Genomic DNA, 72,089 nt, shown 5'->3' with positions numbered 1-72,089 from the left:
TGACCCTCAATGAGACCAGAATCCTTGAGCCTCCTTTGCCGGCACCTTGGTGGGTTCACGAAGATTCTCTTCGTCTTTGTCCACTGGTAATTCCTGAGGCGGTATAGGGGGCTTCGGCTTCCTCCCCCCTCTGCCACACCAGTTCGGTCTGAATCCACCTCTCTTCGGATTGGGAGGGCCTGATACCCCCTGCACAAATTTCCCGGGTGGTGCAGTGAATGCATTGCTGCCTCCTCCATTACCTTGCCACGCGTAGCCACGCCCACCGCCCGAGGAGGAAGAACCTCGATGCAGGCCGTCCCCATAGGCGTTGACACCATCATCACCCCATCTTCCCCGCGGTTGCTGTCTATTTGCATCCGCCAAAGCTTGAGCGCCAGCTGCCGCACCAGGTGCCGCCGTTCTACCAGACTGATGGGGAGGGCGATTTCCCTTCCCCGTCTGGCGAGCTGGAGGCTGCGCTGGTAGCGGTTGCTGTGGAGGACCCCGTCCTGCCATTGCCGTCGAAGGAACACCGATCGGATGTATACAAGCTGCCCTTCCCGTCTTCAACGGAGGAAAACCTTGTTTCGGTCTTTTAGGAACCCTAGTCCCTGGCGGCAGCAGATGAACCTCGTGCGCTACGTCGGTACTGCATGGGGGCACAACGACGCTAACATGGGCTTCGGCCTGGGCCAGAAACCCCAGTGCTACATCGGTGCTGCATGGAGGTTCTTCGACGCGGACTTGGGCTCCATCCTGAGCCACATACCCAGGTTCCAAGAAGCCCAAGTCGGAATGTGTCTCCTCAGGCCCGCAAACGACGCCCAAAGAATTTAAAAAGGCTCTCCTCGAATCACGCAATGATGGATCCAGCGCCGTCGCCGGCGACGACCGAGCGACGTGGCACCGTTTCTTCTTCTTCTTTTTGACATGATTCCAGCAGTCTTGATTGATGAAATCTGAAAGAGTACAAGGCTGGAGATTTACCTTAGGGATCGGGCCAATCCAAGGTTTAACCCCCTTTGACGTTCCCATCTTCTTCTTCACCATTTGAATGTCTGATGATATATTGCTGCCATGAATGACCGTAGCCGACATCTTCAAGTTGGGGTTGGACCTCGCGTGATCATCTAACGAAGGGTTGTCCATCTCCTCCCCGTCATCTTCTTCTTCATCATGGTATGCAAAGACCCCAAAACGGCCTCCAATCCGAGTAGATTTCGTGGTAAGATCAACACATACTGTGGCCTGGTCGTTGCTGATCTTTCTCGGTGACCAAGGACTCCGCACGAACAAACGGTATCCATCGATCTCCAGCTCATCCCCCTCCTTGGGGAACTCGTGTTGTTGCAGGTATCTTCCTGCCAAGATGTCATGTTCATCATCTCTTACCGTTATCGAGCGCGAATTCTGGTGGAGATAGATGAATCCTTGACATTCGGTTATCATAACAAGAGCTTTGTCAACGTAGTAGATCTCCCATCGACAATGAGATGCCGTGGGCGAGACTCCTGCACCGTTCACGAGCGAGAGAGGAGATGCCGCAGATGGATCTGTCTTGATCTCACCACGGAGCCCCCCGCCGGCGGTCTCACAGATCTCCTTGGCGACTTGCATTGTGAGTGGATGGAACTAGTTTTAACTAGCCAATGAAATATTTCTCACATATTCAATTTTCGAGGCAATAAATGTAGCATCCTCCTTCTCACTCGACTTGCATGGTGAATGTAGAAAACGATGCATGCACATCCACTCATTTCCTTTCTCTAAACTCTATGAATTAAATATGACGTGAGGTTCAAAGCACTTTAACTCAATTAGACTTAAAATGAGTCTAATATAATGAAAATCTGAATTTTTTTAGATGAGTCATCTAAACCGAAAAAGAGAGAGTATGTGTCAATTTATTGGATTTACTTTGGTCGGTGTTGCAGTTTGTGGACGATGATGGCCAGGTGTACCTGGAAATGAAGTATGGCTTTGAGATCAGGAAGGACTGGCCTACCCTGCCTAATTAATGACAACAAGAGATACTTACTCACATAGTTAGTCAATAGTACCTAGGGTTGGTCTCAAAGAGGAGATGGCATAAGTATGTCTGAATTTCCATGCATGTTATTGACATTGTAACCTGGACTGAAATTGTATGTCTGAATTATAACCTGTGTTAACTGAGAAAAAATGCAGCATTTCTAATAAAATAATACTCCCTCCGTTCTAAAATATAAGACCTTTTAGGGATTCCACTAGGAGACTACATACGGAACAAAATGAGTGAATCTATACTTTAAAATATGTCTATGTACATCGGTATGTAGTTTATAGTGCAATCTTTAAAAGGTTTTATATTTAAGAACGGAGAGAGTATTACTGCATGTTTGGTGCTTCATGTACCGTTGAAAACGCTCCGTATACATATCTGTGTACTGAAATAATCGCAACAATAGCTTTTGTTGGAAAAACAACCGGGCACTGTTTTCAATCGATCCAAACTAACATAAAGCCATGCAACCCAGCCCATGATTGTGCTCTAGTTCGAAATCATTAATTAGAAAGTATTCGTTTCAAAGATCATTCCTACCTCTTAGTTGCGACAAGTCGTGCACTGCATGCGTATCATTTGTCGCAACCTAGGAGTTTTTTCTAGATCTGTTTTTAAAAACGTTTTAACTTCTAAACTGTGCGTTTAAATTTTAAATTGTTTTCACCATTGGATTTTTTGCGTCGAGATCTGCACAGCTAGATCTCATGTTGATAGATTTTGACAAAAAAATTTATGGAAAAACCGGACAAAAATCCGTGTCTCTCGTGATAGAAAAACATACAAAAACACGTCTTTCGAGAAGCATGGCAGTGCCTCTCACGAAGGCAAAATCATGCCTCTCACTGAAGCAAAATCGTGCTTCTCGCAAAAAAACGCGTTTTTTTCCTTTTCCAAGAGGCACGGGCATGCCACTCACAATGGTAAAACCGTGTTTCTTCCGGAAGAAAAATCATGCATCTCGCGAAAAAAAATAATCAGAAAACGTGTTTTTCCCTTTACCAGAGGCACGGCCATGCATCTCGCGAAAGCAAAATCGTGACTCTCACAGAAGCAAAACTGTGTCTCTCGTAAAAAAACATAAAACATATTATTTTGTTTTTGAAAGGCACGGACGTACCTCTTATGAAGGGAAAACCGTACATCTTACGAAAGCAAAACCGTGCCTCTTACAAAATAAAAACAGAAAACATGTTTTTTCGCGATTCCTTTTTCCCGACAGTAAGCTAAGAAAGACAGGTGAAAACCGAAACACCAAAACAATAAAAAAGCAATCTAAAAAGCCGAAAACGCGTGTAAAAAAATAAAAAATAAATAAAATTTAAAAAAACACTCAGAACGTGATACATGACGATGGCTGAGATCGCGTCAAATGGCGGCACACAGGAATGCTAATTGGGAGGCTCTAAAAGAACGCTAGCTAACTAGCTCCAGTTTTAGGCTCCTTAGAGCAAGAGGTCGAAATGGACTGCCTCCAGCCAACCCAGAAGGAGTGCCCAACAGGCCTAGCGCTGGGAGAAACCAGGACAACACCGATCGCATTTTTGTTCGCCAGCTGAAACGTGAAGCTGCGAAATCACTAGTCACCGAATACATCTTACAACGATTACTCCCGCCTTCATAGGTTGTGACAAATGGTGCAATGTATGCGTGTCACTTGTCGCAACCATGGGGTTTTTCCTTTTTTCGTAGATTCGTATTTTTAAAACTTTTTATATTCTAGACTGCGCGTCCAAATCCGAACCGTTTTCATCGTTGGCTTTCTCGCGTCGTGATCTTTAAAACTAGATCTCATGTTGATAGATTTTTTCGATTTATTTTTTATGGAAAAAACCGGAAAAAAATCGGGACGAAAAAACCGTGCCTTACGCGATAGAAAAAAAAACAGAAAACACGGTTTTTCCCTTTCCGGGAGGCACAGGTCGTGCCTCTCGCGGAGGCAAAACTATGCCTCTCGCGGAAGCAAAACCGTGTCTCTCACGAAAAAAACAAGAGAGCAGAAAACACGTTTTTCCCTTTTCGGAAAAGGCACGGTCATGCCTCTTGCAAAGGCAAGACCGTGCATTTCGCGGAAGCAAAAACGTGTCTCTCGCAAACAAACAGAAAACGTGTTTTTCCCTTTCGAGAAAGGCACGAGCGTGCCTCTCGCGAAGGCAAAACCGTGCCTTTTGTGAAAGCAAAACCGTGTCTTTCGGCAAAAAAACAAAAAACGTGTTTTTTCCTTTCCGAAAAGCACCGACGTGCCTTTTTGCGAAGGAAAACCGTGTCTTTCGTGAAAGCAAAATCGTGCCTCTCGCAAAAAAATGAAAATACATTTTTTTTCCTTTTCAAGAGGCACGGTTTTGCCTCTCGCAAAGGTAAAAACGTGCTTCTTGCTGAAGCAAAATCGTGCCTCTCGCAAAAAAATACAGAAAACAATTTTTTTCGCGTAAAATAAAAGAAAACACGTTTTTTCATGAAAATAAAAATATTTTTTTTTCGTCCAAAAGTTACAGAAGACTGGTGAAAAATCATAACGTAAAAAAATATAAAAAAAACCCACTCAAAACGGGCGAAAACGCGTGCGAAAAAATAAAAAAAACGAATGGAACGCTTAGAGTGCGACACGTAGCGGCGGCTGGAAATGCGCCAAGTGGCGGCACACGGAAGCGATCGCTGGAAGACTCGCGAGGGAGCGCTCGCTAACTAGTTGCTCCCATGAAGTTGGCATTTCTGAATGCACTATGTTTTCTTTCTTATTATTTTTTATTCTTTTATTTTATTCCCTTTTCATTTCATACTTATTTTTAGTTTTATTAATTTGCCATGCAGCTCCTCCGATGGGCCGGCCTATTAGTGCAAGAGCGCCGTGAGCGGTTTTGGGAAGGTTCTTCCAATATTTTTATGAAGCTTGAGTTGTTATTTTCTCTTTTCTGTATTTTTATGCCGGGTTACTTTTTTTTGATCATTTGATTTTTTAAGTTTTTATTTTTATATTTTTTCTTCCCTTTTTTATTTTTAAAATTTCATGTACATTTTTTAGGTTCCGAGAACACATTTTTAAATTCATGAATATTTACAATTTGTAATTTTTAATAACTTATTTTAACTTTTGGATGATCCAATTGCCGCATTTACTGTGAGTTGGTTTGCTTCCACGGACATGAACCGTTTGAATGTAGACCATCCAAATTGCAGCTATGATTAGTGATTTGGACTTTTGGAGTAATTTTCCATATATTACATACTATCGAGCTTTTCTTTAGGATATCAAAGCTCAAAAAATGTGGTGGTGAGAGATGGCTTAGCTAGCTATTAAGTGAGGAAAAATATGTGTTGGTAAATTTATCCTTTTTTCAAAAAAAATTTGTGCTCTTCTATCTTGAAAAATTGTAGGGTTAACCCATGGGGAATTATGTGCGCCCACGAATGATATAGATACCATTGTTGCATTAGCTTTACTCATGCCGCATTAGGTCTTGGTAGGTTCATGGCAGTATTATTCAAATTCTTTTGATTTGCATGAAGACTAATGAACCAATGAAGACGGTGCAAACAACGAACAACAGAAATGCCCTATCAGCAACTACCGGTTGACGCCAATGAATGCTCATGAACCAGCACACAAGGGCACACGCCAACTTGGGTAGGGATTCTAAAGGATGGTTGTGCATGCTCGGAGTAAGGATGACAAGAGCGCCTATGTGGAAGCTGGTGTACCTGAGATGGGCGTAGCCATTCGAGGCAAAGCCATAGTATCTCGCCTGCTTGGTGCGGGAATGATGAAAGGTGGATCCACGGTGATATAGACGCCCAAAGGTAGCAACATGTCCAGGAGCTCCTTCAACAGTGCCTTGTGGCTTGTGGTGGCCGGCAATGGTAGTGGCCTTTGATCCCCTCAAGTACACTTTTAGGATCGGTAGTTAGGAATCTGGTTGTTTAGCCCATACACGTGTATGTGCCAAAGGGGCGTGATCTTCTCTTTATATGAATGGTGCCAATGGGACATGGGTCTAAACTAAAAATTGCCTTTTGTGTGCCTCCGATCATAGCACAAATGTGGGGTAAAAGCTCCCCATTTTCTCTTAGTCTGTTATGATCTGAGATCAGATTCGAACACCACCCCTTGATTACAAGGTTAGAAATATCACAAACCCACCTTCAATTGGAATAATATACCTAAGTGAAGTGTTACAATGGCTAATGAAATGCCACTGAACCTTGGTACTTATAGTACATCATTCTATCTCGAAATGGAGAACTTAATACTTTACAGGAATTGATTTGTTTAATTGTCCTTATTCTAGGATCATAAGTCTTTCTAATCCCATGCGAGTGACATGACAATGAGAACCAGAGGGAGATGTATTACAAGCAACGTGCACATGTTTCATGGTTATAGAAAGGAGATCGAAACACGGCATACTTCCAGAGGTTCGCTTCGGCTCGTAGAAAGAAGAACAGAATTAAGAGGCTGAGGATAGAGGATGGAGGGTGTGAGGAAGAGGAGGAAGAAAAGGAGGCGATGATCAAGGAATACTTCGGGAAGCTGTTCACTCCGACGACCTCTACCAGGATGGAGGAACTCCTCGTGCATGTGTTGCCAAGAATCACTCCGGATATGAACGAGATGCTCACAAAAAACTACACTGCTGAAGAAGTCTGGGCTGCACTACAGAGCATCGGCGATCTTAAAGCCCCTGGTCTTGATGGTATGCCGGCGATTTTTTATAAAAAGTATTGGGAGACAATTGGAGAGGAAGTAGTGGAGGAAGTTCTCAGTGTACTGCATGGGGGAGCGATGCCGGAAGCATGGAATGACACCTGTGTAGTACTGATCCCTAAAGTACCCAATCCTGAAAGGATGAAGGATCTAAGACCTATCAGTTTGTGTAACGTGATCTACAAGCTTATCTCGAAGGTTGTTGCGAACACGCTAAAACAGATCCTGCCGGAGGTGATAGCTCCAAATCAAAGTGCCTTTATCCCAGGGCGTTTGATCACGGATAATATCTTGCTCGCCTATGAAGTCACCCACTTTATGCAGAATAAAAGATCTGGAGAGGGGGGGGGGGGGGGGTATGCGGCGCTAAAACTCGATATGAGTAAGGCATATGATAGAGTTAAATGGGTTTTCCTGGAGGCGATGATGCACAAAATGGGCTTTGCAAATGCATGGGTACAGCTAGTTATAAAGTGCTGCACTACAGTAAGATATACCTTCAAATTCAATGATACTACCACGGACATACTTGAGCCGGGGAGGGGGCTAAGACAGGGGGATCCAATATCACCTTACTTGTTTCTGTTCTGCGCGGAAGCCTTCTCATCTCTACTCAACAGCGCCGAACAAGAAGGGAGACTGGAGGGAGTTAAAATTTGCCGCAATGCCCCGAGCTTTAATCATTTACTGTTTGCAGATGACTCGTTGATTCTTCTGAAGGCTACAAAAGATGCTATACTTCACCTGCAAAACATCCTGAAACTATATGAGGAATGGTCGGGACAAACTATAAGTGTTGACAAATCGGCCATAATGTTCAGTAAGAATACCAAGCGGGATACCCGGAGGAAGCTGCTGGATATGTTGGGATTAACACGAGAAACATGGAATGAGAGATACTTGGGGCTGTCTGTGTTTGTTGGCCAGTCGAGGACCAACGCGTTTGTATATCTAAAGGACAGAATGTGGCAATGCATTCAGGGGTGGCTAGAAAAACTACTGACAAAAGCAGGAAAGGAGATCTTGATTAAAGCTTGCACCCAAGCTATTCCAGTCTTTGCAATGTCGGTCTTCGATCTCACAAAGGGTCTATGCGAGCAAATGACATCAATGATTTGTCGGTTTTTTTGGGCACAGCAGGAGGATGACCAGAAGATCCATTGGATTTCTGCGGAAAAACTGACTAGATCGAAGAAAGAGGGAGGCTTGGATTTCAAGGACCTGCACACTTTCAACCTAGCAATGCTAGCTAAGCAAGCATGGCGCGTGCTGGAAAACCCCGAATCGCTATGTGCATGTGTAATGAAAGCAAGATACTACCCAGCTACGAACATACTCAACGCCGAAGCCAAAGAAGGAATATCATATGCATGGCGCAATATACTGCAAGGAGTGGAGGTGCTCAAGAAGGGGCTGATCAAACGAGTTGGCGATGGCACTACGGTCAAAATCTGGGAGGATCCATGGATCCCACGCAACTGGGATAGACGCCCTTTCACCCCTCGGGGCCAGACGATCATCTCAACTGCAGCAGATCTAATGGATCCGTATACATCCACATGGGATGAGCAACTTGTTACCTCCATCTTCTGGGGCCCTGATGCGCAACTGATCATGACGATCCCTGTTCAGGAGGACATGCAGGACTTTTGGGCTTGGCACCCTGACCACCGAGGCGCCTTCTCGGTTAAATCGGCCTACAAAGTCTGCAAGAAACTGCAAGAGGTAGATGCAGGAGAGATGGGCAGCGCAGAGCTGGATGGCGACGGTTTCAACTGGGCAGCAATCTGGAGAGCACCATGCCCGTTGAAGATCCAACAATTCCTCTGGAGAATCGCTACTAACAGCCTACCGGTAAGAGTCAACCTACAAAGGAGGGGCATCGAGGTAGATACCGGGTGCGCGGTCTGCCAACGACGCGATGAAGACGGGAGCCACCTTTTCTTCCAGTGCAAGGGCTCGAAGCAGCTGTGGCAGAATCTCGGGTTAGAGGAAGTGAGGCATGCATGCATGTTGCTACATGATCCGAAGGAGGTGGTACAGGTGATGCTAGCTGGATCTCTTGCACAAACGACGACCGTCATCGCACTGCTATGGAACTGGTGGAATGCCCGTAACAAATTCAGAGTGGAGCAGACACAGATCAATACACAAGCGTTGGGCTGGCAGACACGACGTACAGCTGACGAGTACATGGAGTTCTTTGGCGGGAGTAATCAGAACCAGGAACGAGCGGTCACTGGATGGACCAAACCAGCAGACGGCACTCTGAAAATAAACTCTGACGGGAGTTACAATAAGGAGACTTTGACAGGAGGATGGGGGTATATTATCAGGGATCATGAAGGAGATGTCGTGGTCTCGGCTGCGGGGAGGCTACACCATGTCTACGACGCACTACAAGCTAAAGCTGAAGCATGCATCCGTGCTATCTACAAGGCGCAGGAGTTAGGCATCGGGAACGTGGTGCTGGAAACAGATGCCTCCACTTTGGTTTCGGCGATCAAGACATCAAGATATGATCTGGCTACAAATGGCAGTTTGTTCCAAGAGATTAAAGCTTTTGTTTCTTTAAACTTTATTTCTTTCGACATAGTTCATTGCCCACGGGCTTGTAATAAGGTTGCAGACGCTCTCACGATGCATGGGTCGAAGATGGTGCTTGAGCCCCAAGCCGTATGGCCGGGTCTTGCTCCTACCTTTGCCCAAGGTCTCGTTGCCGCCGACTATGGCTGGCGTGGTGATTAATGGAATGAAATGTTCCGAGTTCAAAAAAAATGGATGGAAGTATTTAATGGGTGGAACCGCAAAAACTTATATAAATCAAATGTTATATGTTTGATCTTGGACTCGTCTTTCACAACATGGAACATATTGTCAACGGTTTTGGCTACACCGAGTGACTTTTTGTTACTTGCACAGAGTATTGCGTCGCAGTGAGTGGTCTAGAGACGTTATCCACCACTCTTAGCTTCGGAAATAATATTCTTTCGACATATAGCCTTCTCGGTACCCTCGAACATGCCACAAATATTTTACATCACTCATGATGCTATCAATGGGCTTTAGGAGTTTTCCACGATAAAACTCCACGTGCGAGGGTGTGGATGTAACATGACATGGAATTCTTAACATTCACACACCTTACCAAAACAATGCATGACTAAACCACCATTGGAAGGTTATCAAATTCATTATTACTCCCTCCGTAAACTGATATAAAATTGTTTAGATCACTGTTTTAGTTATCTAAACACTCTTATATTAGTTTACAAAGGAAGTAGTGAGTATGTAATAATCATAGCCTCACGTGCATTAAAAATCTAGATCATGCCTTGCCAGCGGGTGAAGCAGAATGCCTTGCCAGGCCGTTACCCCATGCCACGTGGGTCTGATAGCCAGGCCCCACTATCAAACGCGTCCAATGGAGCTTGAGTGCTTTCAGCATAATGCTTGCTGAAATCAATGGCATTTATTTTTCAAACTGTTAATCGAACGATGTTTTTTAGACGTCACCTATGCTAGAAGGACTGGGCGTGCTTTGTTATGCCGTTAGATTAAAAAAAGCTAATCATTCTATTTCAAAATACAATGTGTATTACTTTTTAAAATATCAAACCTTTCAAATTTGATTAAACTTATAGATAATTATATTAAAATTCAGAAAATTAAATTGTTACGATTAGATTTATTGTTAAATAAATTTTCATATTTTTTATTTAATATTGTGGTTGTTGACATTTTTGCTCTAAACTTGGTCAAAATTGAAAATTTTGACTTTCCAAAAAACTAAAACCCCATATATTTTGAAACTAATGAAATATTTCAATTGATGTGTAGGGGAGATGACATAGTGTGTTTCATTTTTATTTATAATTCAGTAATTTAATGAGCCTTTCGTGGTGCGACTCTATATTATCTGCTAACCAACCTTATATATGCAGGAAAATTTCTACGTCAACGGCTGCATAGGCGTGATTGATATGTTCTTATAGACCGGTCTGTTGATTAATTTGAAAATATGTGGGTTGTCAAAATCATAAATCAAACCCATTAGAAAGCATAATGTATTTGTCTAATGAATTGAACGAGGAAGATTTGAAAAATTATTGATCCGGTCAAAATCCGGTGACCCAATTTTAATTGAAGTCTTGGAGACCTCAATTGAATGTGTACTCTATAAAACTAAGAAGTATAGTGTTATAGAGGTATAAATAAAATAACTAAATAAAAGAGCTTCAAGAAATTATTGATCCGGTCAAAATTAGGTGTCATAATGTTAATTGAAGACCTCAATTGAATGTAGACTTTTCAATTCTAGGAAGATTAGTGTTATAGTATATGTGATGGTTTTTGGCAATTTACTCCATGTCAATGTCAATGGACCAAATGCATGCCTCGAAACATATGAAAGGACCAGAAACGAATGCTACTTAGAGCATCTATAGCCGAACCCCTCATACCCCTTCAAACTTCTGGACTGATTGCAGCTCCCTTCCTATCCAGTCGGACCCCTCATACCCCTTCAAACGTCTAGGCATCTACAGCGGCTCCTTGAATGGGTCTATCGCCGGTCCCTTATGACCGCGAAGACAGACGTGCGGCGGCTCTGTCGGAAGAACGCCAAGGCACTCCGGAGGCGGCTCGGCTCGTGAAGCTCAAGCGGGAGCAGGACAGGGAGGTCCGGTGGCTTAAAGGGCTCATCGTCCTCTCCGACGGCGACGATGATGACCACGGCTCCTCATCGGACGACTCAGACGATTCCCCACCAGCCGTCGACTCCTACAGCTGGGCCGGTGACCCGAAGGGTAGAAGGCCGGCTAGGAAGTGGTGAATGTGTGTCGTCTCCGTGTTCAATTTCAAATTTTTAGTAATCTAGTTTAAATTTGTCCATCATCCAAGTGAATTATATGAACAGAACAATTTTTTGGACATCCGGCGATGATCTTTTGATGATCGGAATGTGCATTTCTATGTTTGATTCTATGTTTGTGGGTTGATCTACGTTTTTTCATCTACGTTGCATGCTAGTACGGATATGACAGACCGGATATGAGATACACGGATGTGGACGATAAGATTTAAGGTGTGCTTGGTTAGTGCCCGCGCACGTGTCCGGACGCGTTTGCGGACGTTTGAGGATCCGGATCGTGGCTGTAAATGGTCTTACTTGTGACAGGATGCTTTTTTTTTTTTTTGGATCTGGCTATCTTTCTCGGCGACATACATACATTTATGCAACATATCTTATCGGCGCTGCTTTATTCCCCAACTTCTATGGCTGTGGCTGATGATGACCCGCTCCCTCTTCTCCAGGTTTTCGTCAATGTCCATCTATCTTTGAGTCAGTAGCCACTTGGTGTTCTTTTCCTCAATTTCTTTTATACTTTTTTTAGCGTGATTGTGCTGAGCAGACTATTTTATGTCCTTGCACAGTTGCACTTGAACTTGTCTTTTTTTTTAGAAAAAGAGGATGAACCCCGGCCTCTGTATGTGAAAGATGCATTCGGCCATTTTATTGATTATTCTCGAATACATTACAAAGCAGTACAACAATATGTCTGAATCCGTCATTTTGACAACATCTGCCGCTACTTATATCCATATGATGAAGGGGTGCAAGCTGGACCAAATACCCAGACCTCTCACCTAACCTAACATCTAAAGCCGAAGACCCTGACCGAGCCACATACCGGGTCAGGGGCAAAAACCGGTCCGACGCACTCACACATGTCATCACCGCCTTCTTCCACTGGTCCATTTTCAGATTAAATTGAGATACCAGCCTTGGTAGGTGTCTCCGTCATCGACGCCACCATATGACGCCAAACGATGACCTTCACCTACGCGAGTCCATCTCCAAGCAATGGACGGAGATCCATGCTAGGATAGGGCCGCACCACCGCCGTTGCCCATCACCCACAAGCGCCACCCAGCCCCAAGGTTCCCAAAGCGGCGCCTTCAAGAAGAAAACGACGCCGTGAGCACCGCCGCCGTCGAACAAAGTTAAGGATTTCGCCCGAGAGTCCTAGGGGAAGGGGACGTGAGGGGATCGGTCCATACCGACGCCTCCAAGGAGGGGAACGGCGCCCTCAGACGTCGCCGTCGACGCGGCCGGCCATGGCCGACCAGGGATTTCGCCTGAACTAGATTCCCGCCACCAGCACCACCTCCTGTACAAAACCGGCGACCCAAGGAATCGCGGCCTGACCAGGCTGGTCCGCACGCCGAACACGGGAGGAGGGGAGGTGCCAGTTCACGCGCACCGGGCACCGCAAAAGCCGTCGTCAGACGCCAACGACCAACGAATCCCGCCGCCCGCGCGGCCGAGACGTTAGATCCACCGTCCGCACGACTGCTAGCCTACCGTGCCTCGCCAACGGAGTCGCCGCTCCAGATCCGGGACCCCTCACGTAAAGGCAGGGCAGCCTAGGCCCCGCCGCCACCATCCTTGGCGCCCCGGGCTTTTCCGGCGGCTGCCTCAGGCGGCGGCGAGGAAAGGAGGTGGAGGGGGAGGCGGCTAGGGTTAGGGTTGGGAGGGAGGGGGAGGCGGCTCTCCAGTCAGATGCGAGTTTCAATTTGAACTTGTTTTATGGACATGGTTATGGCCTTATTTGGAGGCAAGCAAAAAAAGCTTGAGCTTTGCTCTGTTCTTCTCCAGCCAGCACCCCCACACAACACTGGATGGTAACCCTGATACCATTGCCTACGCCTGCATCACCCCACCCTGATGTTCCGATGTGGTCGCAACGTTGCGGTGTGCCATTTGGAGCCATGGTGCTGTCCGCATGGCCAATGTGTTCTTGAAACCACGCCTAATCCAGACAACCATGCCGCATTGTTTTCTCCAATGTAGTATGCACTACAACTGAGTGCTGCATGGCCTTCAAATACTAGCGGCTCGTCACTACATGGCCTTCAAATACTTACGTGAGTCGGAGCCGGCTGGCCGGCCGAATAATCACTCCAGGACATCTGAATTCTGAGGAATTTTCTCTTGCTTTTGAAACTCGTTCCACCTCTAATCATCTCTCTGCGTCCACTTACTCCGCACATGACATGTTCCTCCTGAGCTGGTCATGAAGAAAACAGAACAAGTTGAGCTCTCCGCACGTGTGGAAGGCCTGGCCTAGCACTGATCAGTAGTTGGCAGACGACTTCACCGGTGATCCTTGAGGTGAGATTGTTCCATGAGTCATGGAGTTGACAATGATCTCTGCTCCGGAGAAGGACATGCTTCTTCTAGAAGTCGACAGACGAGTGGGAGTGGCTCAACAAAAAGCGATAAAGCTACTGATTCCTGATGGCTCATAGCACCCAAAATAGGGTCAGTCGCGAAGCAAAACCAATGTATGGTAGATTTTCATGATTGCTTGGTACAGTATATTTTAATCATAAAGCAAATGTAGATGCAAAATTGTGTAGGTTATGGCTCATGTATCCGTGCATTTTACAAAAAAAAATAATCAAAAACAAATATCAAAGCGTTCATCGTGTTGAAACTTCTCTGTCGAAAAGAAAACATGCAAAATACGACCTCATTTGTGTTGTGCAAATTCAGTTTGTACATCTTTCACTACTGTACTGGTATTACTGTGAGTGCTACAACTAGTACAGGACACTAGCAATATTCTGAACCAGAGGGAGACGGAGCCGGCCGGCCGAACACTTCAGAGTTCAGACACCACCATATTCTCAAGGATTCCTTTCATCTTTTGACACTCGTTTCAGGGAGACAGAGCCGGCCGGCTGGCCGGCCGAATACTTCAATGACCACTGAGTAACTTTCCTTTCGCCACTAACCCGCATATTACCGGGAGCAGATGAACCTGGGAGTAGATTTAGATTCGGCGATTTGGCTCCCGAGGTCAGCGGCACCTGCATGAACGAAAAAAATCAAAACAAATATTAGAAATTTTTAAAAAAAATATGTGGTAGATAATTTAATGCGTGAGATCCGCTTTAAGTTTTAACTTATTTGGACAGCTGAACAACTCTCATCAAAAAAGATAAATTGAGGGTCGATAAAAAAGTTAGCTGTTCTGACCTAATTTATCTTTTTTGCCGAGAGCTGCTCAAATGTTTAAATAAGTTAAAATTTAAAGCTGACCTCCCATATCATAATATCTACCATAATTTTATTTTTTGAGTTGGAAGCGGTGTTTGGAAGCAGTGTAAATTTTTTTCACACATAATACTTTACATCCGTAATTTACTGATGACAGGTGGTTTACGCCCGTAAACTTCATCCCACCGAAAGCTGTTTGGGAGGATGAGCCAGCTCAACACCGTCGGGTAGAGGAGGCTGGAGGAAGAGACTTCGTCGGTGACGACGCCTCGCCTCTTCCCCGTCGCTGCCGTGTCTCCTCGCCGTCGCGGTCGCCGGCGACGGCTCCTCGCCTCCTCCCCGCCGCGGTCGCCGGCGAGGGCTCCTCGCCTCCTCGCCGTCGCGGTCGTCGGCGACGGCTCCTCGCCTCCTCCCCGTCGCGGTTGCCGGCGAGGGCGCCTCGCCTCCTCCCCGTCGCGGTCGCCGGCGAGGGCTCCTCGCCTCCTCCCGTCGCGGCCCCCGGCGACGGCGCCTCGCCTTTTCGCCGTCGCGGCCGCCGGCGACGCCTCCTCGCCGCCGCGGTCGCCGGCGACGGCTCCTCGCCGTCGCGGTCACCAGCGACGACGCCTCGCCTCCCCGCCGTCGCAGTCGCCGGCGTCTTGCTCCCTCGCCAACTCTTCTTGTTCACAGAGAATACAGAGGAAGAATACATATGTGCTGGGTGGTGTGTCAAATACCGGTGTAATCCGGATGTATCCAAGGAAATTGGTGTAATTTCTACGATGCGAAACGACATTCAAAACATGATTTGACCTTGACCTTTATTTTTTTATAGGTGTAACTTTTACGGAGCGATTTTGGCAGAAATACGACGTCCCAAACGAAGCCTCACCAGTAAATTACGGATCCCAAACGCAGCCTCATCAGTAAATTACGGATGTAAACTATTACGTCTGGAAAAAATTTACACCGCTTCCAAGGAGTGCCTCAGAGTTCAGACACCACCATATTCTCAAGGATTCCTTCCATCTTTTGACACTCGTTTCAGGGAGACAGAGCCGGCCGGCCGGCCGAATACTTCAATGTCCACTGAGAAACTTTCCTTTCGCCACTAACCCGCATATTACCGGGAGGAGATGAGCCCGGGGGAAGACTTAGACTCGGCGATTTGGCTCCCGAGCTCAGCTGCACCCGCATGGACGAAAAAAATCAAAACAAATATTAGAGAATTTTAAAAAATTCAAAACAAAAAATTATGTGGTAGATAATTTGATGCTTGAGGTTTCCTCTAAATTTTAACTTATTTAGACAGCTGAATAGCTCTCAGCAAGAAAGATAAACTGAGGGTCGGTACAAAAGGTTAGCTGTTCTGACTTGATTTGTCTTTTTTACCGAGAGCTGCCCAGATGTTTAAATAAGTTAAAATTTAAAACGGACCTCCCGCAGCAAAATATCAATCATATTTTTTTTTTGAATTGTTGTAATATATTTTTTAATTTTTTCCTGATCGGAAGTAGATGAGCCCAAAACAGTCTTGGATTTTCGATATTACATGTTCCTTCTGTCATCCGGCGCCTTGACGACTTAACCGGTGGTCCTTAATTAGGTTACACGAGTAACGTAAATCGTAGGGTTAAAATAGATCATTTTTATAAATCGAATGGCTATGATATTTTTAATGATGTGGACTAATGTGAAGGCTTGTTTGATGCATCCAATTAGTAAATATAAGACTGCTTGGCTTCATGGCATTGACAGTGATCTCTGCATTGTCGGAGAGGGGGGTGACAAGGGACGCCGAGTCCCTTTTCCACAAGCCAAGAGGCGGGTGGCTCCATCATTCATGAAAAGAGAAGACTCACCGCACTCGAAATAGGGTTAGTCATGGGTTAGCAAAAGTATATTGGCCGCCTAGTGCTCCGATGGACATAGTTGGTGGTCTCGGGTAGATCCACATGCCTCACGAAATGAAATCTTCCTTCCTAGTAGAAACAAGGGGAAACACACACACTTGACTCGGGCGGAGATCCAAAACCTAGCCGCCGGGCCACCCCCATCCCCTCCATCGCCGTCGGAGGAAGCCGTCGGACGAAGCCCCGGGCGGCCGGCGGTGGTGACGAGGTCCTCTTTCCTCATCGTCGGGATTGGATGAGGCGGGTCACCCAACGTCGCCGAGGCGCTTCTCCTAGATCTCGGTCGCGGCTCGTCTTCGACGGCGGCGTGGTGATGGGCGGAGGCGGCGGAGCTACAGGGCAACGTGAAAAAGTGGGTGATGCTGGCCACTCGGTGCGTCCGCGTGGTCACAGAGGCCATGGCTGCCCTGGTCGGCGGTTCGGCGGTGGTAGGACATGGCCGGTGGCGGAAGCGACGTCTGACTTGGATCCCGGGGTGGCGGCCCTAGAAGGTGGCGGCAGATGAAGCCCAGGCTTTCCACGACGACATGGCGTGGTGTTGTCTGTCCAAGGCATATATGCGTCGGTGATCTAGTGGCTTTGGCTCCAGATTGGATCGGATCAGCGACGGTGACGAGCGTGCGGGGTCCCTCTTGGTGGCTCTTGTGGTTTGATGAGGTGGGGTGGCGAGACCCTCCTCCGAGGTTCCAATGGTGGCACACGCACGCACTGGCAGATGTGCTAGGGCTCCCATGATGGTAGTTCTGCAATGGATGGTCGCCGAGTCTTTGAAGGCGGTCCACACGGTGCATAGTTTGTCGGTTGGATTTTCATGGGACAGATACATATGAAAACCTCGTCTTCGATCAGTGGCCAGAGCCGGTGATGGTGACACTCCTCCTAATACCTTTGGGAGAAACCCTTGGCCAGTCGATCGGATGATGGTGATACTCTTGTATCGTTCACCCCTTGAGGGCGCCATTCTTGGAGGTGTGCATTGGCTCGAGGGATCAGTGGAATGTTTTAACGGTGGAGCGGCGTCATGGACGATGTGGAGTCTCGGCGATGTGGCATACTGACACTTCCTTTTTATTGATCCAGTATTGGAACATAAAAGAGTATCTCACACGAATTTCCCCAGAGGTGACCCTGAGTTATCAAACCCACGAGGGGAAGATTCTCTTGAAGCGATGGTCTCTAGCAAGCTTTTGTCAAAGTGTTAAATCCACCTTTTGACCAGATGGGCAAGCAAATAGTGATTCAATCACTTATAATAAAAAAAAGTATGGGTATGAGGTATTAATACTTACAACCTGGTATTTGCGTTGGGATCAAATAAGATATTAATTTATGCTTTGGAGATCATCCATCGAGATGTGCTTGTTTTATGTCGGATTTGGGATGTGTCCAAATAACGTCTTAATCCGCACGGGTCATGCATCAAGAATCAGTTGTCCTACCGCAGGCCCTATCCGTCGCACGGGGTTGCCTTGATAATTAAGCTAATAAAATTAGACAAGAGCATTGGGTGTTTAATGACTACACTTCATCTATCATCAAGAATACGATCAATTTTATCCTAGTGAATTTTACTGTTAATAGTGTTTGATATAATACTTCACGGTATCCTTGCTCCTTGCCTCACAGGTGCTCAATCTCTATGATTTCGGGTACCTGCAGGGATGAAAATCGCCGACAAGACAAAAGAAATTTTCATGAAATAATTTGTATTTCACACAAACGGGATGTTATGCCTAAGTCTTCCATTGATCCCCCCAACAAATAGCTTGGGTTGTAAGGCTCATTCCTCAACCCATACCTTTGTTGGAAATATGCCCTAGAGGCAATAATAATTAGTTATTATTATATTTCTTTGTTCATGATAATCGTTTATTATCCATGCTATAATTGTATTGATTGGAAACACTATACTTGTGTGGATACATAGACAAAACACTGTCCCTAGTAAGCCTCTAGTTGACTAGCTTGTTGATCAAAGAGGGTCAAGGTTTCCTGGCCATAGGCAAGTGTTGTCACTTGATAACGGGATCACATCATTAGGAGAATCATGTGATGGACTAGACCCAAACTAATAGACGTAGCATGTTGATCGTGTCATTTTGTTGCTACTGTTTTCTGCGTGTCAAGTATTTATTCCTATGACCATGAGATCATATAACTTACTAACACCGGAGGAATACTTTGTGTGTATCAAACGTCGCAACGTAACTGGGTGACTATAAAGATGCTCTACAGGTATCTCCGAAGGTGTTCGTTGAGTTAGTATGGATCGAGACTGGGATTTGTCACTCCGTATGACGGAGAGGTATCTCGGGGCCCACTCGGTAATACAACATCACACACAAGCCTTGCAAGCAATGTGACTTAGTGTAAGTTGCGGGATCTTGTATTACGGAACGAGTAAAGAGACTTGCTGGTAAACGAGATTGAAATAGGTATACGGATGCTGACGATCGAATCTCGGGCAAGTAACATACCAAAGGACAAAGGGAATGACATACGGGATTATATGAATCCTTGGCACTGAGGTTCAAACGATAAGATCTTCGTAGAATATGTAGGATCCAATATGGGCATCCAGGTCCCGCTATTGGATATTGACCGAGGAGTCTCTCGGGTCATGTCTACATAGTTCTCGAACCCGCAGGGTCTGCACACTTAAGGTTCGACGTTGTTTTATGCGTATTTGAGTTATATGGTTGGTTACCGAATGTTGTTCGGAGTCCCGTATGAGATCCAGGACGTCACGAGGAGCTCCGGAATGGTCCGGAGGTAAAGATTGATATATAGGAAGTCCTGTTTTGGTCACCGGAAAAGTTTCGGGCTCATCGGTAGTGTACCGGGAGTGCCGGGAGGGGTGCCGGGGACCATCGGGAGGGATGTCACGCCCCAGGGGGTCTCATGGGCTATGGGAAGAGATAAACCAGCCCCTAGTGGGCTGGAATAAGTTCCCACTAAGGCCCATAAGGTTTGAGAAGGAAAAAACACAAGGTGGAAAGAGTTTCCAAGTGGGAAGGTGGAATCCTACTCCAAGTAGGATTGGAGTAGGACTCCTCCACCTCCAATTTCGGCCAAACCTTGAGGGTTTGAGGCTGCCTCTTCCCTCCCCCTCCCTCCTATATATACTAAGGTATTAGGGCTGATTTGAGACAACTTTTGCCACGGCAGCCCGACCACATACCTCCACGGTTTTACCTCTAGATCGCGTTTCTGCGGAGCTCGGGCGGAGCCCTGCTGAGATTAGATCACCACCAACCTCCGGAGCGCCGTCACGCTGCCAGAGAACTCATCTACCTCTCCGTCTCTCTTGCTGGATCAAGAAGGCCGAGATCATCGTCGAGCTGTACGTGTGCGGAACGCGGAGGTGACGTCCGTTCGGTACTAGATCGTGGGACTGTTCGCGGGATAGTTCGCGGGGCGGATCGAGGGACGTGAGGACGTTCCACTACATCAACCGCGTTCACTAACGCTTCTGCTGTACGGTCTACAAGGGTACGTAGATCACACATCCCCTCTCGTAGATGGACATCACCATGATAGGTCTTCGTGCGCGTAGGAAATTTTTTGTTTCCCATGCGACGTTCCCAACAGTGGCATCATGAGCTAGGTTCATGCGTAGATGTCTTCTCGAGTAGAACACAAAAGTTTTTGTGGGCGGTGATGTGCGTTTTGCTGCCCTCCTTAGTCTTTTCTTGATTTCGCGGTATTGTTGGATTGAAACGGCTTGGACCGACATTACTCGTACGCTTACGAGAGACTGGTTTCATCGCTACGAGTAACCCCGTTGCTCAAAGATGACTGGCAAGTGTCGGTTTCTCCAACTTTAGTTGAATCGGATTTGACCGAGGAGGTCCTTGGATGAGGTTAAATAGCAACTCATATATCTCCGTTGTGGTGTTTGCGTAAGTAAGATGCGATCCTACTAGATACCCATGGTCACCACGTAAATCATGCAACAACAAAATTAGAGGATGTCTAACTTGTTTTTGCAGGGTATGCTTGTGATGTGATATGGCCAACGATGTGATGTGATATATTGGATGTATGAGATGATCATGTTGTAATAGATAATATCGACTTGCACGTCGATGGTACGGCAACCGGCAGGAGCCATAGGGTTGTCTTTAAACTAACGTTTGTGCTTGCAGATGCGTTTACTATTTTGCTAGGATGTAGCTTTAGTAGTAATAGCATGAGTAGCACGACAACCCCGATGGCGACACGTTGATGGAGATCATGATGATGGAGATCATGGTGTGACGCCGGTGACAAGAAGATCGTGCCGGTGCTTTGGTGATGGAGATCAAGAAGCGCGTGATGATGGCCATATCATGTCACTTATGAATTGCATGTGATGTTAATCCTTTTATGCACCTTATTTTGCTTAGAACGACGGTAGCATTATGAGGTGATCTCTCACTAAAATTTCAAGACGAAATTGTGTTCTCCCCGACTGTGCACCGTTGCTACAGTTCGTCGTTTCGAGACACCACGTGATGATCGGGTGTGATAGACTCAACGTTCACATACAACGGGTGCAAAACAGTTGCGCACGCGGAACACTCGGATTAAGCTTGACGAGCCTAGCATGCGCAGACATGGCCTCGGAACACATGAGACCGAAAGGTCGAGCATGAATTGTATAGTTGATATGATTAGCATAAGGATGCTTACCACTGAAACTATTCTCGACTCACGTGATGATCGGACTTGAGATAGTGGATTTGGATCATGTACCACTCAAATGACTAGAGAGATGTACTTTTTGAGTGGGAGTTCTTAAGTAATATGATTAATTGAACTAATTGTCATGAACATAGTCTAATGGTCTTTGCGAATTACGATGTAGCTTGCGCTATAGCTCTACTGTTTTATATGTTCCTAGAGAAAATTTAGTTGAAAATTGATAGTAGCAAACTTTGCAGACTAAGTCTGTAAAACCGAGGATTGTCCTCGTTGCTGCGCAGAAGGCTTATGTCCTTAATGCACCACTCAGTGTGCTGCACCTCGAGCGTCGTCTGTGGATGCTATGAACATCCGACATACACGTTTCTGATGACTACACGATAGTTCAGTGCAAAATACTTAATGGCTTAGAAGCAAGGCGTCGAAAACGTTGTGAAACATCACGGAACATAAGTGATGTTCTAAAGAGATGAAATTGTGATTTCATACCTGTGCCCTTGTTAAGAGGTACGAGACCTCCAACAAGATTCTTTGTCCACAAAGTAAAGGAGAAAAGCTCAATCGTTGAGCGTGTGCTCAGATTGTCTGAGTACGACAATCACTTGAATCAAGTGGGAGTTAATCTTCCAGATGAGATAGTGATGGTTCTCCAAAAGTCACTGCCACCAAACTTTGAGAGCTTAGTGATGAACTATAACATATCAAGGATAGATACAATGATCCTTGAGCGATTCGCGATGTTTGACACTGCGAAAGTAGAAATCAAGAAGGAGCATCAATAGTTGATGGTTTGTAAAACCACTAAGTTTCAAGAAAGGCAAGGGCTAGAAGGGATACTTCGTGAAACGACAAAGCAGTTGCTGCACTAATGAAGAGACCCAAGATTAAACCCAAACCCGAGACTAAATGCTTCTGTAATGAGGGGAACAGTCACTGAGGCGGAGCAACTCTAGATACTTGGTAGATAAGAAGGCTGGCAAAAGTCGAAAGAAGTGTATTTGATATACATGATGTTGATGTGTACTTTACTAGTACTCCTAGTAGCATGAGGGTATTAGATACCGGTTCGGTTGCTAAGTGATTAGTAACACGAAATGAAAGCTACGGCATAAACGGAGACTAGCTAAAGGCGAGGTGATGATACGTGTTGGAAGTGTTTCCAAGGTTGATATGATCAAACGCCGCACACTCCCTCTACCATCGGGATTGGTGTTAAACCTAAATAATTGTTATTTGGTGCTTGCGTTAAGCATGAACATGATTGGATCGTGTTTATTGCAATACGGTTATTCATTTAAAGAGAATAATGGTTACTCTATATTCTTGAATATTCACCTTCAATGGTTTATTGAATCTCGATCGTAGTGTTACACATGTTCATGATATTGGTGCCAAAAGATATGAGTTAATGATGATAGTACCACTTAGTTGTGGCACTGCCGCTTGAGTCATGTTAGTATAAATTGCATGAAGAGGCTCCATGCTGATGGATCTTTGTACTCACCTGATTTCGAATCACTAGTGACATGCAAATCATACCACATGAGCAAGGCCTTGTTTTCATTGAGATGAAATAAGAAAGTAACTTGTTGGAAGTGATACATTTTGATGTATGCAGTCCAATGGGTGCTGAGGCATGCAGTGGATATCATTATGTTCTTATTTCACTGACGATTTGAGTAGATATAGGGGTATTTACTTAATGAATCACAAGTCTGAAATGTTGAAAAGTTCAATTCTGTTTCAGAGTGAAGTTCGTCGTAACAAGAGGATAAACTGTCTATGATATGATCATGGAGATGAATATCTGAGTTACGAGTTTTGGTACGCAGTTAATACAATGTGGAAATTGTTTCGCAGTTCATGCCACCTGGAACATCATAGTGTGATGATGTGTCTGAACGTCATAGCCACGCACTATTTGGTATGGTGCATACTATGATGTCTCTTATCGAATTACCACTATCGTTTATGGGTTATGCATTAGAGACAACCGCACTCACTTTAAATAGGGCACCGCGTATTTCCGTTGAGATGACACAGTATAGACCGAGGTTTAGAGAAATCTAAACTGTCGTTTCTTGAAAGTTTGGGGCTTCGACACTTATGTGAAAAAGTTTCAGTCTGATAAGCTCGAACCCAAAGCGGATAAATGCATCTTCATAGGATATCCAAGACAATTGGGTACATCTCCTATCTCAGATCCGAAAGCAAAGCGTTTGTTTCTAGAAACGGATCCTTTCTCGAGGAAAAGTTTCTCTCGAAAGAATTGAGTGGGAGGGTGGTAGAACTTGATGAGGTTATTGAACCATCACTTCAACCAGTGTGTAGCAGGGCGCAGGAAGTTGTTCGTGTGGCGCCTACACCAATTGAAGTGAAAGCTGATGATGGTGATCATCGAGCATCGGATCAAGTTACTACAAGCCTCGTAGGTTGACAAGGTCGCGTACTACTACAGAGTGGTATGGTAACCCTGTCTTGGAGGTCATGTTGTTGAGAAACAGTGAACCTACGAGTTATGAAGAAGCAATGGTGGGCCCGGATTCCGACAAATGGCTTGAGGCCATGAAATCCGAGAGAGGATCCATGTATGAAAACAATGTGTAGACTTTGGAAGAACTACTTGATGGTCATAGGACTATTGAGTAAAAATGGATCTTTAAAGGAAGACAGACGATGATGGTGATAAGTCACTGTTAAGAAAAGCTCGACTTGTCGCAAAGATGTTTTCGACAAGATCAAACAGTTGACTATGATGAGACTTTCTCACTCGTAGCGATGCTAAAAGTCTGTTAGAATTATGTTAGTAGTTGATGCATTATTTATGAAATATTGCACGTAGGATGTCAAAACATTGTTTCCTCGACGGTTTCCTTGAGCAAACATTGTATGTGATACAACCAGAAGGTTTTGTCGATCCTAAAGATACTAGCAAGTATGCAAGCTCCAGCGATCCTTCAATGGACTGGTGCAAGCATCTCGGAGTTGGAATATACACTTTGATGAGATGATCAAAGATTTTGGGTTTGTACAAGGTTTATGAGAAACTTGTATTTCCAAAGAAGTGAGTGGGAGCACTGTAGAATTTCTGATAAGTGTATGTGGTAGACATATTGTTGATCAGAAGTAATGTAGAATTTCTGTAAAGCATGTAAGGTTGTTTGAAAGGAGTTTTCAAAGGAATACCTGGATCGAGCTACTTGAACGTTGAGCATCAAAGATCTATGGAGATAGATCGAAAGTGCTTAATGGAAGTTTCGACAAGATACATGCCTTGACAAGTTTTTGAAGGAGTTCAAAATAGATCAGCAAAGAAGGAGTTCTTGGTTGCGTTGTGAGGTGTGAATTTGAGTAAGACTCAAAACCCGACCCCGGCAGAATAAAGAGAATAGACAAAGGTCGTCTTCTATGCCTTAGCCGTAGAATCTAAAGTATGCCATGCTGTGTACCGCACCTGATGTGTGCCTTGACTCAAAGTATGTTGAGAGGTACAGAGAGTGATCCATGATTGAATCACTAGCAGCGGTCAAAATTTATCCTTAGTAACTAATGGACTAAGGAATTTTTCTCGATTATGGAGGTGGTTAAAGAGTTCATCATAAAGGGTTACGTCGATGCAAGCTTTGACACTAATCCGATTAACTATGAGTAGTGAAACGGATTCATATAGTAGAGTAGATATTTGGAGCATTTCCGAATAGCACGTAGTAGCAGCATCTATAAGATGACATAAAGATTTGTAAAGAACGCACGGATCTGAAAGTTTCAGAACCGTTGACTAAAACCTCTCTCACGAGCAAGACGTGACCAGACCCCAGAACTATATGGGTGTTGGATTCGTTGGAATCACATGGTGATGTGAACTAGATTATTGACTCTAGCGCAAGTGGGAGACTGTTGGAAATATGCCCTAGAGGCAATAATAATTAGTTATTATTATATTTCTTTGTTCATGATAATCGTTTATTATCCATGCTATAATTGTATTGATTGGAAACACAATACTTGTGTGGATACATAGACAAAACACTGTCCCTAGTAAGCCTCTAGTTGACTAGCTTGTTGATCAAAGAGGGTCAAGGTTTCCTGGCCATAGGCAAGTGTTGTCACTTGATAACGGGATCACATCATTAGGAGAATCATGTGATGGACTAGACCCAAACTAATAGACGTAGCATGTTGATCGTGTCATTTTGTTGCTACTGTTTTCTGCGTGTCAAGTATTTATTCCTATGACCATGAGATCATATAACTTACTAACACCGGAGGAATACTTTGTGTGTATCAAACGTCGCAACGTAACTGGGTGACTATAAAGATGCTCTACAGGTATCTCCGAAGGTGTTCGTTGAGTTAGTATGGATCGAGACTGGGATTTGTCACTCCGTATGACGGAGAGGTATCTCGGGGCCCACTCGGTAATACAACATCACACACAAGCCTTGCAAGCAATGTGACTTAGTGTAAGTTGCGGGATCTTGTATTACGGAACGAGTAAAGAGACTTGCTGGTAAACGAGATTGAAATAGGTATACGGATGCTGACGATCGAATCTCGGGCAAGTAACATACCAAAGGACAAAGGGAATGACATACGGGATTATATGAATCCTTGGCACTGAGGTTCAAACGATAAGATCTTCGTAGAATATGTAGGATCCAATATGGGCATCCAGGTCCCGCTATTGGATATTGACCGAGGAGTCTCTCGGGTCATGTCTACATAGTTCTCGAACCCGCAGGGTCTGCACACTTAAGGTTCGACGTTGTTTTATGCGTATTTGAGTTATATGGTTGGTTACCGAATGTTGTTCGGAGTCCCGTATGAGATCCAGGACGTCACGAGGAGCTCCGGAATGGTCCGGAGGTAAAGATTGATATATAGGAAGTCCTGTTTTGGTCACCGGAAAAGTTTCGGGCTCATCGGTAGTGTACCGGGAGTGCCGGGAGGGGTGCCGGGGACCATCGGGAGGGATGTCACGCCCCAGGGGGTCTCATGGGCTATGGGAAGAGATAAACCAGCCCCTAGTGGGCTGGAATAAGTTCCCACTAAGGCCCATAAGGTTTGAGAAGGAAAAAACACAAGGTGGAAAGAGTTTCCAAGTGGGAAGGTGGAATCCTACTCCAAGTAGGATTGGAGTAGGACTCCTCCACCTCCAATTTCGGCCAAACCTTGAGGGTTTGAGGCTGCCTCTTCCCTCCCCCTCCCTCCTATATATACTAAGGTATTAGGGCTGATTTGAGACAACTTTTGCCACGGCAGCCCGACCACATACCTCCACGGTTTTACCTCTAGATCGCGTTTCTGCGGAGCTCGGGCGGAGCCCTGCTGAGATTAGATCACCACCAACCTCCGGAGCGCCGTCACGCTGCCAGAGAACTCATCTACCTCTCCGTCTCTCTTGCTGGATCAAGAAGGCCGAGATCATCGTCGAGCTGTACGTGTGCGGAACGCGGAGGTGCCGTCCGTTCGGTACTAGATCGTGGGACTGTTCGCGGGATAGTTCGCGGGGCGGATCGAGGGACGTGAGGACGTTCCACTACATCAACCGCGTTCACTAACGCTTCTGCTGTACGGTCTACAAGGGTACGTAGATCACACATCCCCTCTCGTAGATGGACATCACCATGATAGGTCTTCGTGCGCGTAGGAAAATTTTTGTTTCCCATGCGACGTTCCCCAACAACCTTATCAAACTACTCACACATGGAGATCAGATTGCGAAAAGAAATTATTGGAGAACACATCATGATATTTCTTGATTGCAATATGTCTCAGGATGCCTTGTGCGATGCACGATTACAAGTATGCACTAGATAAGAGAGCACTATGGTGATGGAGATGGCTGTGAGGGTGGAAGTGGCGGCAGCTAGGGTTTTGGATGAAGACGATGATGAAGAGGCTTTGACTTCTATGCTCGCTATTCCGTTGATATTTAGACGGGTCCCTTTATAAAAGTTGTTCACGTAGACGATCTGCCTTGAAATCCATGTCAAACGAGCGTTCATAGACGTGCGTGCGTCCATATGGAACATCGTCTTTTGTCGTGTCTTCGCAGGAGCGCCTTATGTTGATTCTTTCTTCTTCCATTTTCCTTCATTTCCATTTCCACACGCGGTTTATTTCCTTTTTAGATCATTTTTGTGTGGAAACACATCAAAAAGAGGATTTGTGAAATCATTTGCATTCATTAGTCATTCATAGCAATATCAGAGCAAATATCTTTTTTAAATGAAATATCTTGGTTTAAACAAAGGTGAAATGAGTGTAAAAGTACCACTCATCATGCATCAGGGTCCCGACAATGGATGTGTAATGAAGGGCACGCATGAAGGTGGCGTTGTGTGGTGTCGTGGTGGCATCGACGGCAGGTGTGTCAAGATCGATGCGTCAGTACCTCCTCTGAAGACGGGTCGACGGAAGAAGGCGGCGACGGCCTCCGAGTGTGCGCCGGACCGGTGTGTGTCCTAGACCCGACAATGTGTTTTGGTTGAGACCTCCCGCTTTAGATGTCAGGTTTTAATGCGAGGTCTGGGTATTCGGTTGAGACAATCTACGCCCCTCTCAAGTGTATAAGAGCATCGACGGATGTTCTTTAAATGATGGCTTCAGAGTTATTGATGTATTACTTTGTAGGGCCAATTCCATTTTCCCCCCTAATTTTGTCCCGACCTCATCTTTACCCCTAAATAAAAACAGTGCTTAACTTTGCCCCTCTTCTGTTAAGTGCACTTATAGAAATGCCCTTCATTACATTTTCTTGCCAGTCAAAGGCCTTTGACCGTTACATTTTTCTATAAGCGCACTTAATGGTCAAAGGCCTTTGACTGGACGGAAAATGTACGAAAGGGTATTTCTATAAACGCACTTAACGGAAGAGGGGTATAGTTGAGCACTGTTTTTATTTAAGGGTAAAGATGAGGTCATATCGAAATTAGGAAGAAATATGTAAATGTTTCTTTTTTATAAGGTCTTTATGAATAATTAATACATGAAAGTGATAAATTTCAAATGTTTGGATTATTTTAAGCATGGTTGTTATGATAATTTTAGTTCACGCAAGGTTGGCAGACATGATAATATTTTGAAAAAAGTAAATTGACGATAAAGTTAGCATGTTTTAACGACCAAAGTTGCCACAGCACATCAACTAATGTTGTCATGAAATTGGAATGACATTTTTAAAATCCGAGAGTTCGAGGTTTATCAGGGTCCTTAGTAAAATGATTACATACATCGTTGAGGTACACAAACCGGTATCATCTTTTTCTAGAAAATAAAAACTCTAGGTTTTTAAAAAAAATGAAGAAGAATACTGGAAAACGCGTAAAATTGAAATCATTTTTACTTTCAGAAATGGGCGGTCGATCCATCCTTTTCCACGGCCACCTCCCAGTAAATCTTGCGACGTAACCCAGTGCTGCCACGTTCCATTACGACGACGATTTGATTTCAGTGCAGACGGGCGGCAGCTTCCGCAAGAGGCCAAGCACTCCCGGTCCAGCGCCAGCCCCTGCCATTACGACATACCGCCGAATCCGAAGCCGTCGACGCGGCGCCGACGGCTCTCCCCGTCGGCCATCGACCGAGATTACTTCGCGCATGTACCTCCTGCCGCCTGCCGCCAGCCACACCACCTGAATCCGGTGGCCACCATCAATAATGGAGGCACCAACGCCAGTAATTGGCGGCCAAATCCGGCAGATGCCACAGTGCCATAGGTGAGTAGACAGCAACAGTGCCCACCTCCACCAGGATCAGATCACTCGCCGCAGTAACTTCCGCCGCCGACGGCCTCCGCTCGCCGTTAAATTCTGGACAAATATGCCACCGCCTAGTTTCTGGATTCGAAAAGGAAATGATACCGGTCGCTGAGATCGTCGATGTTTCTGATCGGAGGTGGGAATGGATTGGACTCGGTTACTTCGTCAGGAGGCTGAAAGATCGATGGTTCATGGATCGTCGGTCACAAAGTTTAATTTTGGTTCTACTCGGGTGGGAAGATCCTACGAGGAAAGAGCGCTCCTACCAATTCACCGCTAGGGTTTCTTCTACCTCCCGCAAGCGCCGACGCCGGCGTCGGTCTGCCTCGTCTTGTGTGGCGTTAGAGCATCTTCACTTGTTGGCACTTCAGGAAGCACTTTTTCAGCCGGTTAGCCTTATGCCGGCGAAATTGGCATGGGAAGGAAAAAAATTCAACCATGCCTTCATCCAACACTAGAAAACAAGAGAGATGGATACAAGATTACTACTTTTCCGTCTCCCCCTCGCGGTTGCCCCCGCGGGCGATCGAGCGGGACAACCCTAGCCGCCGGCCTCTCCCCCTCCTCCATCTCGTCTTCCTCCCTCGCCGCCGTCGGCTAGCACCGCTGGGCAAAGCCCTGGTGGCGTCGGCGGCGGCGGGAAGCTTCTCCCCCCTTTGCTCGGCCCAGGGTTGGCGCGGGCCGATCTGGTCGGGCTGGGGCGCCGCGCTTGTGAGGGGCCGGTGACGCGGCGGTAGGCACCGGTGGTGACGGCGTGCGCGCAGGCTCGCTGTGTGGCGGCTTCACGTGGGGCTCTCTGGCGGTTGCATGCGACGACTCGGGGGCGCGGGATCCGGCGTTGGAGGCTGCGGATCTGCGCGGCGACGGCTCGGGGGCGCCTCCCTCGCCACCGCATGAGGCTGGCGTCGCGTGGATGCTGTGGCGGACGACCGCGCCAGATCTGGCGCTCTCCTCCGGCCCTGATCTGTGAGCCTCTCTCTTGCGGGTTCTTGGTGGTGCCGACGAGGTTGTCGGGGCCCTGTCTGCGGGTGAAGCTGGTGGAGGAGATGCGGATTGGGGGAAACCCCTTAGTTGGCCCAGGCCGGCCGCACCGAAGATGACGCTCAAGGGCGCCATTTTTCTTCTTGGAGACGTCGGTCCACATGTGCTCCTCTGCTCCCCCTCCTTGCCTCTTGGGTGAAAACCCTAACTCTAGTGGGTGGCGGCGGCGGCCTTGACGCCAAGGACGACGTGACCTTCCTGAAGGCATCGTCTTGAGGGCTGAGTCGTGGTGGGCACTGTGTGGGTCCTGGACGGTTGCTGGTGGTGGGCACTACTTCGGGGGAAACCCTAGGATCTGGTCTTACAGATCGGACGATGGATTGGTTATGTGGATACGTTATGTGGATGGATTGGTGACAACACCGGTTTTAGATATGTGGAGCAAGAGCAATCCACATTATCGAATTTGTAGGTGTGAGTGGTGGCTTTGGGTGGATTGATGTATATTCTTATGAGACCTTTGTGGAATAATTAATAAAGATGAATGCATGCATCGATTGATGCAGAGGCCGGGGGTTTAACCTCTTTTTCTAAAAAAGACAAAAGAGATGAGAGGAAAAAAAGATGAAGTGGACGAGGCATGCACATGGATGAGCCTGTTGCATGCAAGAGAGAGAGAGGAAGTGAAAAGCTGATAATGGATTGTTGCATGCAAATAATAGCGTCGGCACTCCCGGACGCCCCTAATGCGCTCGTTTCGGCTTGGGACCGACGGGACCAATTTTAGCTTTAACCGGCGAAGAACAGGTTTTTAGGGGCGCGATTGGGGCATTTTTGACCCACCGACGATAAAAAATGACCTGAGAAGGGTGTGTTGGAGGCGCAGTTGGAGATTCTCTTAGCAACATGGAGACATGGTGGGAGGGCTTCGTTTAAAGATGAAATACAATTCTTTCCGTCATGTCTCTGACGGATCTTGCGAAATTTGATCGACGTTTGTCTTTGATGGGTCCACGTGGATCCGGTATTTGTTCGTCCGTGTTTGTGTGTCTACAAATTGAATGTTTTTATCTAAACTTTTATTTCAACGACGATGATTGATGCTCTGTTGCGTAGGTCTCATAGGACATTAGAACGATGACTTTTCAACTGTCAACTATAACCCATTTTGTTCGGTTTTAGTGAGGGAGGGATGATTGTCAACTATAACCCATTTTGTCCGGTTTTAGTGAGGGAGGGATGATGACGGTGACGCGTCTTCAGCTTGCTTCGGTATTTATAGTCGTCGCTCGATGTTCTATGAATCTGGACGTAATTTTTATTATTTTTGATATTCGTGTTACTACCATGATCGATGTTGAATAGTAGAAGTTTTATTTGGAAAAAGAAAAGCAGCCACAGGACATGAAAACATCACTAGCCGAAAACGACGTGTTCCTACGATACCACCACAATATGCATCACCAACAATGGCTTTTCTCTCCTTTTCCTTTCTAATCAATCATGCAGGGCAGGGGAGGATATCGAAAAGGGGTGGTGGCTGATGATGACCCAGTCGGTGGAGAGACGAGATGAGATGAAATCAGTTGATCGCATTTCAAACAAAGTGCACGGAGGAGGCCCAAAAGGCAAAGCGAGAGGAGGAAGCAAGTGATTAAAAGACACCGATGATTAGCTGCACTGGAAACTGCACCCGACTTGCAGTTCCAGTTCGCCTAGCTCATCATTGGCTGGCTGGAGGCTGGGCCTTTCTTGTGCCTGTGTAAAGGTGGGTGAGCTTTGACATGTGTGCATAAACTAGCAGAAGTATGAGCTATGCTTCCATTTGGTTGCTTCAAGGCTTCGGCTAGGAGCTCCTCATGAGTTGGGATGATTGTGGTGGGCGGGCTGGGCTAGCTGGCGAGCAGATAAGTTAAACAGGCAATAGCCACTTTGATTGTGCTGTAAGCAAAATGATTTGACATCCTAAATGATGGTCTGTTCACTTGTTTGGAGATGTTGCTCAAGAACAAATGTAGTTGCAGGGCGCTCCAAATAGCACTAGCAGATCTTAAAAGTTCGCAAACCAGGCGGGAATTTCGAAGAGGAACTTTGAAGTTTCCCAGTCACAAGCCTCTTGTGTGCAGTATTGATTTCTTGCAGAAGAGGAATAATGAACAGAGTTAACAGAGGGATTTTGCAATCACATGGGAATACAGTAGTAGTACATGAGCAACAGCCATATTTGCCGGCGAAAATCACTCTTTTTCAGCTCTACATTTCGGCCCGTGCCTCCTTCAATGTGCAGACAGTACATGGTTGCTCCGGTTCTGAAATCTACAAAAATGCAGAACTCAGCTGTGTTCTTCATCCGATTCACATTTGAGCGACAGTCTAAGACTTCCATGGACAAACCACATCAGAATCAGATGCACATAGTGAGAATCCACTCAATTCAACTGAATTTGACGCGAGTCAATGATGCAGAGATCAGAACTTCAGATCAAGAACACATAGGATTATTACGAATGAAAGAATCGTCATCAATAACAAAACAAAATTCAGGTCTTTCCTACTAGTATCAACGAATTGTACACTGCCACCAATCCAGCTAATTGGTAACCCCTAAAATGTCCACCCAAAAAGAATCAAGATCCCACCACATGACCAATCTGAATTTCTACCAAAAAGAACGAGCTCTTCTTTTCTCTATCCACCAATCTTCTCCCTCCGCCTCGCGCCGCAATGGCCACGACCCTCCCCCTCGCTGCCCTGTACAGCCGACGGCAGCGGCAGCGGCAGCACCAACGCGGTGCCGGCGCGGTGCCATTGCCAAGAACCGCCCAACCAACAAAAGAATTACTGTATCTACTCAGTACGGCTACGAGCTCCCTCTACCAAGCCGACAATGCCGGCCCGGAGGCCGGCGAGGCGGCGCTGCTCCCGTCGCCGGGGACGTAGAGGTCGTAGGACTTCCATGTGTGGTCGAGCGGGCAGGGCCTGCCGGCGTCCAGGCGGTCCCACGGCTTGCCCTTGCCCGACCAATGCATGAGGCTGACGGGCCCGTCGTGCAGCGGGCGGCAGCTGCCGTGCACGTTGTCGCCGCCGAGGCCGTGCTGGTTCCAGCGGAGGTCGACGGCCTCCACCTCGCCGGCGAAGACGAGCAGGAACGGCGGCAGCGAGCCGAGCTCGTAGATGCGCTGCTCCTTCTGGATCTCCATCCAGCGCTCGATGCGGCGGCGGTAGTTGCCGGCCCTCCAGCGCCGGAGGTCGATGACCATGACGCCGGTGTTGAAGTAGCAGGGCGGGCGGCGTCGGCCGGCGAAGACCCGCGCGCCGAGCGCCGGGTCGGACCAGAAGGCCGGGGTGAAGTAGCGGGAGAAGTTGGCGTGGCAGTACTCGGGCGCGGCGACGACGGCGGCGGCGGGGAGGCGGGTCTCCCAGAGCCGGCGCACGTCGTCGACAGCCAGGACGTCGGAGTCGAGGTATATCGCGCGGGGCACGCAGGGCGGGAGCAGGTCGGCGAGGTGGTTCCGCGCGTAGTTGAGCGGCGCCTCGAGGGCGGCGCGCACGGACGCGGAGATGAGCCCGGCCACGGCCTCGGCCCGGAACGGGTAGATCTCGAACCGGAGGGACGGGAAGGAGGCCCCCAGAGCGGCGCGCAGCTCGCCGTCGCCCAGCGCGGCGGCGAGGAAGTGGAAGAAGAGCGACTCCGGGCAGGAGGCGTGCCTGAGCAGCGAGTAGATTGCCGCCATGGAGCCCCGCAGGTAGTGCGCGTCGAGGGTCATGGCGATGTGCACCAGCCCCGGGTCGCACACGCCGGCCGCGGCCGCGGACGGCGCCGGGCACCCCTCCCCGTTCCGGTACTGCGGCGCCTCCGCGAACCTCGGCAGCGCCGCCGCCTCGCCGGCCAGGAAGAAGAAGAGCAGCGCCACGGCTGCCCCGGCCACCCTCATGGCCGCTTCTTGGATTCTTGCGGCGCTCTCTGTGTGCGGCGCAGGCTGTGGTGAGCTGTCCCGCGTGGTGGTGGTGGAGCAGTGATGGTGATGCGGGGCGATGGAGGGAGGGATGGCGTATGTATCGGCGCCGCGGAGCGGTGCGCGTATGGGAATGGGAATGGTGGTGGGTTTTGGGGGAGGTATCCCGTCATAAAAGCCACCGTGTAGAGGGGCCTCGTGCGCGTTTGGGAAACGCGTTAACGTTTTTACTAATCAGCGCGTAGACGCTGGACGTTGCTGGGTCACTTCCGTCTGTCCATTTTTTCAACTCGGCCACGCTATTATTAGCTCCTGCATGCTTTATTTGTTTCCAAAAACATGTATTTATATACGTTTAAAAAAATACTTACTCTATAAGAAGTGTTACGGTAACATGCTACGTAGTGCACGAAAGATTCGGTTCTCCGTAGAAAAACGTGTGCTGAGGTTTTGCAAAAATAAATAAAAAAAATTAGTAGTAGTATGATGGTGCATTTTGACCCCATGTTTACTATCTCTTGGCAGTGCCAAACCGTATATTGATATTTTTGAACATGACGACGCCATGTTTCTGGCGTTGATATATCTTTTGTTCCGTCTGGTCTTTCAAGTCAATTGCGTATTTCCAATCAATTGATCTTTCGACTTTCTTGACCGCATGACTTTTCTTTTCTAAGCGCACGGCTTTTTCCGAATTAAAGTGGATGTCCACGTGTGTATCTCGATGATGTGCTTCGTATATCTGGGATATGATGAGATATTTTATTTGACATTTTGGCGTTGTAGCAATATCATTTTGTTGTTGCAATGACAGATCATGTTTGATTTGTTTGGTCAACTTTTGTCCATGGCATGTGCAAATTAATATCTTTATCCACAATTATAACTATTTTGTATCATATATCCGTTGGATGTCCTGAAATATATTTCCTGGTTTTTTTGTTTTGTCGCATGTTATTTCTCACATTGACATTTTGTTGCAAGTGAGAGGTTCTTTCTCTAGCATTCTTAGAGTTTATTTGTTTTTGTCTACACCCTTGAGATTACAAAAAAAGTGTGTTCAGACACCACTACATATTTGCTTGTGACCCTTGAAATACCATCGTAAAGGGTGTCTCGTGTGTGTTTTGGAAGTGCAATCATGCCCTTATATTATATTTTGGTATTGATGACAATGTATATGTAGAGTACTAATGGTGTGTGTCAAGTAAATATCATGTATTAGTCCTCAAATCTCAATATGCGTGGATTACAGACGCATGGAATTATTATGAATTGGAAAGGAAGGAACAAAGAAGTTTACGGATCTCGTTTTCTTTTGTTCTTGAGTATAGGGATCCCGCACTATTAAGAGGGGATAGATTGGGTTAGCAAGAGACATGCTCAAGTCAATTCAAACTCCTTACTTCGGTTAGAAACTGCACCATATATATATTTCAGTGTGATGCTCCTCTCTGATGGCCGGATGTCCCGACCTTATGTCGAATGTCCGGGAGGCCATTCCGTCGCCGTATTTTCGGGCATTGGCCCATATATCTGGCCCATCCTGCTATCCAGAATGCATCAGTTTCACCAGATAAGGGTCGGATGTCCGGCACACTGCCGGATGTCCGGGACTCCGGATATCCAAGCCTTGTGTCAGAATTTCGACCCACACAATGCTAGTGCACACCTCTCTAATGAACTAATATGAGGAATGTCCGGCAATAGATCGTATGTCCGGCTCCCCTGCTTTCTCTCTCTGGCTCAGTGTGTCATGTGCGATCCTTGGCCCAGATGTCTGTTCCTACAGTCCCACTTACACAACAATGGCTATATTTGCACCCACACTATATATACCCTTTCACCATTTCGTGAAGGGGTTGACCATTCACTTCGAGCTATCCCTAGAACACTCTTTTCTCTCACACACATCCTCATACACCAAATCCTAGATCCCAAAGGCATTTGAGAGTATCTGAGAGAAGTTCACCAAACAAGTGATAGATCCCCTCCTTCCCCTTCTCTTGACCAAAGGAATTTGTGATTTGAGCAAGTCTTGAGCTTTTCCCCATCGTTCTTGTTACTCTTGGAGGTTGGAGACTCCTAGGCGGTAGGAGTTCTTCGGTTAGGAATCAACCATTGTGATTATCCCCGGAAAGTTTGTGAGGGTTTGGAGACCACCCCAAGGTCTGCCACTAGTGGTTAAGAAACACCTTCGTGGTGTTGTCTCAAGGAGAGAATAGGGTGAGCCTTCGTGCGTTGGTGTGCCTTCGTGGTAACATCCACCTCTCTAAACAATAACGTAGCTTCCCTACAAGGAAGTGAACATCTGCATACATCCTCGTATCTCAGAGTTGCGGTTATTCCTAACCCTAACTCTCTACTTATGGTTACTTGTCTGTGTGGGCTTTCTTGTATTTTTTGCGCTTGCCCAACTAATTACTTGTAGCTTTATTTAGTTCACATAGCACAACTAGCATCTTAGCAATTGTTAGGCTCACCTTTATATTCTTTAAGTATTGCCTAAAATTGCTAAGTAACTATTAAAATTTATAATTATACCTATTCAACCCCCCCTCTAGTTTCATCTCGATCCTTCAATTGGTACCAGAGCCTCATGCTCTAATCCTGTGGCTTAACCGTCCTAGAGCGAGATGGATAAGGATGGGAACCCTTTTGTTGCACTCTTGAGAAAGGGTCATCCCCTTCGTATGTGAGCAAATCCTTCACCTCGGAGGATCTTGAAAGGGCCCTCACCAAACAAAAGGGGGGCATGATGCTTCTATTGAGGCCTTGGTCAAAATGAGGTTGGATGCATTAGTTGCAAGAAATCCACCACTCGAAAACCGAGGGGGTGTGATAAAGCAACCTAATGCATCTCTTCCTAATTTGGGTCAACAACCTCAGGTAGGTGACCACGCCGGTGTTTCATGGTTATATGCAAAACCTAGAGTGGATAAACATAAGTATAATACCGGGGGCAACCCTCCTTTATTTGATGACACTGCCGATTTTTCTTTATGGAGAGTTGGTATGCAGGATCATCTTAGGTTGGCCAACGATGAGATGTTGGAGATCTTGGAGAAAGGTTACAACCCCGTGAACCCCAAGGATCTCACACGAGGTGAAGTATATGACGAGCACCTAAATGACACCGCAATCATAATCATGAGAAAAGGGCATGTCTGACAAGCAGAAAAGGCCCCACATTCACCTCTCAAATGCAAAGGAATTATGGGATAGCATTGTGATGACCAAGAGGACCAAGACGGGAACGTCTTCTCCTCGTCTTGCACAATATGAGATTGTGGAAGGGGCATTGCAATATTTTTGCATGAAGAAAGGTTAAAACCCCAAGCATCTCCTTGAACGATTGATGACACTTGCCGACGACATTGAGTCAAATGATTATGACAAGAGCCAAGATGGATTCAACTTAACCAAACGATTTCTTGTGGATAAATTGATAAATGTGGCTGCCACATATCAACATCAAATGGTATGGTACATAATAAGAGAACATGGATTCAAGGACATGTCTCCCGATGATGTCATTTCAACCTTCCAACTATTTGAAGAATCCAAAGCCAATGCTACAAGACACCTTGCTATGCACGACTCCTCATCACCCAAGACAAACCTTGCCTTGAAGGGAAAACATTGAAAGGATGATGATGCTAGTGAAGAAGAATAAGATGATGATGATGATGATGATGAAGGTTACGATGTTGATTTGGATGAGGGGCTCTCATATGAAGACATGGCTCTCTTTGTGAAGAAGTTTAGTGCGGGAAAATTCATGGGAATGTTCCAAAAGACAAAAGTAAGGACTTGCTACAATTATGAAGAAACGAACCACTTCTCAAAGGAGTGCCCTTATGAAAAGAGAGAAGACAAACCAAGACTTCCGAAGACATTTGATATGAAGAAGTTGCCCAACCCATTGAACTCCGCGTTCAAGAAAAGATATGGGAAGGCAATGGTTGCCTAGATGAGTCCGACTCTGATGATGTTGGAGGTGTTGCTGGTGTAGCCTCAGACATTCAAACCACATTGAGACTAGTCAACAAGAGTGGTGATGTTGTCACATACAACTACATGAAAGACCACAAGGGCAAGGCACACAAATGTCTCATGGCAAAGGCCTGGTAGATGATGATGAGGGTCAAGCGTCTTTGGACAAGGTGAAGGTAACTCCTCGTCCAAACCCTCCTCTATTTACTCCTAACCGATCTAGTGATGAATATCTTGATGCGGAGGATCATGATCATGAATGTGAAATAAGTGGTGCTATGTTAGCTAAAATGAAGAAAGTCATGTGCTCTCCCAAAGGAAAGAAGCTCATCATGTTTCATATGCTTATGGAGATGGTGAGTAAGCACACCATCTCCATTAAGGAACTAGAAACCCTCGTTACTGAGGAAAAGAAAATTAATGTGAAATCCTTGAACGGAAAGCCCTATATGAGGAAGCACGTAATGACGAATTGTGTTTTAAAAATAGGTGCAAACATTGATATGCACACTAAAGAACTGGCCTCCCTGAAAAAGGCTAAAAGTGTTGACAAGAGCAAGCTTGAGGAGTCTCATACTACTCTCTCTAAGGATTGTGAGATCTTACACTTGTCTCTCAAGACAAAGGAGGGAGAGCTCAGCATCCTTACAAAAGTTTGATGAAATCAAGCTTACTTATCTTAAAACACTTGGCAAAGCTTATACCTCTCCTACTATAAATGTTGATGCTTATGCTACTAACCCGAGTGGTGACCTAGCTAGCTTACTTGAGGAGAACCGGCTGCTAAAGGCTCGACATGAAAAGGGGCTCATGTCATGTCCCCAAGGACAAAAGAACCTTAATGAAGTGTTGAGTCAATGCAAGGAGGTAGTGGCCAAGTAACGACTTGGATTTGATCCAAGAACAAGCAAGAATAAAGTGGCAACACATAAGTCAACAACTCCCCTCCAGGAGACATTTGAGAAAGAAGGGCATAAGGAGAAAGGAAAGGTTAAAGTTGACAAGGTTGTGAGTAGGAAGGCCACTAGGGGCAAGCCTACTCCCAACAATCCAAAAGAATGTATGCCTCCATTATATGTGCTTCATAAGGCAAGAGATGGAGATGTTTATGCTCAATTTGTTGGGCCTAGCAATGCCTTTTGTTTCTATGAAATCTGGGTCCCTAAGACCCTTGTTACCAACTTGAGAGGTCTCATTGTAAAATGGGTGCCTCTAACAAAGACCTGAAATGTGTGTAGGTTGCCTTCTTCAGCAGAGTCAAATGGGTGGTTCATAGCGGATGCACCAATCATATGACCGGAGATGGCACATTGCTCGTGGACTTCATGGAAGCTATTCAGCCATTTATGAGCATTGTCTTTGGTGGAGGGTCCAAAGGACAAGTACTTGGGTTGGGCAAGGTGGCTATCACCAATGACATGTCACTAGAAAATGTCATGCTTGTACCGTCCCTTAAATATCACTAGCTTTTTGTTCGTCAATTGGCTTCTATTGGTTATGATACACTATTTGGACTAATGTATGTGAAAGTCTTTAAAAGATATACTCTTGAAGTTGCCTTTGTGGGGGAGTTGGATGGTAACCTTTACACGGTTGACTTCTCGAAAGAGAGCACATTCCATGCAACTTATAAGAACTGTTACGGTAACATGGTACGTTGTGCATGGAGATTAGTTCTCTATTGAAAAACGTTTGCTGAGGTTTTGCAAAAGAATAGTAGTATTATGGTGCATTTTGACCTCATGTTGTATATCTCTTGGCAGTGACAAAACCATATATTGGTATGTTTGAACATGAAGAAATCATATTTGATATATTTTTTGTTCTTTCTGATCTTTCAAGTCAATTGCATATTTTGAATCGATTGATCTTTTGACTTTCTTCACCGAATGATTTTTCATTTTCTAGGCGCACGACTTCCCTGAATTAAAGTGGATGTTTACATGTGTATCTCGATGATGTGCTTCATATATCTAGGATATGATGAGATATTTTATTTGACATTGCCTAATCCATTAAGTTGTAGCAATATCATTTTGTTGGAGCAATGACGGTCATATTTCATTCGTTTGGTCAATTTCGTCCATGGCATGTTCAAACTAATATAAGTATCCACTGCTTTAACTATTTTGTATCGTATATCCATTGGATGGGCCGAAATATGTTTCCTAATTTTTTGTTTTGTTGCATATTTTTCCCACATTGAAATTTTGTTGCAACTCAGGGGTTCTTTCTCTAGCATTCTTAGAGTTTATCTCTTTTGTCTACACCCTCAAGATTAAAAAAGTGTGTTCAGACACCACGACATATTTGCTTGTGACCCTTGTGAAAGGTCGTGGATGTCGCCTAGAGGGGGGGTGAATAGGCGCTTTAAAATAAATACCGTTTAGGCTTGAACAAAAGCGGAATAAAAGTGACGTTTAATCTGTCAAGCACAAAACCTAAAACAACTAGGCTCAACTATGTGCACCAACAACTTATGCTAAGCAAGATAAACAACTAAGTGATAGCAAGATATATGACAAGAAACAATATGGCTATCCCAAAGTAAAGTGCATAAGTAAAGGGTTCGTGTAAGAGATAACCGAGGAACGCAGAGACAATGATGTATCCCGAAGTTCACACCCTTGCGGATGCTAATCTCCTTTGGAGCGGTGTGGAGGCACAATGCTCCCCAATATGCCACTAAGGCCACTGTAATCTCCTCACGCCCTCGCACAATGCAAGATGTCGTGATTCCACTAAGGGACCCTTGAGTAAGGTCACCGAACCCGTACAAACAAGGTTGGGGCAATCTCCACAACTTAATTGGAGGCTCCCAACAACACCACGAAGCTTCACCACAATGGCATATGGCTTCGAGGTGACCACAAATGGTCGGGGCAATCTCCAAAACTAAATTGAGGACCCCTACGCTTGCCCGGAGCTTTACACCACAATGATTGAGCTCCGATGCACCACCAAGCTTCTAGGGGTACCATGTACCCAAGGGTAATAAGCTTATGAACTTCTCACTTCCATGTATCACCGTGGAGAACTCTGGCAAGGGCACACGGAGTTCCCAAGTCCTTCCCTCCCAAATCCCACCAAATCAACTAATGCTAGGGAGTAAAATGAGAGGAAAAACGAAGAAGAACACGAAGAACTCCAAGATCTAGAACCAAGGGGTTCCCCTCACTTAGAGGAGAAAGTGATTGGTGGAAATGTGGATCTAGATCTCCTCTCTTTTTTACCTCAAGAACTAGCAAGAATCATTGGAGGGATTGAGAGATAGCAAGCTCAAAGAAGGTCAATAGTGGGGGAAGAACATGAGCTAAAGAGATAAGGTTCAATGGGGAAGAAGACCCCCTTTTATAGGTGGGGAAAATCCAACCGTTATGCTTCACAGCCCGCATAGAGCGGTACTACCGCTCATGGGAGCGGTACTACCGCTCGGTAGGTTCACCAACCATGCTAAGGCCAAAAAGGATGCGCAAATAAAGTTCGACGGAGCAGTGCTACCGCTCCTAGAGCGGTACTACCACTAGGGTGCGGTAGTAAAAAATTACTACCGTTCCTAGAGCGGTACTACCGCTCCGGAAGCGGTACTACCGCTCGGGAGCAGTAGTAAAAAATTACTACCGCTCCGGGGGCGGTACCACCACTCCTGGAGCGGTATTACCGCTGGCACCAGGAGCGGTACTACCGCTAGGTACTGTAATGCTTTAACTTCCGCATACAAACTCCGAATCGAGCAAACTCAAGCTTGTTGAATTCACAACGAAAAGAGCTATTCAACAGCGATATAAAATCTTAAGAACATGAAGTTAGGAAATGCCAATGATATAGAGAAGCGAGACCTCTATGAATTAAGAACCGACAAAAACTTTCAACATCGAAAACATCGTAGTAGATGCATATGGACTCCGTTTTCGATAAACTCGAGCTTGTCATGAAGATGACCATAAGGCCTAAAACTCACAAAGAGAAACACCAAACAAGAACCAAGAAATATGATGCAAGGATGCAAATGGTTTGAGCTCTCAATGAATGATACGATAAAGCTACTCACTTGAGAACCCCTTAACAGTACGGCAATCTATCCTAAAATAGAAAACCTATCAAGGGCAAACCTATACCTTGCACCTAGTCCTCTTGAGCTAGATGATGATGATCTTGGCTTCCTCAAGATGGACCAACTTTCTTGATTGCCTTGATTTGAGGAAGACTAGTTGATTGCTCCCCCATACTCACTATGGGTGAGCCACTCTTCAGCACATCTTCACAAGTCCATTGCCACCACAATGGACGGCAAGCTTCAAGCATAATATCTTCGTGATGCTCCACTTGAACTTGCACACCGCAATCTCGATGGCGATCACCACTTGATGTCATCGTTCATAGGTAGAATGAGATCTTCCTCTTGACGCAAACCCATGGAGATACACCTAACCCCACATAGAACTCTCACAATTACCATGGGTTAGTACAGAAAAGCGTTATGGACAATGCTTACCATACCATAGGATCACTTGATCCCTCTGGGTACATCTTGTACACTTTGTGTGTTGGTCATCTTGATTTACTCTTTGCTTAGTCTTGATCAACCTTGTGTCTTTATGACCAATCTTTGGATAATACCTTGAATACCACCTTGGTCATCATATAAACTCCTTGACACCAACAGATGGACTTCAAGAAGTGCCCATGGACAAATCCTTCGAATATAACTTAAGGCAACCATTAGTCCATAGGGATTGTCATCAATTACCAAAACCACATATGGAGAAATATGATCTAAAAATCTCCCCCATTTTGGTAATTGATCGTAATCAGTAGAAGAGAGTTTATATAAGGAAATAAGCATAAACCTCTATAATGCATGCGTACAAGATGTAAATGCTTAAGCAATAAAAGCAAACGCCTCTATGCATCACCAAACTAAACTCTCTAAAATTCTCCCCCATTGGCATCGATTGCCAAAATGGACAAAAAGTTTTGAAAAACAATATAGTAGGTGGTCCTCCAAAAAGTGTGTACTTCTCAACAATAGTGCAAAGAAATACACAAATACAATGATAAACGTTGGAGGAAAACGAACTATATCGAGGACCCAAAGATTTCAAGAAGGATCGTATGTCACAAAGACATACAAATGAGAGAAGCACACAATCAAAAGATACCAATAAAAACAAGCAATCATATGGTCCTTCGAACCACACGAATAAAAGATATTATGATAAGGACAATAGTGTGTTTTATCAAAACTAAAAGCTCCCCATGATTTGTGCACTAATAATATTTTTTTTTGTATTTGATACAGGTGCACAAAATAGGATCATTGCTCCCCCAAAATTAATAAAAGCACATAACAAGCCCAAGAAAATAGATGACACAATAAGTATATCACTTGCACAAAAAATATGGTTGAGCAACATGTAAAAGAGGCAACTTAAGAGTAGGCTCAACCAAAATGATGTGTGTGAGTCATGGCAAGGCACTTGAGAAGACTAAAGTGAGGGTGAGCATTACTCATCAATATAGTCTTGAAGAAATAAGAACAAAGTGCAAGGCATATCATTCCCACAAACACACTACTAGCAAATAGGTTCACAAGCATACTAATAAACAAATTGAGAACCAACGCTTGTGACAACCCATGGCGAAGAAAGGAAGTAATAACCTTGTTAAGAGAAGGGATACCAACCAAAATGTCAACACCCTTGTCAAGACATGTATGAGAAAAAAATATTCACCACCAACAAGTGCATCAAGATGCAAGGATAAAAGATCCGCACTCAAGACAAATCCTTTCACGAAGCCACCAAAAACTGAAAAAGGAAATGCAACGGTGGACGTGAAAGAAAAGAGGATATCAACTAGAGACGTAACTTCTCTCATGTGTAAAAGATTCTAGGTAGAAGAAAATCATGATGATATATATCCACAAAGAAAGATGTACACACGAAATGGTTACAAGAAGGAACAAACAAGATATCCAAAAGGAAGTCATAAATATACAATAAGATCTTTGCTTCAAAGCATAGCACATGGACTAATATTTTCTTATTGTACAATATGAACTTCCAACTTATGAACATCAACGACATCCCAACTAGCAATAAGACATCATCGTTCGGATGCTTTGCGGAAGGAATCAAGTACCACAAGAACGAATCAAGAAATTCATGCCATGATGCCACGAAAGGTTGAATGCAAGAAATGTATGCATAAATTAGATGCTTGTTACCGAGATAGCACTGGATTGATGTAGTAGATAGTTGTAAGTTGATCATCCTAACTTGGCTCCAATAATAACATGGTGTTAACACCTTCCTTGTAGGTGAGACGAGCATCCAATGCCTCTCCAGTTGTTCCTAGAACAACAAAACAAACAAACACTACTGAAATCAGAGATTTTGCCATCTCCTGCTTCTTTGCCGTCTGCTGGCTATTGGCAAAGACCCTCTTTGCCATCAGCTACCAAAAACCAGACGACAAAGAGCAGGCTCATGCCAAAGATACTTTTTGCCATCAGCCAACTCTTTGTCGTCTTCCAGCTCACGACAAAGAGCATTCAGGCAGACGGCAAAGAGCATGGGCGGCCCACCCCGTAGCCCCTCTCTCCCCCCTAACGGCCTCTCTCTTTGCCGTCCGCTTTTCTCCTCTGTGTCGTCGGGAGGCAGACGGCAAAGAGGGTGCCCCCCTAACGGCCGTTAGCCCCACCCCCATGCGCCTCTCTCTCACCCCTAACAGCCACCCCGACACCCCTCTCTCTCACCCGCGACACCACCATCGCCGCCGCGCCCTCCTTCGGCCTCCCTGCGCCGCCGCCCCTCCTCCTCCGGCCTCCCTGCGCCCCCTCGTCCTCCGGCCTCCCTGCGCCCCCTCCTCCTCCAGCCTCCCTCTGCCCCCTCCTCTTCCGGCCTCCGGCCTCCCTGCGTCGCCGCCTCCTCCTCCTCTGGCCTCCCTGCGCCCCCTCCTCCTCCCTCCTCCGGCCTCCGGCCTCCCCGCGCAGCCGCCCCCTCCTCCTCCGGCCTCACTACGCCCTCCTCCGGCCTCCCTGCACCCCCTCCTCCCTGCTCCCCTCCTCCACCACGCACCCTCCTCCTCCCCGTGAACTCCTCCTCCACCACCGTCGTCGGAGCTCGCCCCTTCTCTACCACCACCCCCTCCGCCACCACCGCCGTCTCCTCCACCGCCGCACCCTCCTCCTCCCCGGCCGCCCCCTCCAGCGAGTCATTTTTTTTCTTTTTTGCTAATTTACAGATTTAGTTTTGTTTTGTTAATTAGTGGTAGCTAGATTATTGTTAGTAGTTTTAGTGGTAGATTTAGTTAGATTAGTAGTTTTAGTTAGGTTAGTTAGTTAGCTTGGTTAGTTAGGTGGAGGAGGAGAAGAGGAGAAGAGGAGGAGGAGGAGGACGAGAAGAGGAGAAGAAGAAGAGGAGTAGGAGGAGGAGGAGGAGAAGAAAAAGAAGAAGAAGAAGAAGAAGAAGAAGAAGAAGAAGAAGAAGAAGAAGAAGAAGAAGAAGAAGAAATAAGAAGGAGAAGAAGAAGAAGAAGAAGAAGAGAAGAAAAAATAAGAAGGAGAAGAAGTAAAGAAGAAGAGAAGAAGATAATAAGAAAAAAATAAGAAGGAGAAGAAGAGAAAAAAGAAGAAGAAGTTGATTTTTTATTGTTTGGTATTTAGTGGTAGCTAGATTCTTTTTTAGTTACTTAGTGGTAGATTCTTTTTTTTGCTGTTTAGTGCTATCTAGGTTTAGCGATAGGTTTAGTTAGCTTGGTTAGTTAGGTTAGTTAGTTAGTTAGCTTAATAGAAAGAATAGGAAGAAGAAGAAGAGGAGGAGGAGGAGAAGAGGAGAAGAGGAGGAGGAGAAGAAGAAGAAGAAGAAGAAGAGGAGGAGGAGGAGGAGGAGAAGACAAAAATAAGAAGGAGAAGAAGAAAAGAAGAAGAGAAGAAGAAGAGAAGGAGAGAAGAAGAATACCTTCTCCGCCTCCTTCTTCTCCTCCTCCTCCTTCTCCTTCTTCTTGATTTCTTCTTCTTCTTCTTCTCCTCCTCCTCTTTCTTCTCCTCTATCTTATTCTCCTGACCTTATTTTCCCCAACAATGAGATAATTAGCCCATTTAGCTACAAAATGGCATAAAAACCTTGGTTAGCTCAGGAATATTATATTCTTAAATTGTTTTCCTCTAAAATGACATAATTAGAATATTTGTGTTGATCGGGTGGATTTACATGTGATAGTTGTCTCGTCGCGGTGAGGTCTGTTGTGCGAAGACCTGCCCGTGCGTTGTACGAGCTCCGCCCCTGCATTCGTGGGTCAGTACAAATTTCATCTCCTCCCCGCCCCTTTATTTACTGTGGCTCGGTTTCCGGATGAAACTTTCTAGATTTAGGTAATTAAATTAATTTATCAGTATGCGTGACCAGTATGCGTCTCCCGTTCGAAAGGGCGACATCTATAAATATGCATGTCTTTGCATATTTATAACCGCCATCCTTTCGAATTGTCCAACATTATCCATGGACAGCCCGAGTATGTGTAGATTGGATTCGTTTTCTCGTATGTTGTGCTCTGGATCCGATGCGGAATTTCGTCAGTGCCTCCCTGTTGTTCTCCGGATGCACATCCTCTCTGTTTATTGCGGAGACGTGTATCAGGAGAACAACGGGGAGGTGCTGCCGAAATTTTGCGTTGGATCTGGAGGAGAGCATGGGAAAACGAACCCAATCTACACATACTCGGGTGGGATTAGGACCTATCTTTACCTATTAGCGTGTAGGTCGCCTGGACGTAATAAAAATGGCGAACCCGATTAACCGATGAATATAAATGCTAAATTATATATAAATATATTTCTTGCGTCTTTAGTAGCTACGCAAGATGAGTGATCGTGCGTGGATGTATACCGGTCACCCTAGTCATAAAGAGAGGATGAAAGAATGGTTTGGAAAAACAAAGGAATTTGTGAAAGCCGCATTCGCAAATGGCCAGGAAAGAAACTATTGCCCCTGTCCTGGATGCGACAACTATAAAAAGACGACAGAGGCTGTAATGATAAAACACCCGCAGAGGAGGGGTTTTAAGCCTAATTATACGGTGTGGACATTTCATGGTGAGTCTATACAACGCACAAGAGCTGAGGTGGTCCGTCGTCGCACGGACGAGCATGGTACCGGGATCGAAGACATGGTGCAAGACTTTGATGATGCTCAGGATTCGGAAGATGAGATGGAGGAATCTGCAAAGGCCTTTTATGAAATGTCGGAGTCTTCAAAATGTCCTCTCCATGAGCACACTAAGCTCTGTCAGCTGGATGCAATTGCACAAGTAATGGCTCTGAAGGCTCAGTTCAACTTGGGAAGAGAATTCTACGACGCGACGATGACACTATTTGGACGCTTCCTACCCAAAGGCCATGTCATGCCTGCAAACCTGTACCAGTCGGACAAAATACTTCGTGTACTTAAGATGCCCTATGAGAAGATAGATGCATGTGAGAAAGGATGTGTCTTATTTAGGAAGGAGTATGCACACTTGGACTATTGTCCCAATTGCGAGTCTTGCAGGTATCTTGTGGTAGACAATGGTATAGGTGAGAAGAGGCAGACCAAAATCGCAGTTAGTGTTCTTCGGTATATGCCAATCGTACCAAGACTTCAACGTATTTTCATGGTTGAAGAGATAGCGAGACAGATGACATGGCACAAATTGGGCAAAAGAACCGAACTAGATGTGGATGGGAATAAGATGATGGTACACACATCGGATGGGGAAGCGTGGAAACATTTCGATGGATTGCATCAGGATAAAGCGGCAGATCCAAGGAGTCCTCGAGTCTGCGCCGCCACGGATGGTTTTAATCCCTTCGGCATGACGACAACCCAATACAGTTGTTGGCCTATATTTGTCACTCCACTCAATCTCCCCCCCCCCGGGCAGATTATGCAAAGAAAGAACATATTTCTAACGTTGATAATTCCAGGGCCCAATTATCCGGGGAAGAATATGAATGTGTACCTGCAACCGCTTAAGGATGAATTGGAAGAAGCTTGGGATAATGGGGTCAAGACATACGATGCCGCTAGAAAAGAAAACTTCAAAATGCATGTGTGGTACATGTACTCTATGCATGACTTGCGAGCGTATGCGCTATTCTCTGGATGGTGTGTGCATGGAAGGTTCCCGTGCCCCCAATGGAAGGCAGCTCTTCAGTTTCATTGGTTGCAGGAGGGTCGGAAGTATTCTTGCTTTGACTTGCATAGACAGTTCCTGGATCCTGACCATCAGTTTAGAAAAGACAAGAAGAACTTTACCAAAGGTAAAGTTGTGAAAAACTTGGCACCACCTGCGTTCACAGGCCAACAGATCCTGGATCAGTTAAACGCCCTCGAACCTGATCCAGAGCGTCCAGGGTATTTCAAGGGGTATAATTCAAAACACGCCTGGACTCACAAGCCATGCTTCTGGGATCTGACTTACTTCAAAGACCTCCTTCTTCCACACAATATCGACATGATGCACACTGAAAAGAATATTGGATAGGCTATTTTTGGTACATTGTTCGACATAGATGGGAAGACAAAGGATAATATTAAGGCTAGAGTCAATCAAGAGACACTATGTCATAGACCGTTACAAAACATGCGAGAAGGCAAAGGAAAGCAGAAGTGGTCGAAGCCAAAGGCCTGGTTCAATCTTGGAAGGCCAGCTATGAGGGAAATTATCTTGTGGGTCAAAATGCACTTGATGTTCCCCGATGGGTATGCAGCGAATCTAAAGAGGGGAGCGAGTCTTGAAAAATTAAAAATCTTTGGTCTCAAGAGTCATGATTGGCACATATGGCTAGAGCGGGTAATGCCGGTGATGTTACATGGCTTTATTCCTGAGGATGAATGGCTAGTACTGGCGGAGCTGAGCTATTTCTTCCGTGTTCTTTGTGCGAAAGAATTGTCGCCTGGCGTGGTAGAAGACATGGAGGAGTTTGCACCGAATTTGTTGTGCAAGTTAGAGAATATCTTTACACTGGGTTTCTTTAATCCAATGTAGCATTTGATTTTACATCTACCGACCGAGGCAAGGTTGGGTGGGCCCGTGCAAGATCGTTGGTGCTATGAAACTGAGAGGATGCAGAAGACCCTTCGAGCTAAATGTGAAAATAAGCGTAGAATTGAAGCATCGATGGCTGAGGCATTCATTACTGAGGAGGTGGCAAACTTTGTGACAGCACACTACAAAGCCAAAAATCATCATTTGCATAATCCGAAGCCTCGGCACAATGATGCATACCCTAAAAAAGGTGGGTCCAACCTCAGCCTATTCAAAGGGAAGCTCGCACCAGCCGGTGCTTCGAAACCAATAACGTTGGATGTCGAAGAATGGCGGAACATTTCGTTGTATATCTTCAACAACCTAACAGAAGTGCGGCCGTACATCGACTGAGTTCCCGGCACATTTTCCCGTAACTTCTAATTCATTTGAACTGCTCTTATTCCCAGATATTTCAAACAGCCGTTACGTTGCCAAATTCTCGGATCGAGCGGTGATCGAAAATGATTCCGTCGAAGAGTATGAGCTTCTGTCAAAGACAGGAGGCGGCTATCCCGGTTTCATCTCTTGGTTCAAACAAACGGTAATTATCAATAATGGACCATTTCATTTCTTGGTCTAACTTGCGGCTAATGCAACAATCGTTTCGTATTAAACTTGCAGGCTAATTCAGAGTCTATGGACGCCAAATTGAGACAAGTCGCTAATGGTTTTGACTATAAGGTCCGTTCATTTGAGAAATACAACATCAACGGGTATCTCTTTCGTACCTTTGGCAAAGAGCTATCTATGCCCGACTGGAAATCTACAAATTGTGGTGTCTCTGCTATCGACGAAGGTGTTATCGAGTATTATGGAAGAGTTGAAGCAATTTATGAACTTCAATTCTATGGTGAAAACCCACCGAACGTCGTAGTCTTCAAATGTTATTGGTTCCAGCCGAAGAAGACTAGAAGGAATCATGAACATATAGGACTAGTCGAAATCAATCCAAACACCCATTTAGATGTTCCCGATGTCTATATTACGGCTCAACAGGCGACCCAAGTTTTCTATCTACCGTGGGCATGCCAAACGGATAAGAATCTGGAAGGTTGGTATGTTGTTTATGAAGTGCCGCCACATGTCACACCGCCTCTCCCAAATGAACAGGATTATGAACCTCACATTAACCCAGACACATATGATGGAGAATTCTTCCAAGAAACACGTCTTTCCAAGAAAAGTTTCAAGAACCGCCGTGCTTCACCCAAGAACATGGAAGTAGACAGCGACAATGAATCCGACTCCAGCCCTGAGCCGGAACCAGAAGACCTGGAACTCGTAGAGGTTACTGGTGCGGATGACCTGTCAATGCTTCAACGATTAAAGGAAGGTCTTTCACAACTTCACGCCGTTGAACCCGACGAGCACGTCATTCATGAAGACATGCGTGATAGTGATGATGATGATGCATTTATTGATGATGATTATTAGTTTGTAAGATTCACAACTTAAATTATATATATTTTAATCTTTATTATTCATGTACATATTATTATTCATGTCAGTTATTCAATTTTTTTATGTTGTACTAATTTATTTTAATCTTTATCATGGCAGGTCACCAGGTGTGGAAAGATGGTGGGCGCTGGTCCAGATCGCTCGACGGGTTCTTCTCAGGCGCCCCGCATGAGGGGTGGTACTTCCCTTCCACCCCTATCTCTCCGTAGAGCCTTGGCAGACAGTCTATCGACACCACCCGTGGGTTCTTCTTCGTCGGCGGCATTGCCCACTGGGAGAGGTGCTGGTCGGGTAGGTAAGAAGGGGAAGGGTACATGGAGAGGTGGTGGCCGTGGAAGATCCAGGAGGACTGTTGAGCCGTCCTCGCCACCACCACCAGCTCATTCACCCAAGCATAGCACTACTATGGTCGACCTGTTTGCGGAGGAGGCTACGGGGACTCCATTCCAGGAGCCTGGTGTTGATGGGCATTCGTCCCATGAGACTCCGGTCCAGGAGTAGCCTCGGGTCGAGGTGCATTCGGCCCATGGGACTAAGGTTCCGGAGGCTTCACCCGACGTGGAGAGGCCCGGATGGGAGACCTGGCCGGATTGTACCGAGTTGCCGGATTGGACCGAGGGTCGGGTGGCTCAGGACGCGGGGATGGCGGGGATGAGCTTACGGATAGTGAGGGCGATGTGCAGGTAGACGGGGCCACCGTGTACAAGCATGGTAGTACACGTCTCCCGGTCGCGCCGGCTACCCACGAGCTGAGGCGGGTGATTAAACCTGAAGGAGATAGGTAAGTACATTTGCTCTTTCTTTTAGCTTTTGCTTTCAAGTTTGTTCAAATATCTAATGCGTTGACCTTATCATACTGCAGGGGATGGGTACACCCTCTTGGAGTCCGCAGGCTGAACTCCGTCCTTGGTGTGCTTTGCCGGACAAATTTCCCGGGGTTTGTCACGTTGCCTGGTGAGGGTCAGGTTCCTACACTAGGATTTTCCTGGGAGCACTACCAGACTGCGCAGGCCCCGCCGGAGGAAATTATAGATGGTGTCTTGTGCCACACGAGGGCCGAGATGGTGATCAAGTGCTTTTGGGTAAATTATCCTTTTATAGAATCTAAAATTAACAATATAGCTAATTATTGTACTAATCGGTGTTTTCACGTTTGATTGCAAACCTTCTATAGGTGTGAGGATGGATATGAGGAGGAGGCGACCAGGGTTCTCGAGGCCGAGTGTAGGCGGTTACTACAGAACTTGCGCCACGAGGCTCGGCCGCAGGCTATTCGAGATTACTACGCCACGCGTGGTATTAAGAAGCAGAAGAAGGATCGCCGCGGAAAGTTTGTGAAGAAGGAGCAATACATGAAGGTAATTACCTATTCTTAAGTCCTTCTACGTAGTTTTCTTGATTTCATTCATAGGCGTAGCACTGAAAATTCTTTCTAATAACTTATAGCTGCCCCCGAGATGGTGTGCGGATAAGATGGATTGTTGGGAGGCGTTGGTTGATGAGTGGTGCACAAGCAGCTGGCGGGCCGTCCACGAGAATGCGAAGGATCGGCGTAGCCAAATGGTTGGTGTGCCACACCATCAAGGTAGCGCCAACTTACTTCAGTTCGGACGAAACTGGGTATGTGATTTGCTTCATGATTCATGCAATTCATTCTTGATGCTAATATTTTGTTCCTCTCTTTTAGGCGCACCACAATAAGACGGAGATGCCACACTTGTACGACCTTTATGGCATGGCCCATACTGCCTCGTATAAGAAGGCGAAGCCATTCTATGAGTCTGACGTGGATGATCCCAATAACTTCACCAACATATCATCCCACCAGAAGCTCGTGGCATACAGGGATGTGGGGAAGTCTACGAAAGGGGATGACTTTAACCCTAGCCAGGAACCTTTGGATCCAGAGCTGGTGATGATATCTGGTGGTGGGAGGCCCCGTGGGTCGATAGCCATTGGAGATGGGATAATACGTTGTCCACTCACTCTCCCGGAGATCAAGGCGCGCCAGTCGAGCAGCTGTCCTGAGATAATGCGTCGTCCACGGCCAGTCGATCTTGCCATCGAGGTTAGTTGTACGGACTAAGAACACTTTCATCCATTTCATTATGTGTGTCACCATAGATCATTACTGTGGTAACGAGGAATGGTGTTTCAGGCTGCTCTTCAGAAAGAGAGATTGGCAAACCAGGCTGCTCTTGAGAAAGAGAGATTGGCAAGCCAGGCTGCTCTTGAGAAAGAGAGATTGGCAAGCCAGGCTGCTCTTGAGAAAGAGAGATTGGCAAGTCAGGCTGCTCTTGATGAGAGGGACCAGACCACGGCACGATTGATTGAGGAGGAGAGGTCCCGGAATGAGGCGGGTCAACGGGTCGTGTACGAGGTTTTTGTGGTAAGTTTTTTTTCACAATAGCCAAATCATGTGTGTAATGTATGTTTCATTACTACTAATACGACCCACTCTTCAAGGTCTGTGCGAGAAGAGCGGTCAAGTCCCTCCGCCGATGCCCGTCTTCTCTTTGATTGGAATGGTGAGTTTCATTATAAACTAGTATTAATAATTGAGTGTCATCATGCTAACCGGGACATTGCAAAATATCTATTCTGCAGAATAACTCCCGAGCGGCATCGCACGACCCTTCTCCAGGTGTTTCTCCTCCTTGATGACCACTACGGTAAGTTTCTCTTCTCCTCTTTCATATTATCCTTGCCTTAATTTCCCCAACAATGACATCGTTAGCCCATTTAGCTCCAAAAAGACATAATTAGCCCATTTAGCTCCAAAATGCCATAATAAGCTCAAAATGGCATAAGAACCTTGGTTAGCTCATTAATATTATATACTTAGCTTGTTTTCCTCTAAAATGAGATAATTAGCCCATTTAGCTCCAAAAAGACATAGTTAGCTAATTTAGCTCCAAGAAGAGGAGAAGAGGAGAAGAAATAGGAAAAATGAAAAGAAAGAAGAAGGAGAAGAGAAGAAGGAGAAGGAGGAGGAGGAGAAGGAGGAGAAGGCCAAGGACCTTCTAGTCCTTCTCCTCCTCCTCCTCCTTCTTCTTTATTTCTTCTTCTTCTCCTCCTCCTCCTATTTCTTCTCCTATTTCATATTCTCCTTGCCTTAATTACCCCAACAATGACATAATTAGCCCATTTAGCTCCAAAATGCCATAATAACCTCAAAATGGCATAAGAACCTTGGTTAGCTCATTAATATTATATACTTAGCTTGTTTTCCTCTAAAATGGGATAATTAGCCCATTTAGCTCCAAAAAGACATAATTAGGTAATTTAGCTCCAACAAGAGGAGAAAATGAGATGAAATAGGAAAAATGAAAAGAAAGAAGAAGAAGAATAAGAAGAGAAGAAGGAGAAGGAGGAGAAGGCCAAGGACCTTCTAGTCCTTCTGCTCCTCCTCCTCCTTCTCCTCCTTCTCCTCCTTCTTCTTGATTTCTTCTTCTTCTCCTCCTCCTCCTATTTCTTCTCATCTTTCATATTATCCTTGCTTTAATTTCTCCAACAATGACATAATTAGCCCATTCAGCTCCAAAATGCCATAATAAGCTCAAAATGGCATAAGAACCTTGGTTAGCTCATGAATATTATATTCTTAGCTTGTTTTCGTCTAAAATGGTATAATTAGCCCATATAGCTCCAAAAAGACATAATTAGGTAATTTAGCTCCAACAAGAGGAGTAGAGGAGAAGAAATAGGAAAAATGAAAAGAAAGAAAGAAGAAGAAGAAGAAGAAGAAGAAGAAGAAGAAGAAGAGAAGAAGGAGAAGGAGGAGGAGGAGGAGGAGAAGGCCAACGACCTTCTAGTCCTTCTCCTCCTCCTCCTTCTCCTCCTTCTTGATTTCTTCTTCTTCTCCTCCTCCTCCTCTTTCTTCTCCTCTTTCATATTATCCTTGCTTTAATTTCCCCAACAATGACATAATTAGCCCATTTAGCTCCAAAATGCCATAATAACCTCAAAATGGCATAAGAACCTTGGTTAGCTCATGAATATTATATACTTAGCTTGTTTCCCTCTAAAATGGGATAATTAGCCCATTTAGCTCCAAAAAGACATAATTAGGTAATTTATCTCCAACAAGAGGAGAGGAGGAGAACAAATAGGAAAAATGAAAAGAAAGAAGAAGAAGAAGAAGAAGAAGAAGAAGAAGAGAAGAAGGAGAAGGAGGAGGAGGAGGAGGAGGAGAAGGCCAAGGACCTTCTAGTCCTTCTCCTCCTTCTCCTCCTTCTTCTTGATTTCTTCTTCTTCTCCTCCTCCTCATCTTTCTTCTCCTCTTTCATATTATCCTTGCTTTAATTTCCCCAACAATGACATAATTAGCACATTTAGCTCCAAAATGCCATAATAACCTCAAAATGGCATAAGAACCTTGGTTAGCTCATGAATATTGTATACTTAGCTTGTTTTCCTCTAAAATAGGATAATTAGCCCATTTAGCTCCAAAAATACATAATTAGGTAATTTAGCTCCAACAAGAGGAGAAGAGGAGAAGAAATAGGAAAAATGAAAAGAAAGACGAAGGAGAAGAAGAAGAGAAGAAGGAGAAGGAGGAGGAGGAGGAGAAGGACTAGAAGGTCCTTCTAGTGCTTCTCCTCCTCCTCCTCCTCCTTCTCCTCCTTCTCCCCCTTCTTCTTTATTTCTTCTTCTTCTTCTCCTCCTCCTCTTTCTTCTCCTCTTTCATATTATCCTTGCTTTAATTTCCCCAACAATGACATAATTAACCCATTTAGCTCCAAAATGCCATAATAAGCTAAAAATGGCATAAGAACCTTGGTTAGCTCATGAATACTATATTCTTAGCTTGTTTTCCGCTAAAATGACATAATTAGCTCAAAAACATCATATTTTGTTCTTCTTCTGACTTTCTTATTCACATTTTTGCAGATTGGATATACTACATGCATGGAAGCTGGCATTCATGGAGTTGAACAATGTCTATGGATGAACTTTATATGTATATCATCTAGTTTTCATTTGAGTTGATGAACAATGTCGAACTATATGTATATGTATATATGGATAAACAGTGCAATACTTTGTATGTTGGTTCTTTCGATATATGGGGATGTACATTGATTTATATGTATATCATATATGTGTGGTGAATTATATATATGTTTTGGCAAGTATATGTGTGGTGAACTATATATCATATATGTGTGGTGAATTATATAAATGTGCTGTCAAATATATATATATATATGTGTGTGTGTGTGTGTGTGTGCTGTGAAATAATATAAAACAAAAAAAACAGGTACTATATGGGCTCTTTGCCGTCTGCCAGCTGATGGCACAGGTCTTTGCCATCAACTGGCAGACGGCAAAGGTGCCACATGGCACCCAGCTGTGCATCATGGGGTGCCTATATAGGCTCTTTGCCGTCTGCTTCCACGGAGGGCAGACGACAAAGAAGAGGGCACAAAGGAGGCGGGGAGGAGGAGGAGGCAGACGGCAAAGAGTGGAGGGGGGGGAGGAGGAGGAGGCAGACGACAAAGAAGAGGGGGGGGGGGGAGGCAGACGGCAAAGAAGAGGGGGATGCAGACGGCAAAGCCTCCGTTAACCCCTAACGGAGGAAACGCCTGTCGGCTGCCGTCTCGAGCACTTTGCCGACCGCTCCAATGAAAAGCTGACGACAAAGCTCTTTGTCGTCCGCTTTGGGGAGACAGACGACAAAGAAGGTACGATGCCGTCGTAGTCTGACGCAGAAATTTTGCCGGCCGTGAGATTCTTTGTCGTTTGTGGTATTCTCTTTGCCGTCCGGGATTTACTCTTTGCCGTCTGTGATGGCAAACGGCAAAGAAGCTGATTCCTGTAGTGAAAATGGGGCCGAAACTCATTGGGACCAAAGAGTTAGAAAACCAACCATACATACAACAAATTCCACATAAATATGTGCATGTAGATATGAAATTGAATTTCATGCACACTTTATCCAATTTATGACAAGCTGGAGTTTCCCCTATATATCGGGTCAAGGAAAGAAAGCATGCAAAAGAAACTATATGTATATAGAAAATATGCATGCTCAAGGCATTCAAAAATCAAATCAACACGCAGTTGATAAGACACCAAAAGACAAGGTATCAAGTGAAAATAAAATACCAAACGAAAAATTATCACTTGAAGGATACCAATTAAAAGATACATCAAAGAATGATATCCATTGACACATGCCACACAAAAGGAAACCAGATACCAATTGAGGGAAAACAAACACGAGGTATCTAGTTTCCAAAAGAGAGCTAGATTCCAAACAAACCAAATCCTCGACAAATTTTCATGATGGCACAAAGCATTATAAAGAGCAAGACTTGCCCCCCATCAACACACACTTGATGGGGATCAAAGATTTTATGATAGACGTATAAAGAGAGTGTTCCAAAGAAAATAGGATAGATCCCCCAAGGGATGTGCATTATATAGAATTTCCATTTGAATACAAAATGCACAATATGGTATCATCATTTTCTCTATATCTGTAGAAACACAAGACATGTTCAAACCAATCCACAAGAGGCAAGGAAGACAAATGATACATAAAATCCAATGTAAAGATGATTAGCAATTTCTACCACATGAAGGGAATACCAATTGTCACATGACAAGAAATATTTGGAAACAATCCCCAATGGTAGATTGAAAAAATATCCAACATCATCTTTACTCCTAAAACGCAAGCAAATGATACTTGTAGAGATAACATGCCACCGAGGAACAAGATAATTTACAATATCAACACTAAGTGGAAATACCTCAAATATACACATTTTCTAGGCTTGTAATATGCACATAGCATATTACTCCCCCATAATGTGATAACCCAACATTCATTAGCAAGTGGCAAATGAAAACCAACAAGAGATAATTAATGGACCATTTAGAATTTGAATTTCTCATGAGTAGGACATACCACATAGGGACTAGATAAACTTGGAATATCAATACTAAGTGGTACTACTCATGTATACACATTTATAGGATTGTGAGGTGCGCACATCACATCACTCCCCCACAATGGGATAATCCATTAGTTCCTCAAAAGAGCCAACAAAGATACAAACAAGATGCAAAAATGGCTCAATACAAGACTCACATGTACATGATGTGCAAACCAACATACACATACTCGATTACTAAAGATAAGCAACCTGGAAGCACAACATATACAAACACATGCAAGGTACAAAACCACAACATGCAAAGGGGCAAGTAACTAACAATGTAAACAATTTAAGTACAGGTTACCGTAAGGAGGCACATTGGATATGAGTTAGAAACTCGATAATCCAAATGACTTGGCTTGAGATAATATGAATGATGAAGACCCCTTAATTCTTCATTATGTATCCAAGTCTCCAATGTCCTGCACATTCACCTATTGATCAAGTTTGAGCTTGTTGGTCCCCAACCATGTTGGGTCCTAAGAGGTTAGTCACAATAGGATTGGCAACCCAAATGGTACTTTTCTTGACACCACTTTGAGTACCAACAAACTTGGCAAACACATTGCCAACCTATTCTTCCCAAGAGAATAGATATCATCAACAATGCTTGGGTTGCATAAATTACCTCTCGTGCAAGAAGAAGCGTAATGACCCTTCTCACGACATAAGTAGCAACATCTACCCTTTAATTTTTTCCCTATTGATTTCTCAACATGAGGAATGTTGGCTTGGGTCTTCTTGGGAAAAGGCCTTTCTTCAACTTGCAGTTGAGTATGTGATTGAATTTGTGGCCGCTTCTCTCATTGCTTGTGACTTTGGGGCTTCTACTTTAGTGGGAAAGATCTAACATGGTGCCCTTAAATTTTGCACTTGAAGCAAATAATCTTGGCTGAATTCTTGACTTGTTCTTGGCCCTTCTTCTTGAAGTTTTTGGACTTCTTCTTATTGTTGGAGTTGAATCCAAGTCCATCTTTTTCATTCGGGGATTTTTGCCCACACAAGACATTGGTGAGTGTGGACATCCCTTCATGACTATTTTCCAAGTCTTTCTTCAAAGAAGTGACTTGGGCCTTGAGCTCTTCGATTTCTTCCACATGGTTAGTATCAATGATACATCTCCAACGTATCTATAATTTTTGATGGTTCCATGCTATTATCTTGTCAAACTTTGGATGTTTTGTATGCATTTTATATCTTTTTTGGGACTAACTTATTAACTCAGTGCCAAGTGCCAGTTCCTGTTTTTCCCGTGTTTTTGACCTTTTTCAGAGGAGAATATTAAACGGAGTCCAAACGGAATAAAACCTCCGAAAAGATTTTTTCCGGAACAGAAGATACGCAGGGAGCTTGAAAACAAAGGCACACGGCACCAGGGGAGGCCACAAGCCCCCTAGCCGTGGCCTGGGGGGGCGCCTAACATGCTTGTGGGCCCCCTGTGGCTCCTTTGCCTTACTTCTTCCGCCTATAAATCCCCGAAAAATCTGAAACCACGGGAGAGAGCCACGAAAATACTTTTTCGTCGCCGCAAGCTTTTGTCTCCGCAAGATCCCATCTGGGGCACGTTCTGGTGCCCTGCCGGAGGGGGGGATTCGGACACGGAGGGCTTCTTCATCAACACCATTGCCTCTCCGATGATGCGTGAGTAGTTCACCATAGACCTTCGGGTCCATAGCTAGTAGCTAGATGGCTTCTTCTCTCTCTTGGATCTTCTGTGGTAAAACGAAGTATCCCGCTGATTTCCTCGTTCTTGCTACCACTCAAGATAGCTTTTGTCCCATCATATTCGGCAGACCTTTTCTCAACACTGTGAATGCTCATATTGACTGTGAGAAGCAAACTGTTACTGTTGGCTTTGAAGGTGTGTCACATGAGTTCAATTTCTCCAAGTTTGGTAGACAACCTCATGAAAAAGAGTTGCCCAGTAAGGATGAAACTATTGCCTTGGCTTCTATTGCCGTGCCTCCTACTGATCCCTTAGAGCAATACTTGCTTGAGCATGAAAATGATATGCATATGGATGAAAGGGATGATATAGATAGGGCTGTCTTAGAACAATATCCTATCCTTAAGAATAATTTGCCTGTTGAACTGCTTGGGGATCCACCCCCACCAAAGGGTGATCCCGTGTTCGAGCTTAAATAGTTGCCAAATACTCTTAAGAATGCTTATCTTGATGAAAAATAGATATATCCTGTTATTATTAGTGCTAGCCTCTCAGAGCATGAAGAAAAGAAGTTACTAAAAACTCTAAAGCACCATGCTGCTATTGGATATACTCTTGATGATCTTAAGGGCATTAGTCCCACTGTATGCCAGCACAAGATTAAAACTGATCCTGATTCCAAACCAGTTGCTGATCATCAAAGGAGATTAAATCCTAAGATGAAAGAAGTAGTGAGAAAAGAAATACTAAAGCTCCTCGAAGCGGGTATCATCTATCCTGTTGCTCATAGTGATTGGGCGAGTCTGGTGCATTGCGTCCATAAGAAGGGAGGCATTACCGTTGTCCCTAATGATAAGGATGAATTGATCCCACAAAGGATTATTACTGGCTATAGGATGGTGATCGATTTTAGGAAATTGAATAAAGCCACTAGGAAAGATCATTACCCTTTGCCTTTTATCGACCAAATGCTAAAAAGACTGTCTAAACACACACACTTCTGCTTTCTAGACGGTTATTCTGGTTTCTCCCAAATACCAGTTGCACAATATCATCAGGAGAAAACAACTTTCACCTGCCCTTTCGGTACCTTTTCTTATAGACATATGCCTTTTGGCTTATGTAATGCACCTGCCACCTTTCAAAGATGTATGATGGCTATATTCTCTGACTTTTGTGAAAAGATTGTTGAGGTTTTCATGGATGACTTCTCCGTTTACAGGTCTTCCTTTGATGATTGCCTCAGCAACCTTGATCGAGTCTTGTAGAGATGTAAAGACACCAATCTTGTCTTGAATTGGGAGAAGTGCCACTTTATGGTTAATGAAGGCATCGTCTTAGGACATAAAATTTCTGAAAGAGGTATTGAAGTCTATAAGGCTAAGGTTGATGCGATCGAGAAAATGCCGTACCCCACAGATATCAAAGGTATAAGAAGTTTCCTTGGTCATGCTGGTTTCTATAGGAGGTTCATTAAAGACTTCTCTAAGATTTCTAGGCCTCTTACCAATCTCTTGCAAAAGTATATTCCTTTTGTTTTTGACGATGATTGTGAGGAAGCCTTCGAAATACTTAAGAAGGCCTTGATAACTGCACCTATTGTTCAACCACCTGATTGGAACTTACCTTTTGAAATCATGTGTGATGTTAGTGATTATGCTTTTGGTGTTGTCCTATGGCAAAGAGTTGATAAGAAGTTGAATGTTATTCACTAAGCTAGTAAAACTCTAGACAGTGCCCAAAGAAACTATGCTACTATGGAAAAGGAGTTTTTAGCAGTCGTGTTTGCATGTGAAAAGTTCAGGTCTTACATAGTCGATTCCAAAGTCACTGTTCACACTGATCACGCTCCTATTAAGTACCTCATGGAGAAGAAAGACGCTAAACCTAGACTTATCAGATGGGTTCTCTTGCTATAAGAATTTGATTTGCACGTTGTCGACAGGAAGGGTGCTGATAACCCCGTAGCAGATAACTTGTCTAGGTTGGAGAACTTTCTTGATGACCCACAACCTATTGATGATAGCTTTCCTGATGAGCAATTGAATGTCATCAGTGCTTCATGTAGTGCACCGTGGTATGCTGATTATGCAAACTATATTGTTGCCAAATATATATACCACCTAGTTTCACATACCAGCAAAAGAAAAAATTCTTCTTTGATTTGAGACATTACTTTTGGGATGATCCTCACCTTTATAAGGAAGGAGTAGATGGTGTTATTAGACGTTGTGTACCTGAACATGAACAGGGACAGATCCTACAAAAGTGTCACTCCGAGGCCTACGGAGGACACCATGCGGGAGATAGAACTGCACACAAGGTATTGCAATCAGGTTTCTATTGGCCCACTCTCTTCAAGGATGCCCGTAAGTTTGTCTTGTCTTGTGACGAATGTCAAAGAGTAGGTAATATCAGTAAACATCAGGAAATGCCTATGAACTATTCACTTGTCATTGAACCATTTGATGTTTGGGGCTTTGATTATATGGGACCTTTTCCAAAATCCAACGGGTATACTCATATCCTAGTTGCTATTGACTACGTCACTAAGTGGGTAGAAGCTATCCCCACTAGTAGTGCTGATCACAACACCTCTATCAGGATGCTTAAAGAAGTTATTTTCCCTAGATTTGGAGTCCATAGATATTTAATGACCGACGGTGGTTCACATTTGATTCATGGTGCTTTCCGTAAAACGCTTGCTAAGTACGATGTCAACCATAGAATTGCGCCTCCCTATCACCCTCAGTCTAGTGGTCAAGTAGAGCTAAGCAATAGAGAGATTAAAATAATTCTGCAAAAGACTGTCAACGGGTCTAGAAAGAATTGGTCTAAGAAGCTCGATGATGCACTGTGGGAATCCCATGGGCATGTCTCCGTACAAAATGGTGTAAGGTAAAGCATGTCATTTACATCTTGAGCTAGAGCATAAAGCTTATTGGGCAATCAAAGAGCTCAACTTTGATTTCAAACTTGCTGGTGAGAAGAGGTTATTTGATATTAGCTCGCTTGATGAATGGAGAACTCAGGCATATGAGAATGCCAAGTTGTTCAAAGAAAAGGTTAAGAGGTGCATGATAAAAGGATACAAAAGCGTGAGTTCAATGTAGGAGATTATGTCTTGCTATATAATTCTCATTTAAGATTTTTTGCAGGCAAGCTTCTCTCTAAATGGGAAGGTCCCTATATTGTTGAGGAAGTATATTGTTCCGGTACTATCAAGATCAACAACACGGAAGGTAATTGTCCGAGAGTGGTAAATGGGCAGAGAATCAAGCATTATATCTCAGGTACTCCCATAAATGTTGAAAGCAATATTATCAATACCATAACTCCGAAAGAATACCTAAGGGATATTTATCAGCCTGTTTCACACTCCGAAAACGAAGAGGTATGTGATTCGGTAAGTAAACAGACTCCAAAACTTTTCCAGTAGGATTTTTCCTCCGTTTTGGAATATTTAGAAAAACAAAAAAAATTGAAGTAGTCCGGAAAGCGCACGAGGAGGCGACAAGCCTGCCAGGCGCAGGCCACCCCCCTGGTCGTGCCTGGGGGGCTTGTGGCCACCTCGTGTGCCTCTCGGACTCCATTTTCGTGCGGAGTACTCCTTCTGGTCTGGAAAAAATCATTATATATTCTCCCTAAAGGTCTGACCCTCGTATCACGCGAATTTCCTTTGTTTTCGTTTCGAGCATGTTTCTGTTGCAGATCTAGATTGATCACCTCCAGGCCCAGATCTATTACCTGCAGAACCAAAACTGTGAGTATGAGTATAGAATTAAATCAATACGGTTGGCTGCAGATTTGAGGATTCCGGAGACTCGTTCATCTTTCCATGATGGAGCACCTATGCCTTGGAAGACGGAGGATCAAACCCATGTCGCAACAACTCCAACACCATCACCTCCAAAGGAAGACAACTAAGCATGGGTATGGGCAATCCCCTTGGCTTGTGCCAAGCTTGGGGGAGTTGCCCCGGTATCGTATCACCATCACATCTTTTGCCTTTACCTTTGTTTTAGTTTGTTCCTTTTCAGTTTTATCTTTCTCTAGTAGAATAAAGGTCTTAGTGTCTTAGGCTTGAGTTTTGTTTTGTGTCACTGCTATTGCGACAACAGACCTTCCCTGGTATGGCGCCAGGAATCCTGCTGCTACGGCTACGCCTTTAGGGACTTCCTTGGCAAATATGTAAAGTATTTCCCCGTGGCCTTGGAGCCTTGCGTTGGTGTTCCCTTGAAGAGGAAAGGGTGATGTAGCACAGTGGCGGTAAGTATTTCCCTCAGTTTTGAGAACCAATGTATCGAACCAGTGGAAGGTCTCGTCAAGTCACAAGTACCTGCACAAACACAAAGAGCTTGCACCCAACGCTATGAAGGGGCTGTCAATCCCTTATAGATTGTTTGCAAAGTGAGAACTGAAAGCAACAAAGTAAAAGTCTGAACTTTCGTATACTTATGGTACTTCAAAAATTCTCAACGATTACGACAGTCTGAAGAATTTGCGTAGCAATCAGCAGCAAAAAGAATCAACTCAAAATATCTTACAGAAAAATGGAAATTCTTTTCGTGACCAGAAAGTTTCTGTCTTTTCCAGCATGACCAAACGATCATCCCCAAGACTAATCATAACTGTTTTGCTTGGCACAAACGCAAAAAGAAACACAAAAAACACAATCATAACAGAATTATGAAAGTGTGGAAAACACAAAACAGAAAGAAAAAGGATAGATTCGTTGGGTTGCCTGCCAACAAGCGCTATTGTTTAACGCCCTTAGCTAAGCAAAAGGTGATGGAATCACGTATAGTCATCCTTGGTGCTCAATCCATAAGTATCCCTCATCATAGATTCATAAGGCAATCTTATTTTCTTTCTAAGAAAATGCTCCATGCCCTTCTTTAGGGGAAACTGAAATCTAATATTCCCTTCCTTCATATCGATGATAGCACCAATAGTCCTTAGGAAAGGTCTACTAAGAATAATGGGACATGAAGGATTGCAATCTATGTCAAGTACAATGAAATCCACGGGTACATAGTTCTTATTTTCAACAATAAGAATATCATCGATCCTTCCCATGTGTTTCTTGAGAGTAGAATCCGCAAGATGCAAATTAAGAGAACACTCTTCAATCACATAAAGACTTTGGAATCGCGGAAACACTAGCACCCAAATCACACAAAGCATTGCATTCATAGTTTTTGATTTTGATTTTGATAGAGGTTCCCACTCATCATGAAGTTTTCTAGGTATAGAGACTTCTAATTCGAACTTCTCTTCAAGAGATTTCATCATAGCATCTACGATATGAGCGGTAAAGACTTTGCTTTGGCTATAAGCATGTGGAGAGTTTGCAATGGATTGCATCAATGAAATGCATTCAAACAAGGAGCAACTATCATAATTGAATTCCTTGAAATCCAAAGTGGGAGTTTCATTACTAGCCAAATTTTTGATTTCTTCTACTCCACTCTCCACACCTTTATCATCAAGATAGGTGGACTCCGAATCATTGGGGCGTTTTTCAACCAAAGTGGATTCATATCCAGCCCCTTCATCAATAGGTTTGACACGCGAAAACAAAGATTCAAGAGGAGTCACACCAAGCACTTTAAGATCTTCATGATTTGCATCACTAGAACGCACCCTTTTAAACCATTCATGCCTAGCGCGAATTTGGGCGGTTCTTCCTTTGCTATCATTCATGGAGACACGCATAGCTTTCAAAGTTTCATCCAAGTTGACCTTGGGAGGAGCACATCTAACTTTCAAAGCATCAATTTCACAAGACATCCTATCAACGCTCTTAGCCAAATCGTCTATTTTGAGTAGTTTTTCCTCTATGGACGCATTGAAAATCTTTAGAGAGTTGATGAACTCTTTGATATTACTCTCTAAATCAGAGGGTAATTTGTTACGATTTCCATAAGTGTTGTTGTAGGAATTGCCATAATTGTTAGAGGAGTTACTAGGAAAAGGCCTAGGAACATAGTTTCCTCTAAAAGCATTGTTGTTGCCAAAATTGTTCCTACCAACAAAATTAATGTCCAAACTAGCGTTGCTACTCTCAATCAAGGAAGATAGTGGCGTGCCATTAGGATCTAAAGGAACATTTCTACTTGCAACCAAATTCATTAACTCGTCCATCTTAGCACTAAGCGAGTTAATTTCTTCTATAGCGTGTACCTTTTTGCTAGCAGGTGACCTTTCAGTGTGCCACTGAGAGTAGTTGGTCATGATATTGTCTAGGAGTTTTGTAGCGTCTCCTAACGTGATTTCCATGAACGTTCCACCACAGGCGGAGTCCAAGATATTGCGAGAAGCAAAATTTAAACCAGCATAAAAGATTTGTATAATCATCCACAAACTCAAGCCATGAGCGGGACAATTTCTAATCATTAACTTCATCCTCTCCCAAGATAGTGCAACATGTTCATGATCAAGTTGCTTGAAATTCATGATATCGTTACGTAAGGAGATAATCTTAGCCGGCGGAAAATACTTGGATATGTAAGCATCTTTGCACTTATCCCAAGAATCGATAATATTTTTAGGCAAAGAAGAAAACCAAGTTTTTATGCGACGAGAAAGGAAAAAAGCTTCAACTTAATCACGTCATTATCCACATCTCTTTTCTTTTGCATATCGCAAAGCTCAATGAAGGTATTGAGATGGGATGCGGCATCTTCATTAGGAAGGCGAGAGAATTGCTCTTTCATAAGAAGATTCAGCAAAGCTGTGTTGATTTCATACGATTCCGCACTAGTGGCGGGAGCAATCGGAGTACTAATAAAATCATTATTATTGGTACTCGAGAAATCACAAAGTTTGGTGTTTTCAGCCATGATGACTTCAACAACAAACAAGCACACAAGCAAGCAAGAAAACCGGCAAAGGGAAACGGCAAAGGGCAAAAGAAAACAACAAAGGAAAACGACAAAAAGGCAAATGAAAACGGCAAAGGAGAAAGGCAAATGAAAACGGCAAATGTGAAGTGGGGGAGAGGAAAACGAGAGGCAACTGGCAAAAAAGGTAAATGCAAGAGATGAGTTTGTGACACCTACTTTGATAGATCTCCTCCCCGCGCCAGAAATCAGCGCATTGATGAGAGACTATTCTTGACTTGATTCTCCCCGGCAACGGCGCCAGAAATCCTTCTGCTACTGCAACAACAGACCTTCCCTGGTACGGCGCCAGGAATCCTGCTGCTACGAATACGCCTTTAGGGACTTCCTTGGCAAATATGCAAAAGATTTCCCCGTGGCCTTGTAGCCTTGCGTTGGTGTTCCCTTGAAGAGGAAAGGGTGATGTAGCACATCGGCGGTAAGTATTTCCCTCAGTTTTGAGAACCAAGGTATCGAACCAGTGGAAGATCTCGTCAAGTCACAAGTACCTGCACAAACACAAAGAGCTTGCACCCAACGCTATGAAGGGGTTGTCAATCCCTTATAGATTGTTTGCAAAGTAAGAACTGAAAGCATCAAAGTAAACAAGCAATGTAAAAGTGAAAGTGTAAACGATAGTTGTGAATAGACCCGGGGGCCGTAGTGTTCACTAGTGGCTTCTCTCATGAAAGCAAGTAGACGGTGGGTGAACGAATTACTATCGAGCAATTGATAGAACCGCGCAAAGTCGTGACGTTATCTAAAGTAATGATTATATCTATATGCATCACGTCCAAAACAAGTAGATCGATACTTTCCGCACCTACTACTATTACTCCACACGTCGATCGTTATCCATCATGCATCTAGTGTATTAAGTCCAAAAGAACAGAGTAAAGCCTTAAGCAAGATGACATGATGTAGATGGACAATCTCATATCTACGATAAAAGCCCATCTTGTTACCCTTGATGGCAACAACACGATGCGTGCCTTGCTGCTTCTTCTGTCACTGGAAAAGGTCACCACACGGTATGAACCCAAAACCAAGCACTTCTCCCATTGCAAGAATCATAGATCTAGTTGGCCAAAAAAAACAAGACTCGGAGAGAATTACAAGGATATCAAATCATGCATATAAGAAATCTGCAAAGACCCAAATATAATTCATAGATAATCTGATCACAAATCCACAATTCATCGGATCTCGACAAACACACCGCCAAAGAGGATTACATCGGATAGATCTCCATGAAGATCATGGAGAACTTTGTATTGAAGATCCAACAGAGAGAAGAAGGCATCTAGATACTAACTACGGACCCGTAGGTCTGAAGTGGACTACTCACGCATCATTGGAGAGGCGATGATGTTGATGTGGAAGCCCTCCAACTCCAAAGTCCCCTCCGGCAGGGCACCGGGAAGGGTCTCCAGATGAGATCTCGCGGAAACGGAAGCTTGCGACGGCGGAAAAGTGTTTTCTTGGATGCCCTTGATTTTTTCTAGATTTTTAGGGAATTTATAGGCCAAAGACCTAGGGCAGGGGAGCGCCAGGGGGGCCACAAGCTTGGTTGTCGCGGCCTCCCCCCTGGCCGCGGCAACAGGGCTTGTGGGCCCACTGCCTTGGCCCTCAAGCCTCCCGATCTTCTTCCGTTCTGGAAAAATTTATTTCGGGGATTTTATTCCGTTTGGACTCCGTTCCAAAATCAGATCTGAAAAGAGTCAAAAACACAGAAAAAACAGGAACTCGCACTTGGCACTGTGTTAATAAGTTAGTCCCAAAAAAGATAAAAAAAGGTAAACAAAACATCCAAAGTTGACAAGATAACAGCGTGAAACCATCAAAAATTATAGATAAGTTTGAGATGTATCAGTCACCCCCGATGTATTCGAGCTCGTGAGCCATATAATAAAGAGTGTCTTAGTTGAGGGCTTTGCCTCTTGCCATGACCAAAAGAGTGATAAAAGAACAAAAGCATGAAAGATCATGTAATGATCATATGGGAAGTGATGGCTTCACATATAAAAATAATGTTGATTGAAACTTGTTGAGGGTAGACAAACATAGACCTTGGTCATTGTTGCAATTAATAGGAAGTGATAAAGAAAGAGAGATTCACATATAAATACATCATCTTTGACACCATCTATGATTGTGAACACTCACTAAACTATTGCATGCTTAGAAGTAGATGTTGGACAAGGAAGACAACATAATGAATTGTGTTTGCTTGGTTCCGGACAATGTTATATGATTAGAGATTCCTTAGCATGTGACTATTGCTTCCACCTCATATTATCCAAAACTCCCGCACCAAGTAGAGATACTAGTTGTGCATCCATAAACCTTCAACCCAGTTTTGCCATGAGAGTCCACCATACCTACCTATGGATTGAATAAGATCCCTCAAGTAAGTTGTCATCGATGCAAGCAATAAATATTGCTCTCTAATATGTATGATCTATTAGTGTGTGGAAAATAAGCTTCGTACGAACCTGTGATGAGGAAGACATAAAAGCGACAGACTGCATAATAAAGTTCTTTATCACAGGAGGCAATATAAAGTGACGTTCCTCCACACTAAGAGGACACACATCCAAACCTCAAAAGGGCATGATAACCTGTGCTTCCCTCTTCGAAGGGCCTATCTTGTACCTTTAATTTTTGCCCTTGAAAGAGTCATGGTGATCTTCACCAATTCCTTGTTTCACCTTTATCTTGGCTAACATCATATGCTAGGGAAAGATCTATATTCATATGTCAACTTGGAGGTAAGCATTCATGAATTATTATTGTTGACATTACCCTTGAGGTAAGCAGTTGGGTGGCAAAACTATAAGCCCCTATCTTTCTCTGTGTTCAGCTGAAACTTTGATCTCATGAGTACCACGTGAGTTGTAGCAATTGTAGAGAACGAAAAGATGATTGAGTATGTGGATTTGCTTTACAAGCTCTTATTTGACTCTTTCTGTTGTTGTGATAAATTGCAATTGCTTCAATGTCTAAAGGCTATCAGTTGCTAACTCTCGGTAATGTTCTTGATCCATACTTTACTTTGTGAAGGAATTGTCACTTTAGCATGAGAGAATATATGTTGGTATTGTTGTTCTGATCATGATCATGATGCATGTATGTTCGTATCTTGTTTTGTCGACACCTCTCTCCCTAAACATGTGGGCATATTTATTGAGCTTGGCTTTCGCTTGAGGACAAGCGAGGTCTAAGCTTGGGGGAGTTGGTACGTCCATTTTGCATCATGCTTTCATGGTGATATTTATTGGTTTTTGGGCTGTTATTTCACTTCACGGTACAATACTTATTCCTTTTCTCTCTTATTTTGCAAGGCTTACATGAAGAGGGAGAATGCCGTCAGCTGGAATTCTGGCCTGAAAAAGGAGCAAGTTTGAGATGCCTATTCTACGCAACTCCAAAAGGCGTGAAAATCAACGTGGATTTTTTGGGAAATATATAAAAAATACCGGGCCGAAGAAGTGCCAGAGGGGCGCCAACAGGTGGCCACAAACCTGCTAGGCGCGGCAACTGCTACTGCAACAAAAGACCTTCCAATGGCGTCAGAAACACGTGCTGACAGGAGACTGTTCTTGTCTTGATTCTCCTCAGCAACGGCACTAGGAATCCTTCTGCTACGGCTACGCCTTTAGGGACTTCCTAGGCAAATATGCAAAGGATTTCCCCGTTGTTAGAGCATATATCTCCATATGTGGTTTTGGTATTGATGACAATTCCTATGGACTAATGGTTGCCTTAAGTTATATTTATAGGATTTGTCCATAGGCACTTCTTGAAGTCCATCTGTTGGGTTCAAGGAGTTTATATGATGACCAAGATGGTATTCAAGGTATTATCCAAAGAATGGTCATAGAGACACAAGGTTGATCAAGATCTCAGACAAAGAGTAAATCAATATGATCAACACACAAAGCATACAAGATGTACCGAGAGGGATCAAGTGATCACATGGTATGGTAAGCATTGTCCATTACGTGTTTGTGTACTAACCCATGGTCTTTGTGAGAGTTCTATGTGGGGGTTAGGTGCGCTTCCATGGGCTTGCGTCAAAAGGAAGATCTCATACAACCCATGAAGGATGACGTCAAGTGGTAATCGTCATCAAGATTGCGGTGTGCAAGTTCAAGTGGATCAGCACGAATATATCATGCTTGATGCTTGCCGTCCATTGTGGTGGCAATGGACTTGTGAAGATATGCTGAAGAGCGGCTCACCTATAGTATGTATGGGGGAGCAATCAACTAGTCTTCATCAAGCCAACGCAATCAAGAAAGGTGGTCCATCTTGAGGAAGCCAAGATCATCGTCATCTTGCTCAATAGGACGAGGTGCAAGGTATAGGTTTGCCCTTGATAGGTTTTCTGTTTTAGGATAGATTGTCGTATTGTCAGGGGGGGCTCTCAAGTGAGTAGCTTGATCGTATCGTAAGTTGAGAGCTCAAACCATTTGCATCCTTGCATCATACTTCTTGGTTCTTGTTTGGTGTTTCTCTTTGTGAGTTTTAGACCTTATGTCCATCTTCATGACAAGCTCGATTTCATCGAAAACGGAGTCCATATGTATCTTCTATGATGTTTTCGATGTTGGGAGTTTTTACCGGTCTTATTCAAATAAGGGTTCTCACCATTTTCTTATGGGACTTTTCTCACTTGCTTCTTATTCATATTTCTACCAAGATTGTGTTAGCCCATGTCGTTAGCTTTCCAACAAACTTGGTTTCGTTGAATTCGGAGTCCGTATGCGAAAGTTACAACAGTTTCAGTATCCAGCGGTAGTACCTCTCCTCGTGCCAGCGTTAGTACCGCTCCTGTAGCGGTAGTACTGCCCCCGGAGAGGTAGTACCGCCCCCGGAGCGGTAGTAATTTTTTACTTCCGCTCCCTTGTGGTAGTACCGCTCCAGGAGCGGTAGTATCGCTTCGTCGGACCGTTTTTTGCATACTTTTTGGCCTCATCACGGTTGGTGAACCTACCGAGCGGTAGTACCGCTCCATGAGCGGTAGTACCGCTCTCTGCGGGCTGTGAGGCTTAACGGTTGGATTTTTCCCCACCTATAAAAGGGGGTCTTCTTCCCCATTGAACCTTATCTCTTTAGCTCGTGTTCTTCCCCATTGTTGACCTTCTTCGAGCTTTCTAATTCTCGATCCTTTCAATAATTCTTGCTAGTTCTTGAGGGAAAAGAGAGAGGAGATCTAGATCCACATTTCCACCAATCACTTTCTCCTCTAAGTGAGGGGAACCCCTTGGGTCTAGATCTTGGAGTTCTTCATGTTCTTATTTGTTCTTCCTCTCATTTTCCTCCCTAGCATAAGTTGCTTTGGTGGGATTTGAGACAGAAGGACTTGGGCACTCTGTGTGCCCTTGCCATTGCATTAGTTGCATCATTTGAGTTTTCCACGGTGATACGTGGAAGTGAAGTTTGAGAAGCTTATTACCTTTGGTACTTAGTACCCTAGATATTGTTCTTCATGGATGCTTTGGCGTCCTAGAAGCTTGGTGGTGCCTTGGAGCTCAATCATTGTGTTGTAAAGCTTTGAGCAAGCGTCGGGGTCTCCAATTAGGTTGTGGAGATTGCCCCGAGCAATTTGTACGGGTATCGGTGACCGCCCCCAAGGTTTGCCATTTGTACGGGTTCGGTGACCACCCTCAAGGGTGCCTTAGTGGAATCACGACATCTTGCATTGTGCGAGAGCGTGAGGAGATTACGGTGGCCTTAGTGGCATCTTGGGAGCATTGTGCCTCCACACCGCTCCAATGGAGATTAGCATCCGCAAGGGTGTGAACTTTGGGATACATCATCGTCTCCGCGTGCCTCGGTTATCTCTTACCAGAACCCTTTACTTATGCACTCTACTTTGTGATAGCCATATTGTTTATTGTCATATATCTTTCTATCACTTAGTTGTTTATCGTGCTTAGCATAAGTTGTTGGTGCTCATAGGTGAGCCTAGTTGTTGTAGGT

General features: G+C 44.7%; 1 protein-coding gene across 1 annotated transcript; it reads right to left on the bottom strand.

Moving 5' to 3' along the window:
* Positions 1-32,641: 32,641 nt before the first annotated feature.
* On the bottom strand, positions 32,642-34,326 carry LOC123412159 (probable galacturonosyltransferase-like 9). The gene has a single exon (XM_045105103.1). The coding sequence runs from the start codon at positions 34,048-34,050 to the stop codon at positions 32,989-32,991; it is 1,062 nt and encodes a 353-aa protein (XP_044961038.1). The 5' UTR covers positions 34,051-34,326; the 3' UTR covers positions 32,642-32,988.
* Positions 34,327-72,089: the final 37,763 nt, after the last annotated feature.

Source organism: Hordeum vulgare, chromosome 7H, assembly GCF_904849725.1.
Source record: "Hordeum vulgare subsp. vulgare chromosome 7H, MorexV3_pseudomolecules_assembly, whole genome shotgun sequence".
Lineage (NCBI taxonomy): Eukaryota > Viridiplantae > Streptophyta > Magnoliopsida > Poales > Poaceae > Hordeum > Hordeum vulgare.
Note: the sequence above shows the minus strand (reverse complement) of the source record. Positions and strands in the feature narration are given on the sequence as shown.

Coding starts and splice junctions, on each gene's coding strand:
- LOC123412159 (XM_045105103.1), bottom strand. CDS start 34,050: ATGAGGGTGGCCGGGGCAGCCGTGGCGCTGCTCTTCTTCTTCCTGGCC.